Consider the following 72,089-nt stretch of genomic DNA (forward strand, 5'->3'; position numbering starts at 1 on the left):
GACAGGGAGCGAGACAGAGCAAGACAGAGCGAGACAGAGAGCGAGAGCAAGACAGAGAGCGAGACAGAGAGCGAGACAGAGAGCGAGAGCGAGACAGAGAGCGAGACAGAGAGCGAGACAGAGAAAGAGAGCGAGACAGAAAGCAAGATAAAGACAGAGAGCGAGAAAGGGAGTGAGACCGAGACAGAGAGCGAGACAGAGAGCGAGAGCGAGATAGGGAGCGAGAGCGAGATAGGGAGCGAGATAGAGATAGAGGCAGACAAAGAGAGCGAGACAGGGAGCGAGACAGAGCAAGACAGAGCGAGACAGAGAGCGAGAGCAAGACAGAGAGCGAGAGCAAGACAGAGAGCGAGACAGAGAGCGAGACAGAGAGCGAGACAGAGAAAGAGAGCGAGACAGAAAGCGAGAGCGAGATAGGGAGCGAGATAGAGACAGAGGCAGACAAAGAGAGCGAGACGGAGCGAGACAGAGAGCGAGACAGAGAGCGAGACAGGGAGCGAGACAGGGAGCGAGATCAAGACAGAGAGCGAGACAGAGAGCGAGACAGAGAGTGAGACAGAGAAAGAGAGCGAGACAGAAAGCGAGAGCGAGATAGGGAGCGAGATAGAGACAGAGGCAGACAAAGAGAGCGAGACGGAGCGAGACAGAGAGCGAGACAGACAGAGAGAGAGACAGAGAGCGAGACAGAGACAGAGAGCGAAACAGAGAGAGAGAGCGAGACAGAGAGAGAGAGCGAGACAGAGATTAAGACAGAGAGCGAGAGCGAGACAGAGAGTGAGACAGAGAGCGAGACAGGGAGTGAGACAGTGAGTGAGACAGAGTGCGAGACAGAGAGCAAGTCAGAGAGCGAGAGAGCGAGAGAGTGACTGTCTCGCTCTCTGTCTCGCTCTCTGTCTCGCTCTCTGACTCTCTCTCGATCTCTGTCACTCTCTCACTCTCTGTCACTCTTGCTCTCTGTCTCGCTCTCTGTCTCGCTCTCTGTCTTGCTCTCTGTCTCGCTCCCTGTCTCGCTCCCTGTCTCGCTCTCTGTCTAGCTCTCTGTCTCGCTCTCTGTCTCGCTCTCTGTCTCGCTCTCTGTCTCCTGTCTTGCTCTCTGTCTCGCTCTATGTCTGTCTCGCTCTCTGTCTCTGTCTCGCTCTCGCTCTCTGTCTCGCTCTCACTCTGTTTCTCGCTCTCTGTTTCTATCTTGCTCCCTGTCTCGCTCTCGCTCTCTGTCTTGCTCTCTGTCTCGCTCTCACTCTCTGTCTCGAGAGTGACAGAGAGTGAGACTCTGTCTCGCTCTCGCTCTCTGTCTCGCTCTCTGTCACTCTCTCGATCTCTGTCACTCTCTCGCTCTCTGTCACTCTCTCGCTCTCTGTCACTCTCTCGCTCTCTGTCACTCTCTCGCTCTCTGTCTCGCTCTCTGTCTCGCTCCCCTGTCTCGCTCCCTGTCTCGCTCCCTGTCTCGCTCCGTCTCGCTCTCTTTGTCTGCCTCTGTCTCTATCTCGCTCCCTATCTCGCTCTCGCTTTCTGTCTCGCTCTCTGCCTCGCTCTCTGTCTCGCTCTCTGTCTCGCTCTCTGTCTCGCTCTCTGTCTCGCTCTCGCTCTCTGTCTCGCTCTCTGTCTCTGTCTCGCTCTCTGTCTCGCTCTCTGTCTCTGTCACTCTCTCGCTCTCTGTCTCGCTCTCTGTCTCGCTCTCTGTCTCTGTCTCGCTCTCTGTCTCTGTCTCTGTCTCGCTCTCTGTCTCTGTCTTGATCTCTGTCACTCTCTCGCTCTCTGTCACTCTCTCGCTCTCTGTCTCGCTCTCTGTCTCGCTCTCTGTCTCTGTCTCGCTCTCTGTCTCTGTCTCGCTCTCTGTCTCTGTCTCGATCTCTGTCACTCTCTCGCTCTCTGTCACTCTCTCGCTCTCTGTCTCGCTCTCTGTCTCGCTCTCTGTCACTCTCTCGCTCTCTGTCTCGCTCCGTCTCGCTCTCTGTCTCGCTCTCTGTCTCGCTCCCTGTCTCGCTCCCTGTCTCGCTCCGTCTCGCTCTCTTTGTCTGCCTCTGTCTCTATCTCGCTCCCTATCTCACTCTCGCTTTCTGTCTCGCTCTCTTTCTCTGTCTCGCTCTCTGTCTCGCTCTCTGTCTCGCTCTCGCTCTCTGTCTCCCTGTCTCGCTCCCTGTCTCGCTCCCTGTCTCGCTCTCTGTCTCGCTCTCTGTCTCGCTCTCGCTATCTGTCTCGCTCTCACTCTCGCTCTCTGTGTAGCTCTCTGTCTCGCTCTCTGTCTCGCTCTCTGTCTCCTTTCTTGCTCTCTGTCTCGCTCCCTGTCTCGCTCTCTGTCTCGCTCTCGGTCTCTGTCTCGCTCTCTGTCTCACTCTCTGTCTCGCTCTCGCTCTCTGTCTCGCTCTCACTCTCTGTCTCGCTCTCGGTCTCTGTCTCGCTCTCTGTCTCGCTCTCTGTCTCGCTCTCGCTCTCTGTCTCGCTCTCTGTCTCGCTCTCTGTCTCGCCCTCTGTCTCGCTCTCGCTCTCTGTCTCGCTCTCACTCTCTGTCTCGCTCTCGGTCTCTGTCTCGCTCTCTGTCTCGCTCTCTGTCTCGCTCTCGCTCTCTGTCTCGCTCTCTGTCTCTGTCTCGCTCTCTGTCTCTGTCTCGATCTCTGTCACTCTCTCGCTCTCTGTCACTCTCTCGCTCTCTGTCTCGCTCTCTGTCTCGCTCTCTGTCTCGCTCCCTGTCTCGCTCCCTGTCTCGCTCTCTGTCTAGCTCTCTGTCTCGCTCTCTGTCTCGCTCTCTGTCTCGCTCTCTGTCTCCTGTCTTGCTCTCTGTCTCGCTCTATGTCTGTCTCGCTCTCTGTCTCTGTCTCGCTCTCGCTCTCTGTCTCGCTCTCACTCTGTTTCTCGCTCTCTGTTTCTATCTTGCTCCCTGTCTCGCTCTCGCTCTCTGTCTTGCTCTCTGTCTCGCTCTCACTCTCTGTCTCGAGAGTGACAGAGAGTGAGACTCTGTCTCGCTCTCGCTCTCTGTCTCGCTCTCTGTCACTCTCTCGATCTCTGTCACTCTCTCGCTCTCTGTCACTCTCTCGCTCTCTGTCACTCTCTCGCTCTCTGTCACTCTCTCGCTCTCTGTCTCGCTCTCTGTCTCGCTCCCTGTCTCGCTCCCTGTCTCGCTCCCTGTCTCGCTCCGTCTCGCTCTCTTTGTCTGCCTCTGTCTCTATCTCGCTCCCTATCTCGCTCTCGCTTTCTGTCTCGCTCTCTGCCTCGCTCTCTGTCTCGCTCTCTGTCTCGCTCTCTGTCTCGCTCTCGCTCTCTGTCTCGCTCTCTGTCTCTGTCTCGCTCTCTGTCTCGCTCTCTGTCTCTGTCACTCTCTCGCTCTCTGTCTCGCTCTCTGTCTCGCTCTCTGTCTCTGTCTCGCTCTCTGTCTCTGTCTCTGTCTCGCTCTCTGTCTCTGTCTTGATCTCTGTCACTCTCTCGCTCTCTGTCACTCTCTCGCTCTCTGTCTCGCTCTCTGTCTCGCTCTCTGTCTCTGTCTCGCTCTCTGTCTCTGTCTCGCTCTCTGTCTCTGTCTCGATCTCTGTCACTCTCTCGCTCTCTGTCACTCTCTCGCTCTCTGTCTCGCTCTCTGTCTCGCTCTCTGTCACTCTCTCGCTCTCTGTCTCGCTCCGTCTCGCTCTCTGTCTCGCTCTCTGTCTCGCTCCCTGTCTCGCTCCCTGTCTCGCTCCGTCTCGCTCTCTTTGTCTGCCTCTGTCTCTATCTCGCTCCCTATCTCACTCTCGCTTTCTGTCTCGCTCTCTTTCTCTGTCTCGCTCTCTGTCTCGCTCTCTGTCTCGCTCTCGCTCTCTGTCTCCCTGTCTCGCTCCCTGTCTCGCTCCCTGTCTCGCTCTCTGTCTCGCTCTCTGTCTCGCTCTCGCTATCTGTCTCGCTCTCACTCTCGCTCTCTGTGTAGCTCTCTGTCTCGCTCTCTGTCTCGCTCTCTGTCTCCTGTCTTGCTCTCTGTCTCGCTCCCTGTCTCGCTCTCTGTCTCGCTCTCGGTCTCTGTCTCGCTCTCTGTCTCACTCTCTGTCTCGCTCTCGCTCTCTGTCTCGCTCTCACTCTCTGTCTCGCTCTCGGTCTCTGTCTCGCTCTCTGTCTCGCTCTCTGTCTCGCTCTCGCTCTCTGTCTCGCTCTCTGTCTCGCTCTCTGTCTCGCCCTCTGTCTCGCTCTCGCTCTCTGTCTCGCTCTCACTCTCTGTCTCGCTCTCGGTCTCTGTCTCGCTCTCTGTCTCGCTCTCTGTCTCGCTCTCGCTCTCTGTCTCGCTCTCTGTCTCTGTCTCGCTCTCTGTCTCTGTCTCGATCTCTGTCACTCTCTCGCTCTCTGTCACTCTCTCGCTCTCTGTCTCGCTCTCTGTCTCGCTCTCTGTCTTGCTCCCTGTCTCGCTCTATGTCTCGCTCTCTGTCTCGCTCTCGTTCTCTGTCTCGCTCTCTTTGTCTGCCTCCGTCTCTATCTCGCTCCCTGTCTCGCTCGCTCTCTGTCTCTATCTTGCTTTCTGTCTCGCTCTCTGTCTCTGTCTCGCTCTCTTTCTCTGTCTCGCTCTCTGTCTCGCTCCCTGTCTCGCTCCCTGTCTCGCTCTCTGTCTCGCTCTCTGTCTCGCTCCATGTCTCGCTCTCTGTCTCGACCTCGCTCTCTGTCTCGCTCACTTTGTCTGCCTCCGTCTCTATCTCGCTCCCTGTCTCGCTCGCTCTCTGTCTCTATCTTGCTCTCGGTCTCTGTCTCGCTCTCTGTCTCGCTCTCTGTCTCGCTCTCGCTCTCTGTCTCGCTCTCGCTCTCTTTCTCGTTCACTGTCTCTGTCTCGATCTCTGTCACTCTCTCGCTCTCTGTCTTGCTCTCTGTCTCTCTGTCTTGCTCTCTGTCTCGCTCTCTGTCTCTCTCTCTGTCTCTGTCTCGCTCTCTGTCTCGCTCTCTGTCTCACTCTCTGTCTCGCTCCCTGTCTCACTCTCTGTCTCACTCTCTGTCTCGCTCCCTGTCTCGCTCTCTGTCTCACTCTCTGTCTCGCTCTCTGTCTCGCTCTCTGTCTCACTCTCTGTCTCACTCTCTGTCTCGCTCTCTGTCTCACTCTCTGTCTCGCTCCCTGTCTCGCTCTCTGTCTCGCTCTCTGTCTCGCTCTCTGTCTAGCTCTCTGTCTCGCTCTCTGTCTCGCTCTCTGTCTCGCTCTCTGTCTCGCTCTCTGTCTCCTGTCTTGCTCTCTGTCTCGCTCTCTGTCTCACTCTATGTCTGTCTCGCTCTCTGTCTCTGTCTTGCTCTCTGTCTCTGTCTCGCTCTCTGTCTCGCTCTCTTTCTCTGTCTCGTTCTCTGTCTCGCTCCCTGTCTCGCTCTCGCTCTCTGTCTCGCTCTCGCTCTCTTTCTCGTTCACTGTCTCTGTCTCGATCTCTGTCACTCTCTCGCTCTCTGTCTTGCTCTCTGTCTCTCTGTCTTGCTCTCTGTCTCGCTCTCTGTCTCGCTCTCGCTCTCTGTCTCTCTCTCTGTCTCTGTCTCGCTCTCTGTCTCGCTCTCTGTCTCACTCTCTCGCTCTCTGTCTCACTCTCTGTCTCGCTCCCTGTCTCGCTCTCTGTCTCGCTCTCTGTCTCGCTCTCTGTCGCTCTCTGTCTAGCTCTCTGTCTCGCTCTCTGTCTCGCTCTCTGTCTCGCTCTCTGTCTCCTGTCTTGCTCTCTGTCTCGCTCTCTGTCTCACTCTATGTCTGTCTCGCTCTCTGTCTCTGTCTTGCTCTCTGTCTCTGTCTCGCTCTCTGTCTCGCTCTCTTTCTCTGTCTCGTTCTCTGTCTCGCTCCCTGTCTCGCTCTCGCTCTCTGTCTCGCTCTCTTTCTCTGTCTCGCTCTCTGTCTCGCTCTCGCTCTCACTCTCTGTCTCGGTCTCTGTCTTGCTCTCTGTCTCGCTCTCTGTCTCGCTCTCGCTCTCTGTCTTGCTCTCTGTCTCGCTCTCTGTCTCGCTCTCGCTCTCGCTCTCTGTCTCGCTCTCTGTCTCGCTCTCACTCTCTGGCTCGCTCTCTTTGTCTGTCTCTGTCTCTATCTCGCTCCCTATCTCGCTCTCGCTCTCTGTCTCGCTCTCGCTCTCTTTCTCGTTCACTGTCTCTGTCTCGATCTCTGTCACTCTCTCGCTCTCTGTCTCTCTGTCTTGCTCTCTGTCTCGCTCTCTGTCTCACTCTCTCGCTCTCTGTCTCACTCCCTGTCTCGCTCCCTGTCTCGCTCTCTGTCTAGCTCTCTGTCTCGCTCTCTGTCTCGCTCTCTGTCTCGCTCTCTGTCACTCTCTCGCTCTCTGTCTAGCTCTCTGTCTCCTGTCTTGCTCTCTGTCTCGCTCTCTGTCTCACTCTATGTCTGTCTCGCTCTCTGTCTCTGTCTTGCTCTCTGTCTCTGTCTCGCTCTCTGTCTCTGTCTCGCTCTCTGTCTCGCTCTCTTTCTCTGTCTCGTTCTCTGTCTCGCTCCCTGTCTCGCTCTCGCTCTCTGTCTCGCTCTCTTTGTCTGCCTCTGTCTCTATCTCGCTCCCTGCTCTCGCTCTGTTTCTCACTCTCTGTCTCTATCTCGCTCCCTGCTCTCGCTCTGTTTCTCTCTCTCTGTCTCTGTCTTGCTCTCTGTCTCTGTCTCGCTCTCTGTCTCGCTCTCTTTCTCTGTCTCGTTCTCTGTCTCGCTCCCTGTCTCGCTCTCGCTCTCTGTCTCGCTCTCTTTCTCTGTCTCGCTCTCTGTCTCGCTCTCGCTCTCACTCTCTGTCTCGGTCTCTGTCTTGCTCTCTGTCTCGCTCTCTGTCTCGCTCTCGCTCTCTGTCTTGCTCTCTGTCTCGCTCTCTGTCTCGCTCTCGCTCTCTGTCTCGCTCTCTGTCTCGCTCTCACTCTCTGGCTCGCTCTCTTTGTCTGTCTTTGTCTCTATCTCGCTCCCTATCTCGCTCTCGCTCTCTGTCTCGCTCTCGCTCTCTTTCTCGTTCACTGTCTCTGTCTCGCTCTCTGTCACTCTCTCGCTCTCTGTCTCTCTGTCTTGCTCTCTGTCTCGCTCTCTGTCTCACTCTCTCGCTCTCTGTCTCACTCTCTGTCTCGCTCCCTGTCTCGCTCTCTGTCTAGCTCTCTGTCTCGCTCTCTGTCTCGCTCTCTGTCTCGCTCTCTGTCACTCTCTCGCTCTCTGTCTAGCTCTCTGTCTCCTGTCTTGCTCTCTGTCTCGCTCTCTGTCTCACTCTATGTCTGTCTCGCTCTCTGTCTCTGTCTTGCTCTCTGTCTCTGTCTCGCTCTCTGTCTCTGTCTCGCTCTCTGTCTCGCTCTCTTTCTCTGTCTCGTTCTCTGTCTCGCTCCCTGTCTCGCTCTCGCTCTCTGTCTCGCTCTCTTTGTCTGCCTCTGTCTCTATCTCGCTCCCTGCTCTCGCTCTGTTTCTCACTCTCTGTCTCTATCTCGCTCCCTGCTCTCGCTCTGTTTCTCTCTCTCTGTCTCTGTCTCGCTCTCTTTCTCTGTCTCGCTCTCTTTCTCTGTCTCGCTCTCGCTCTCACTCTCTGTCTCGGTCTCTGTCTTGCTCTCTGTCTCGCTCTCTGTCTCGCTCTCGCTCTCTGTCTCGCTCTCTGTCTCGCTCTCACTCTCTGGCTCGCTCTCTTTGTCTGTCTCTGTCTCTATCTCGCTCCCTATCTCGCTCTCGCTCTCTGTCTCGCTCTCTGTTTCTATCTTGCTCTCTGTCTCGCTCTCTTTCTTGCTCTCTATCTTGCTCTCTGTCTCGCTCTCTTTCTCTGTCTCGCTCTCTGTCTCGATCTCGCTCTCTGTCTCGCTCCCTGTCTCGCTCTCTGTCTCGCCCTCGCTCTCTGTCTCGCTCTCAGTCTCTGTCTCGCTCTCTGTCTTGCTCTCTGTCTCGCTCTCGCTCTCTGTCTTGCTCTCTGTCTCGCTCTCGCTCTCTGTCTCTGTCTCGAACTCTGTCACTCTCTCGCTCTCTGTCTCGCTCTCTGTCTCGCTCTCTGTCTCGCTCTCGGACCTCTTACCCAGAGTTTGTCTTCACTGGAGGTCTATGCTGTCGTCTAATCCTTTACATTTGACCTTCTCCCTCTTCCTCCCCCATACATGTTTAGACACATACACACCGTCACCGACACACACCAGTCCAGTCTGTATTCTTCTCTGGACCTGCTTTTCATTATTGTGATAAAGTATTTAAAAAGCATCATTTTACTGGGAACAAACCAGAATTTGCTTCTCTGTCCCTATGTGCTCAGCAGCCCAACCATGGGAATAGTGCCCTGCTTCTCATCCAGAAACAGTTCAAGAAAGATGCCCCTCTGCCCATTTATGCAACTAAAGAATATTGCTGATCACCAAAAACATTTGTAACAATCTATGATCATCTTAAAAAAGGCTATACAGAACGTGTTCCTCTGGTGGTGCTCTTGAGTCAACAGGGGTCCCCTTAAATGGACAGACATTATGGTCCTGAAATGACCTCATAAACCAAACGGGCCCAACCTGAGCAAGATAATATATTGCTTTCCTAAAACTAAGTTTTTGTGGGGTTGTATGAGATAAGAAATGGATTCATGTGTGGGAACCTTACAGAAAACATTAAAGCAAAAATGGGACATACATTTAGGATATTTAATTGCTAATATTTATCTTGTACAAACGAATAATATGATTTCCCTCTATGATCAGTCCTAGTGAAATTCCTTGGTGTAATGCTTGTACAAGATCAGTTGATTCCAAACCCTAACGTTTATTTTTAATTTTTTATGAAATTGCACATTTTGTCTTGGGAGGGGTGTCCTTTTATTTTACAAACATGAATGTTATCTGGCAGGGCCTTGTACTGGAAAACACACGTGGGGTGTGCTCCAAATGAACTAAGAAACAATGGTTAATGTGTTCATTACTCTGGCTGATATCAGAGAAATAGGCTCCAATCTGGTAAGAAAAAGACAGATAAGATAGGATTCACGCAGGGCTGGATTCTCTATCCAGGATTGCACATGGCAACATTCTGTGGCAATTTAAGAAACCAGTCCTCATTTATTTAAGAGGAGCCCCGGGAGCTCTTTAGAACAACATGTTGATTTGCTTGTTTAAAGACGCTAATTGTTGGGATTTGGAATCAAGTGCCTGCGGTCGATATGAAAACGTTAATCAAACAGCAAGAGATCCAGAAACACTGAATCACTATGAGCCAGATATTTGATAGACGGCGGTAAAAGCTGTCCTGGAGGTTGGGGGTTGTACTTTAAAGCTTCAGGACCATAAAGCTGTCAGTTAGCTCTGGAAACCAGATTCCATCCTGTAGTCTGTACTGTTAAAATGTCAGAAACGTGTCTCGTGATCCCATCTGGTCTCCTCTTAGCAGCTGATCGGTCACCCAACAGGAGTGCTTTTTTCCTGATTGGTCAAGAGTGAGTGAGATGGCATAAATAAAACTTCAATTGGTTATACAGTTGAAGTCAGACGTTTACATCCACTTAGGTTGGAGTCATTAAAACTCATTGTTCAACCACTCCACAAATTTCTTGTTAACTAACTACAGTTTTGGCTAGTCGGTTAGGACATCTAGTTTGTGCATGACACAAGTACTTTTTCCAACAATTGTTTACAGACAGATTATTTCACTGATAATTCACTGTATCACAATTCCAATGGGTCAGAAGATTACATACACTAAGTTAACTGTGCTTGGGAAATTCCAGACAATGATGTCATGCCTTTAGAAACTTCTGATAGGCTAATTGGCATAATATGAGTCAATTGGAGGTGTACCTGTGGATGTACAGTCGTGGCCAAAAGTTTTGAGAATGACACAAGTATAAATTTTCACAAAGTCTGCTGCCTCAGTTTGTATGATGGCAATTTGCATATACTCCAGAATGTTAAGAAGAGTGATCAGATGAATTGCAATGAATTGCAAAGTCCCTCTTTGCCATGCATATGAACTGAATCCCCCCCAAAAAACATTTCCCCTGCATTTCAGCCCTGCCACAAAAGGACCAGCTGACATCATGTCAGTGATTCTCTTGTTAACACAGGTGTGAGTGTTGACGAGGACAAGACTGGAGATCACTCTGTCATGCTGATTGAGTTCAAATAACAGACTGTAAGCTTCAAAAGGAGGGTGGTGCTTGGAATCATTGTTCTTCTTCTGTCAACTATGGTTAACTACTAGGAAACACGTGCCGTCATCATTGCTTTGCACAAAAAGGCTTCACAGGCAAGGATATTGCTGCCAGTAAGATTGTACCTAAATCAACCATTTATCGGATCAAGAACTTCAAGGAGAGCGGTTCAATTGTTGTGAAGAAGGCTTCAGGGCGCCCAAGAAAGTCCAGCAAGCGCCAAGACGTCTCCTAAAGTTGATTCAACTGCGGGATTGGAGCACCACCAGTACAGAGCTTGCACAGGAATGGCAGCATGCAGGTGTGAGTGCATCTGCACGCACAGTGAGGCAAAGACTTTTGGAGGATGGCCTGGTGTCAGGGATTGGACTGCTGAGGACGGGGGTAAAGTCATTTTCTCTGATGAATGCCCTTTCTGATTGTTTGGGGCATCCGGAAGAAAGCTTGTCCGGAGAAGACAAGGTGAGCGCTACCATCAGTCCTGTTGGCATGACGCCAACAGTAAAGCATCCTGAGACCATTCATGTGTGGGGTTGCTTCTTAGCCAAGGGAAGGGGCTCACTCACAATTTTGCCTAAGAACACAGCCATGAATAAAGAATGGTACCAACACATCCTCCGAGAGCAACTTCTCCCAACCATCCAGGAACAGTTTGGTGATGAACAATGCCTTTGCCAGCATGATGGAGCACCTTGCCATAAGGCAAAAGTGATAACTATGTGGCTCGGGGAACATTTTGGGTCCATGGCCAGGAATCTCCCCAGACCTTATTCCCATTGAGAACTTGTGGTCAATCCTCAAGAGGCGGGTGGACAAACAAAAACCAACAAATTCTGACAAATCTCCAAGCATTGATTGTGCAAGAATGGGCTGCCATCAGTCAGGATGTGGCCCAGAAGTTAATTGACAGCATGCTAGTGCGGATTGCAGAGGTCTTGAAAAATAAGTGTCAACACTGCAAATATTGACTCTTTGCATCAACTTCATGTAATTGTCAATAAAAGCCTTTGACACTATGAAATGCTTGTAATTATACTTCAGTAGTCCAGAGTAACATCAGACAAAAATATCTAAATACACTGAGGCAGCAGACTTTGTGAAAATTCATATTTGTTTCTTTCTCAAAACTTTTGGCCACGACTGTATTTCAAGGCCTATCTTCAAGCTCAGTGCCTCTTTACATCATGGGAAGATCAAAAGAAATCAGCCAAGACCTCTACAAGTCTGCTTCATCCTGTACTAACAATAGTATGCAAGTATAAACACCACGGGACCACGCAGCCATCCTACCGCTCAGAAAAGAGAAGTGCTCTGTCTCCTAGAGATGAAAGTACTTTGGTGCGAAAAGCGCAAATCAATTCCAGAACAACAGCAAAGGACCTTGTGAAGATGCTGGAGGAAACAGGTACAAAAGTATCTATATCCTCAGTAAAACGAGTCCTATATCGACATAACCTGAAAGGCCGCTCAGCAAGGAAGAAGCCACTGCTCCAAATCCGCCATAAAAAAAGCCAGGCTATGGTTTGCAACTGCACATGGGGACAAAGATCGTACTTTTTGGAGAAATGTCCACTGGTCTGATGAAAAAAAAATAGAACAGATATGTTTGGAGGAAAAAGGGGGAGGCTTGCAAGCTGAAGAACACCATCCCGACCATGAAGCATAAGGGTGGCAGCATCATGTTGTGGGGGTGCTTTTCTGCAGGAGGGACTGGTGCACTTCACAAAATAGATGGCATCATGAGGTGGGAAAATTATGTGGATATATTGAAGCAACATCTCAAGACATCAGTTAAAGTTAAAGCTTGGTCGCAAATGGGTCTTCCAAATGGACAATGACCCCAAGCAAGTTGTGGCAAAATGGCTTAAGGACAACAAAGTCAAGGTATTGAAGTGGCCATCACAAAGCCCTGACCTCAATCCTATAGAAAATGTGTGTGCGATCAAGGAGGCCTACAAACCTGACTCAGTTACACCAGCTCTGTCAGGAGGAATGGGCCAAAATTCACCCAACTTATTTTGGGACGCTTGTGGGAAGGCTACCCGAAACATTTGACCCAAGTTAAACAATTTAAAGGCAATGCTACCAAATACTAATTGAATGTATGTAAACTTCTGATCCACTGGGAATGTGATGAAAGAAATAAAAGCTGAAATAAATCATTCTCTCTACTATTATTCTGACATTTCACATTCTTAAAATAAAGTGGTGATCCTAACTGACCTAAGACTGGAATTTTTACTTGGATTAAATGTTAGGAATTGTGAAAAACTGAGTTTAAATGTATTTGGCTAAGTTATATGTAAACTTCCGACTGTACCACTAACTTCAATTGTACCACTAACTGATAAGAACATTCGCTTGATGGCAGAAATGTAAAGCTTCATGATGCTTGAAGGGAAATAACATTTGACATAGATGAATGTGTAAAGTCTGCATAAAAATTGTACAATTCCATATGCATTTCTATAACTTGTTTCGCCCCAATAAAAAAAGTGATAGGACTCACAGGAAGCTTGAAGGGAAGACCTCAATGTCATAGATAAAAGGAATTGCCTATAGTGGTGTGATATACACTGCACTGTACATTTTTCTGCATTCCCCTGAGAGGTAGCAGCATTGTGGGATGTTCCCTTCTTTGGTTTGAAGGAGATCGCAGAACTCATCAGTCTGTAAAAGTTTAATCCTATAAAGGTATTCCTTTCAGCTTTTGTCAGTTTCTCCTTCTGAACCAAAGAAAACGAGAAGCTTGTAGGTATTACTGACTTTGAAAAGGTGTTCTGATTATCCTTGCAGGTAATCCACATAGACATTTTATTCACATAAAAATCCTTAAAGGGAGGTACACCCAAATTGCAAACAAATGTATTCTGTTTGCTTCACCCTGTAAGCAGTCTATGGACAAGATATGACAGCAATCCATACTTTGGTCTTGTTTAGCAGGCCACTGTCTAGTGTCTCTAAATGCTGCATTTGTATTGATTGTTGTCATATGGTGATTTTGTCATTTGGGTGAACTATCCCTTCAAAGAAGAGAACACAGTAGTTCTTGAGTTGCGAGAGATGCTCTGTTGTCTTCTTTCAATTCTGGCCCATCTGATAGCACCTCAAAGGGACGATGAAAGAATGACTGTTTGCAATCCCGTTTCTCCATTTCCAAAACATACATTAGTATAAATTCAACATATATCATTTTAAAGGACACTGGGCTCATGAACAATTATTACAGGTAAAAAAAAAAATACAATCCTAAGAATTCAGATAATCATCCGTGTGATATGGTTACAAACCGTAAGTTACTGTTGGCTCTACTTTTGCCTTGTCATCTGGAAATGAGTAGATTTCTCGACAAAGTGGAGCTCCTTCTTTGAACACTCTTAATTTCTACGATACAATTAATTTTTTCTCTATGTCAGAGCAATCTATTTTATTATTTTATTTTACCATTTATTTCACCAGGTTGGTGTCATTGAGATTGACAATCTATTTTACAAGAGAGACCTGACCAAAATAGCGGCACACAAAGTTGCAGACACATTGAAAATAGAAGCACTGCAATTTAAAAAAAAACAACAACATCAATTTACAGATTGAGTAGCAAGATGGTTTGGGGAAGTATGGTGCAACTAGGGGTCAAAACATTGACAGCCCACCCACTTAATTTTCCATCATATTGTTTACCCTAGCTTTAAACTCATTAAAAGGGACGAATAAAAACGTAGAATATGTAAAGATTAGGACGAGCAATGTCAGAGCGGCATAGACTAAGATACAGTAGGATAGATACAGTATATACAGTGGGGCAAAAAAGTATTTAGTCAGCCACCAATTGTGCAAGTTCTCCCACTTAAAAAGATGAGAGAGGCCTGTAATTTTCATCATAGGTACACTTCAACTATGACAGACAAAATCAGAAAAAAAAATACAGAAAATCACATTGTAGGTTTTTTAATGAATTTATTTATATTTTTCTATTTATTTGTGTTTGGCCAGGTATGGTTCTCAATCAGGGACAGCTGTCTAGCTTTGTCTCTGATTGGGAACCATACTTAGGTGCCCTTTTTTCCCACCTGTTTTTGTGGGAGGTGGACTTTGTTTAGGGTACTTAGCCTTTGAGCTTCACGGTTTCGTTTTGTAGTGTTTATTGGTTGGCGTCATTTTGATCTTTAAAAGATAATGTACGCTCACAACGTTGCACCTTCGTCCTCTGCTTTGAACAGCCGTGACACAGATATGATGGGTCTTTTATTAGTGTCTAGCAGAGACTCAATCAGCTCTTTAAAATTCAGATTCAACTGTTCAGGGTTGCTTTACATAATGTCATTAAAACCCACATGGACTACGATGGAATAGATTTCCAAATCCTGGCATAGAATAGTGGGCAGCTTAGTAATGTCATATACTCGAGCTCCGGGATAGGGCATTGATCAGCTAGATGATTACATGACCCATCAAGTTAGTCAGGTGTGTTTGGGGTTGATTACTGCCATCTATTGTATTTCATGAACATGTGTACAATAGTCTAGACAATAGTGACCCATCCACATACAGTAGCTAAATGTGACTGGAGGATGCATTTAGCATTTTTTTCACATGACCCATCATTTTAGACACGTGTGTCTGGGTAAGCATCATCTAATACTTAGAAAATATAATCTCTGGTTAAAACACACTATATCAAATCAAATCAAAGTGTATTTGTCACATGCCAGGATACAGAAGGTGTAAACAGTACAGTGAAATGGTTACTTGCATGTTTGCAGAGTAGCAATATCCAGATCAAAATGTGAAGAACAACATGACCTGAACCAAAGAGAGTAGGATATAGGCTAAGGACTAGATAAAGTGTATTTTTACCTGGAGTTAAAACTATTGTAGGCTACTACTTTCACCACTTTTGGTCTTGAAATCTTTGGTTGTTTACTACACTACCTTACTCACTCTATTTAGCACATGTGAATCCTTAAAGAAATGGGTGGGGCTAAGGCTTAAGAGGTGGTGAACGATGCTGAGTAGGTGTAGACAAAGAAGACCTCTCCAGTATGTGTGACAAAATATTCAAGGGCTATTTTCTCAAAATTGGGGTTACAAGTTTATCAACTTTCAAAGCAGAATTATTTTCCCATTGTTCCTCGCCTGCAGTGTATGATACACTTTTTGTAGCGCTGAGTCTATACCTTTATCCAGTGTCAAAAACACTATTCCAAAAGACCGAATCGATGCGGTCGGCCACATATGTAATATTGTTGAGATTTGGGGTTACCAGGCTTTACCAACCAAAAAAATGAAAGGAATTTATTTTGAAAAGATGAAATGATCAAATTTATAATACGAACTTTGACAGATGCTGACCTACACTCCACAACAGTGGGGGGAAAAGTATGAAATTGTTGTCATACTAGAGTAAAAGTAGTGAACATCAGACAGTAAAATCTACTTGAGTAAAAGTCTACAAGTATTTGATTTAAATAAGTGTCGAAAGTAAACGTATAAATCATTTAAAATTCCTTATATTAAGCAAAGCAAACGGTACCATTTTCTTGTTTTTACAGGAGCACACTCCAACTCTCAGACATTATTTACAAAAGATGCATTTGTGTTTAGTGAGTCCGCCCCGCCAGGCCAGAGGCAGTAGGGATGACCACGTAATAGTAAAATAAATCACACTACTCCACAATCCCAAACAGAAAACCTGTGATTGATTTGGCAGATCTTGTCTTACTACCAGGGAGAGTTTGAACTGCTAAAATGATCAGTTGAAACAGTCCGACAGGAAGTTATATTGTGAAGGTGTTAACCTTTCACTCCATGTCTCAATCTGTTGCTATGAATGTGTCCTTTGGGTGTGATATAGAGACTCTGCTCTGCTCCCCAGACAGCAATCAAGGCAATATAAATCCTACCCCCTCCTCCTTCACCTTCTCCTCCACATCCTACCACCATTCAGGCCACTGAAGATTGACTTGGAGTCAGCGCTGTCGGAGTGTGATATGAAATAAGGGCTGTGACTTCGCTGTAAAACAACCAAGTAAAAAATCTACGTAAAAAGACACCAAACAGCATGATGACCACCACATGCAAGAGTTGAAAAAGAATGCAGAATAAAATATATCACTAATGTTCCCACAGGAAAGGTGAAAGGGGTAGTTTATGATTTTCACTTGCTGAAAGTCCTGATTTCAGTCAAAATAGAATATTCAAGAACCTTCACCAGGCTTCTCTCCCAGTTCTCATGAGAATCATTTTAGGCAGGGCAAAAAGTCACTCCCTGTGACCTCTCTCCCTAAGGATTGCAACAGCCGCAACATAAGATACAAGACAAACTATGCCAAAAATAAGGATCGTGTAGAAAATAAATAAAGGGCAACGAGGTGCAGTAGACGAAAAATGGTTTCACCAATGAGCTGCATGCTATGGTATATTTGCTGACTACAGGAGAACTGGATGACGTTGTGTACGTTCACGCTTCGACAAGTTAAACGTTCTATTCAGAAAATGTGAAAAATGACACATTTTACATTTAGTTGACTGATAAGCATATGCTAATTTGGCTTGCTCTCAAAAGTTTAGACGCATGTGAATGAATCGACACTTCGGAAAACAGTGAAAACTGACCAAAAGTGCCTTAGAGAAAGAAAATGTAAAAAGCAACAAGCCCTGATTCATGTGCATTTACTTATGTATGTTTCCTAACCTGGGCTGAAACGGGGAGAGACCATACATGGCATCTTTATCCCCAGCGTGGACAGAGCAGATTAGTGGAGCGGAGAGACGGGGTGTTCTAATAGACCTCCCTCAGCTCCCCCCCATCCCCCCAACCCTCAGATAAGAGGGGGCAGAACTATTTCACTTTGGCCATTTCTGAAACTCGACCCACTGGAGTGGGATGGGAGGAAAGCATTTCTCTCTTTTTTTGGACATTGAAGATTGAGACTCATTTGGAGCTGCTCCCTCACTTTTTGTTCTCTCTCTGTCTCTCTCCCCCTCCCTCTCTCTTTCTCTGTGGCTATTTAGGGGTCAATGTTTGTGTCTGTTCACTTACTAGCACTGGGGCCAGGGAAAGTTTAGAGGAAACAGGGACCTGCGGGGAGAAAATCAGGACTTTATCAAGAATAATAAGAACCAAAGCACAGACAAAATACATCTAAATTAAGAAGAAGAGAACACAAGGGCTTCCTCTCCTTTTTCTGCTTGGAACCATGTGCATCCATACCTCAAGTGAGTGATTGAAGTGGGGGGGGGGAGGCACTTTTATCACAACACCTCGGCACAGGTGCTACTACCTGGGCATTAAGGTGTGGGGAGCACCATGAGGAAAATCCTGTTGGGTTGGGGGCTGATGCTGACGGCTGGGGTAATGGGGGCTAGCGTAGTGGGTGCTAGTGGAGGAGGAGGAGGTGGTAGAGGGCAGAGGCGCAGAGGAGAAAAGCGCAGAGGGCTCCATCGTGTCCAGCACGGCCACTGCAGCTACACCTTCATCCTACCAGAGATGGAGCGCTGTCAGGCCAGCCCAGTCCAATATGGCAGCACCAACATGGTTCAAAGGGACAAACCACCCCCTGCAGAGAGTGACTGGTCTGCACAGAAATTGCAGCACCTGGAGACGGCCATGGAGAACAACACGCAGTGGCTGCAGAAGGTAAGAGCTGATACCTGTACTTTTTATTTTTCCTTTATTTAACTAGGCAAGTCTGAATTGTGTTTGGGAAATAAATATTCACATGGTTTTTACAACGGTAGTGGTAATATTTCACTTAATACAGACATGTGTAGGCAGTTTAACTTAACCTGTCCCTTGGCTCAACTTACCCCATGCCTGGGGTAAGTTGTGCCAAGAGACCACTTTGTTGTACAAGCTATGTTTTCAAAACTGTAACGTTTACATGAATTCTGATTATATCCAGGTATACACAACATCATGAAATATATAGTGCATTCTAAAGGATGGCGTTCAGGCCATACTCCATTTTAGAATAGGGCTGTACTGTAACAAAATGTGAAAAAAGTCAGGGGGTCTGAATACTTATTATATGTCCCTTGACGGAGTGATGCTTAACGTAAAAGAGGCTCAACTTACCCCACTCTCCCCTACGGTCTACATTCATCATCATTACAATGCTGCACAAGAGTAACAGCAGTAATTAAGCCTGAACAATGTGCACATTTTTTGTTACGGTGCTGCTTTTAAATCTCAGGAGAATTACTTTAATGAACCAAATTAACGTTTCATTATTTCCACTATAATTGGCCCTATAAATTCTAACTGTGATCAACCAATAGGAAACCGACCCAGAAGAAGCAATGGAAATTAATTGCTTTGAAATACCTCAGTTCTAATCTATATTCTGGAGTGTGAACACCAGTTCAATTTGATTTATTGGGATTATGCTTATGGGGATTCATCGAACAAATGATGAAAAGAAGAATAAAGTGTGTGTGTGTGTGCAAATCGACTGTGTGCGTTGTACCTCCCACTTCGATAAAAACATGCAAAGGGTCAAGTAAAAAGAGCTCAAGACTGCCTCACCTCAACAGGAGAGAGGAGGATGACCCTTGACCTTCTGGGTTTACAGAGGTCAGTTTACCATATCAAATCACTGCAGAAAATGTAGGTATTTTACACAACCTTCCCCAAAAAATTTTTACAGTTGCATTTGACTTTTTCCTGCTGAATATTCTAACTCTCTGAATGCATCAGTGTTTGTGGAGAATAATATTCAATTGACATGTTTCCTTGTAAACACCAGTAAGTGAGGCAGTTAACAGCAGGTTGTTTAGCTTGCTGCCAAATGACTGACATCAAATGAGGCTCTCATTCAGCCTGGTACGGACAGAGTGGAGTCACCCTTTGATGTGGCAGAGTGCTCTTTCCCTGATAGCCAGCACCGATCACTGGCTACAGAAAGTGTAGATCGGCTCCAAAGAATGGGGAGAGAGAGAATGGAGAAGGCAGAAGCCATTTGAAGTTTCAGCTTTTTTTTTTATGGCTGTGGTCCAAAGGCTTCTCTGGAAAAGAGCTCTGCCACCATCAAAGACACAGGGATCAGTGATTGTATGTCCTATTTGAAAGAGCTTGAGATATGGTCGGGCCCCAGGTTGTACTGAGTGAAAATTCTGCCACTTGCCAAGGGGGGGGGGGATCACATTTGGGTTGCGCAGGCCTCACAGTTAGAAAATAAATACAAATATTTAACTAGGCAAGTCAGTTAAGAACTCGTTCTTATTTGCAATGACGGCCTACTCCAGCCAAACCCGAACGACACTGGGCCAATTGTGCATGGCCCTACAGACGGTTGTGATACAGCCTGGATTCGAACCATCTAGCACTGAGATGCAGTGCCGTTGCGCCACTCGGGATGCCCACCTGTCACGCCCTGGTCGAAGTATTTTGTGTTTATCTTCATTTATTTGGTCAGGCCAGGGTGTGGCATGGGTTTTTGTATGTGGTGTGTATGTATTGGGATTGTAGCTTAGTGGGGTGTTCTAGTTAAGTCTATGGCTGTCTGAAGTGGTTCTCAATCAGAGGCAGGTGTTTATCGTTGTCTCTGATTGGGAACCATAGGCAGCCATATTCTTTGAGTGTTGGGTGATTGTCCTTAGTGTCCTTGTTCCTGTCTCTGTGTTTGCACCAGATAGGGCTGTTTTGGTTTTGGTTACGTTTTTGTAGTGTTTGTATTGATTCGTGTTTTACGTTTGTTTATTAAACATGGATCGCAATCTACATGCCGCATTTTGGTCCGACTCTCCTTCACCACAAGAGTACCGTTACACCACCACTTCATATGATTAGGGCTTTCTAGTGACATACTGTAGTGGAACCATAAACTTTCAATATGAACATGGATATGCTTGCTACTTTGCACCTGCTGATTTCCCTGTGCTTCATTATAAATTACAATGCTCTTTAGAGTGTTGGGCCAGTAACCGAAAGGTTGCTAGATCGAATCCCCGAGCTGAAAATGTATAAATCTGTTGTTCTGCCCCTGAACAAGGCAGTTAATCCACTGTTCCTAAGCCGTCATTGTAAATAAGAATTTATTCTTAACTGACTTGCCTAGTTAAATAAAGGTTACATTTTTTTTAATGGGACCACACACCATGCTATTTTAGACATTCCCTAATGTTTTCACAAAACAAGACAGTCCTTAATTAACCAGTTGAGCTGACAGCCCTGTTTCGCAATGGCTTTAGTCATCAATCTAGCAAGAGGGCAATATTTAATTAATGTAGTAGTGCCCACCTCCCCACTAGAAAAATATGACCTTTGGCTTTCACCTGGAATTGTTTATTTACAGTGCATTCGGAAAGTATTCAGACCCCTCAACTTTTTCAACATTTTGTTACGTTGCAGCCTTGTTCTAAAATGTATTGAAATCTTTTTTTCCCTCATCAATCTACACACAATACCCCATAAAACAGATTTTAGTATTTGTTAGCAAATTTATTAAAAATACAAACCTGAAATGTCAAGCTTGGCACACCTGTATTTTAAGAGTTACTCCCATCCTTCTCTGTAGATGGGGAGTGTCGCTGCACAGCTATTTTCAGGTCTCTCCAGAGATTTTAGATCGGGTTCAAGTTTGGGCTCTGGCTGGACCACTCAAGGATATTCAGAGACTTGTCCTTGAGTGGCCCGAAGCCACTCCTGCGCTGTCTTGGCTGTCTGCTTAGTGTCGTTGTCCTGTCTGAGGTACTGTGCGCTCTGGAGCAGGTTTTCATCAAAGATCTCTCTACTTTTCTCTGTTCATCTTTCCCTCGATCCTGACTAGTCTCCCAGTCCCTGCCGCTGAAAAACAACCACGCAGCATGATGCTGCCACCACCATGCTTCTCCATAGGGATGGTGCCTGTTTTCCTCCAGTTGTGAATCTTGGCATTCAGGCCAATGAGTTCAATCTTGGTTTCATCAAATGACAGAATCTTGTTTCTCATGGCCTGAGTCCTTTTGGCAACGTCTCAGCGGGCTGTCATGTGCCTTTTACTGAGGAGTGGCTTCTGCTGGCCACACGACCATAAAGGCCTGATTTGTGGAGTGCTGCAGAGATGGTTGTCCTTCTGGAAAGTTTCTTGGTCACCTCCCTCAGTTTGGCCGGGTGGACAGCTCTAGGAAGAGTCTTGGTGGTTCCAAACTTGTAAGAAAGCTGGAGGCCACTGTGTTTTTGGGGACCATTGTACCCTTCCGCAGATCTGTGCATCGACACAATCCTGTCTCGGAGCTCTACGGACAATACCTTCGACCCCATGGCTTGCTTTTTGCTCTGACATGCACTGTCAACTGTGGGATCTTTTATAGACAGGTGTGTGCCTTTCCAAATCATGTCCAATCAATTGAATTTAACACAGGTGGACCCAATCAAGTTGTAGAAACATCTCAAGGATGATCAATTGAAACAGGATGCACCTGAGCTCAATTTTGAGTCTCATAGCAAACGGTCTGAATACTTATGTAAATAAGCTATTTCTGTATTTAAACTTTTATACATTTGCAAAAATGGCTAAAACCCTGTTTTCACTTTGTTATTATGGGGTATTGTGTGTAAATTGATGAGGGGAAAAATTGGATTTAATCCATTTTAGAGTAACGCTGTAACGTAACAAAATGTGGAAAAGGTGAAGGGGTCTGAATACTTTCTGAATGCACTGTATAGTTATCTGGTTTAGGAACATCCACTCAAAATATTACACCTTTACTATTTACCAAACATATCATGACATTTGTGAAAGTCAAAATTTGTTCAATTAATGACTGTCTAAATCAACATTTGGGCCATTTAAATAGTGTGCATCCCTCCTACAGACAATGGTAGAAGGGATATGTAAAGGTCTAGATTTAGTTGTTCTGAGCATGTTCGATGTGTCTACCTCCAACATAATACAAATGTTTGACTTCCACACAAAATTACTTCTTTATTTATTTTAGGTTTAAGGAAGTGTGTAGTTGCATTCTTTATCTTAGAGCTCGGAACGTTATGTATTGAGATCCGCCTGCTCGAGACAAATTCAGCAATTGCTTTGCCATGTCTGTGCCACGAAGCAGTCGAGCTGGATAAATACATTTTCTAAGGACCGCCCCTTTGACGTAAAGTTGCAGTGAAGTGATAGAAACGGATGGAGTGATGCAGCCAACCTTCAGAGGGAGGCAAAATCAAATTAATTCGACATACGACATTTACATGGTCCTAAGAAGGTATGGATGGCTGTCTTCTGACTTATAACATTGTGGGAAATCAATCAAAAAAGTAATGTAAACATATACACTACCAGTTAAAAGTTTGGACACACCTACTCCTGAAGGGTTTTTCTTTATTTGTACTATTTTCTACATTGTAGAATAATAGTGAAGACATCCAAATGATGAAATAACACATATGGACACGTTTGTTAAACAAATCTAAATATATGTTATATTTGAGACTCTTCAAAGTAGCCACCCTTTGCCTTGATTACACTTTTCCAAAGGTCTTGAAGGAGTTCCCACATATGCTGAGCACTTGTTGGCTGCTTTTTCTTGACTCTGCAGTTCAATTCTTCCCAAACCATCTCAAATGTGTTGAGGTTGGGTGCTTGTGGAGGCCAGGTCATCTGATGCACCACTCCATCACTCTCCATATTGGTCAAATAGCCCTTATACAGCCTGGATGTGTGTTGGGTCATTGTCCTGTTGAAAAACAAATGATATTCTCACTAAGCGCAAACCAGATGGGATGGCGTATCGCTGCAGAATACTGTGGTAGCCATGCTGGTTAAGTGTGCATTGAAATCTAAATAAATCACGGACAGCGTCACCATCAAGGCAAAGGGTGGCTACTTTGAAGAGTCTCCCATCCACACCATCATATCTCCTCCTCCATGCTTCACGGTGGGAACCACACATTCGAGATTATCCGTGCACCTGCTCTATGTCTCACAAAAGACACATCGCATATTTGGATTCATCAGACCAAAGAACAGATTTCCACCGGTCTAATTGCTCGTGTTTCTTGGCCCAAGCAAGTCTCATCCTCTTATTGGTGTCCTTTAGTAGTGCTTTCTTTGCAGCAATTCGACCATGAAGGCCTGATTCATACAGTCTCCTCTAAACAGTTGATGTTGAGATGTGTCTGCTACTTATACTCTGTGAAGCATTTCTTTGGGCTGCAATCTGCAGTAAACTCAAATGAACTTATCCTCTGCAGTAGAGGTAACTCTGGGTCTTCCTTTTCTGTGGCGGTCCTCATGAGAGCCAGTTTCATCATAGCGCTTGATGGTTTTTGCGACTGCACAAATTTTCCACATTGACTGACCTACATGTCTTAAAATAATGATGGACTGTCGATTCTCTTTGCCTATTTGAGCTGTTCTTGCCATAATATGGACTTGGTCTTTTACCAAATAGGGCTATCTTCTGTATACCACCCCTACCTTGTCACAATACTTATAATTGGCTCAAACATATTAAGAAGGAAGGAAATTCCACAAATTAACTTAAATGCATTCCAGGTGACTACCTCATGAAGCTGGTTGAGAGAATTCCAAGAGTGTGCAAAGCTGTCATCAAGGCAAAGGGTGGCTACTTTGAAGAATCTAAAATCTATTTTGATTTGCTTAAAGCTTTTTTGGTTACTACATGATTCCATGTGTGTTATTTCATAGTTTTAATGTCTTCACTATTATTCTACAATTTAGAAAATAGTACAAATAAAGAAAAACCCTTGAATGAGGAGGTGTGTCCAAACTTTTGACTGGTACTGTACGTATTTTTAAACGTAAATATAGTGCCCAATTGCAGGTACTGACAGCTTAAAGTTAATTTCTTTTCACAAATCTTATGGGTTTGGAGTTTGTTGGCAAACCCTAGAGTCTGAACGATCTCGCTCTCTTTCCATCTGGCCTTTAGAGAAGAGCACCCACAAACTTTGAAGCAGAAGAAATCTAGAAACCAACTAGAAACCAAATTTGTAAAGTATATAATTACTACTACAGAAGAATCAAGTGCTTAGATAATCAGTGTGCTGAACCAGAAGATAATTGGGAGTCTTTTCCCTTGATGTTGTGAACAAAGAATCATGGTGAGTTAGCTAGCTGAGTTCTATGCCTGTCTTGATGAATAACTAAGGTGTACATAATATTTAGGATCTAAAACCAGTAAGAATATTTACATAAGCATGAATGCTTTTGATATTGATGATCATTTCGCATTTTACAGAGGCTCGTCAACTGCAGCTTCTACAATCCTCATCATCACCTTATCTCTAGAGGGACATTTGACTGGTACATCGTGGTAGGAACTGAACTGAACTGAGAAAATTGAGTGCACTCACATTTCATTTTTATTGGGTACCCAGTTTATTATTTTGTACGATCGTTTTGGACAAAACTGTAATTGTTGTGAATGAATGGTCGTTGCGGCTGTGATACTTTGTTGTGCATTGACCTTTGAACATAAGAAAAGAGCAAATACAGTGCCTTGCGAAAGTATTCGGCCCCCTTGAACTTTGCGACCTTTTGCCACATTTCAGGCTTCAAACATAAAGATATAAAACTGTATTTTTTTGTGAAGAATCAACAACAAGTGGGACACAATCATGAAGTGGAACGACATTTATTGGATATTTCAAACTTTTTTAACAAATCAAAAACTGAAAAATTGGGCGTGCAAAATTATTCAGCCCCCTTAAGTTAATACTTTGTAGCGCCACCTTTTGCTGCGATTACAGCTGTAAGTCGCTTGGGGTATGTCTCTATCAGTTTTGCACATCGAGAGACTGAATTTTTTCCCCATTCCTCCTTGCAAAACAGCTCGAGCTCAGTGAGGTTGGATGGAGAGCATTTGTGAACAGCAGTTTTCAGTTCTTTCCACAGATTCTCGATTGGATTCAGGTCTGGACTTTGACTTGGCCATTCTAACACCTGGATATGTTTATTTTTGAACCATTCCATTGTAGATTTTGCTTTATGTTTTGGATCATTGTCTTGTTGGAAGACAAATCTCCGTCCCAGTCTCAGGTCTTTTGCAGACTCCATCAGGTTCTCTTCCGGAATGGTCCTGTATTTGGCTCCATCCATCTTCCCATCAATTTTAACCATCTTCCCTGTCCCTGCTGAAGAAAAGCAGGCCCAAACCATGATGCTGCCACCACCATGTTTGACAGTGGGGATGGGGTGTGTTCAGGGTGATGAGCTGTGTTGCTTTTACGCCAAACATAACGTTTTACATTGTTGCCAAAAAGTTCAATTTTGGTTTCATCTGACCAGAGCACCTTCTTCCACATGTTTGGTGTGTCTCCCAGGTGGCTTGTGGCTAGGACCATGCCCCAGGACTACCTGACATGATGACTCCTTGCTGTCCCCAGTCCACCTGGCCATGCTGCTGTTCCAGTTTCAACTGACCTGAGCCCTAGGACCATGCCCCAGGACTACCTGACATGATGACTCCTTGCTGTCCCCAGTCCACCTGGCCATGCTGCTGCTCCAGTTTCAACTTCCACCTGACTGTGCTGCTGCTCCAGTTTCAACTGTTCTGCCTTATTATTATTCGACCATGCTGGTCATTTATGAACATTTGAACATCTTGGCCATGTTATGTTATAATCTCCACCCGGCACAGCCAGAAGAGGACTGGCCACCCCACATAGCCTGGTTCCTCTCTAGGTTTCTTCCTAGGTATTGGCCTTTCTAGGGAGTTTTTCCTAGCCACCGTGCTTCTACACCTGCATTGCTTGCTGTTTGGGGTTTTAGGCTGGGTTTCTGTACAGCACTTTGAGATATCAGCTGATGTACGAAGGGCTATATAAATAAATTTGATTTGATTTGATTTGGCTTGTGGCAAACTTTAAATGACACTTTTTATGGATATCTTTAAGAAATGGCTTTCTTCTTGCCACTCTTCCATAAAGGCCAGATTTGTGCAATATACGACTGATTGTTGTCCTATGGACAGAGTCTCCCACCTCAGCTGTAGATCTCTGCAGTTCATCCAGAGTGATCATGGGCCTCTTGGCTGCATCTCTGATCAGTCTTCTCCTTGTATGAGCTGAAAGTTTAGAGGGACGGCCAGGTCTTGGGAGATTTGCAGTGGTCTGATACTCCTTCCATTTCAATATTATCGCTTGCACAGTGCTCCTTGGGATGTTTAAAGCTTGGGAAATCTTTTTGTATCCAAATCCGGCTTTGAACTTCTTCACAACAGTATCTCGGACCTGCCTGGTGTGTTCCTTGTTCTTCATGATGCTCTCTGCGCTTTTAACGGACCTCTGAGACCAACACAGTGCAGGTGCATTTATACGGAGACTTGATTACACACAGGTTGATTGTATTTATCATCATTAGTCATTTAGGTCAACATTGGATCATTCAGAGATCCTCACTGAACTTCTGGAGAGAGTTTGCTGCACTGAAAGTAAAGGGGCTGAATAATTTTGCATGCCCAATTTTTTAGTTTTTGATTTGTTAAAAAAGTTTGAAATATCCAATAAATGTCGTTCCACTTCATGACACTTCGTGTCCCACTTGTTGTTGATTCTTCACAAAAAAATACAGTTTTATATCTTTATGTTTGAAGCCTGAATTGTGGCAAAAGGTCGCAAAGTTCAAGGGGGGCGAATACTTTCGCAAGGCACTGTACAAACTATTTCAATAATAGATCAACTTCAACTTCAAACGTATATCGCTGAATCCTTGCAGTATTCTTCCTTCACAGATGATCTGTTTGAGGATACCTTGCCAACGTCCCAGCGCCGTCATTCTTTATAGTGTATTTCAAACAGATTCTACCAATCTCTATCTGACAGCTATAATAATACTTAATAGCAATGATTCTTTGAATACGCAGAGTTTCTCCTCCTATAATACTGCATTAACTAGTCCCTGAAGCCTTAGTTAATAGATTTTTGTCTCTCGGTTCTCACTGGTTTAATTTCCCTGCAGGGAGTGAATTGGAGTGATTATTAAAAATGGGAGGAAATGTTGGGAATAGTTTGAGAATGTTTTCACTGCAGGCTGTGAAGGGCAGGGAGAGGGGAGTGAGTTTTGCAGTGTCTTTAACGACCTCGTAAAGGCCTTTGTCACGGGACTCCCCTCTAACGCCAGATCTCAGATCAGCCTCCGCTGATTACCAGCTTATCAATCGGAAGGATCTGACTTCTGCAGAAACACATCAAAAGCTCTTACAGCTTTAATTTGCCACATGTTTGATGACGAGAACCCCTTGTTCAAAGCCCCATACGAAATGCCAATATGTGGAGTTCATTCTGGGAAAAGAATGAAGTCCTAGAGGGATTCTGCTGTAGTTTGTGTCATTTGAACAGTTTGAGAGGCTGAAAGATCCTACAGTAACGGCTCCATAATGGAAATTCAATCCCGGAGTAAAAGTTAAGAAGCTTGCTTTCCATGTGGCATTGTCAGACTACATTAAAGAAAGAGTGCGCAGATGGTGAAATACATATGATATGTAACAGTACGATAAACATTGTACAGCATTTGACTTTAAAAGTCTGCCCTTGCGGTTTGTTTGAATCCTAGCCTTAACCCAGTGTGTGCCAACGTCACAGTCATAACCAGACGTTGGCTGAATTTCGACAGGCAGCCCAATTCTGATACTTTTTTCCACTAATTGGTATTTTGGCCAATCAGATCAGCTCTGAGAAAGATCTGATGTGGAAAGATCAATGTGATTGGTCAAAAGACCAATTAGTGTAAAAAACATCAGAATTGGGCTGCCTGTTGCAGCCTGTTTGTGTACATTGGGTTGGCTCAGATCAGTGGAGGAGGCCTCCATGTGCTAAATAAACATTTTCTCCCATGATTATCATTCCTGAGGAAGTGTCTCAGAAATCTCCAAGACCGCGATGGTCGAGTGGGGCTGCACTCCTAGAGTTGTCGCCTGCAACGACATCAGTCAACATTGGAGTGGAAGGAACCATCCCCACTTATCGGTCTCCCAGACAGTGATAAGGACGTCTCTTAACTCCCTTGTAAATTGTTGGCTTGAGTGTTGCGTCTGTCTCCGTTCTCCGTTGGAACTATGACCGACAGAGCCAGGCTGGAGCTTCTACGCCTCTAAAGTCAGATAGATGTTAATGCATCAATGAAAGTACTGTAAAATGGCGATACGATACTGTCTGTAACATCTGATGGTCATTGCTCAAAACTAAGCTGTATCTTCTGTTTCTCGTGTACGCTGGCAAGAATGAGGGTTTATCCATGCTGCCAGGCCTTGCCTTATGTCTTTCTGCTTTGTAAAGTCCTTTAGCTTCTAAACAATGCTAAAAAAAAGCCAAATACTTTAGCAAACCCTGTGTCCACTGGTTCACTAATCAACCAACAGATTTCCCATTGTACGAAAATACTTACAAGATGAATTTGTCAGTTGGCCTTTCCTATAAGAAAGGTTATTGAAGGAAGCAGTTGGCAGAAACAAAAACATACTCAGGACAAAAAAAACATCACTTTCCCATTATTTCCTTGACAGCAACGTCGAGGACTTGGAAGCAGACAGGGCCTGAAATTGCTCTACCAGAATCTGATCCGAAATCAGATATATTAGCTCTTAATCAAGCACGTAATCTGGAGTCTATGCCTATATTGCCTGGAGATCACATGTAAATGATGTAAGGCAAGAGGCACAGTAGCAGGCTGGGTACCACAAGGTCGGCTTGGAACAGAGCTCAAGGTAAATCTGTCAGTATGTTTGATGCCAGCTCCCTACACAGACACAAACTTGGTTTGTTGCTCGGATTTATATGTTAGACTTTGGTCAGTGTGTAATTTACCTGCTATTACTTATTCCCTTTTAGAGGGGCTGAGGTGTTTGCTGCTTGGATTTAAAAGTTAGACGCTGCTCAGAGTATAGTTTTAACTGGTATTCCTTATTGCCTGTTTGAGGGTGCCAAGTGACACCCACTCCAAGTGACTCTGACACGACTTCCAAGGATGTGTGACGTACATGTGGGGGTTGATAGCCCAAAGGCAGACAGTGTTGGCTGTAAATATACCTGTGTCATGTTAATAGGTGCCATGCTAATGGATCTGACACCATGGTTGCATCCCAAATGGAACGCTGTTCTTTAATAGTGCACTACTTTTGATCAGAGCCCATCTAAGTGCACTATGTAGGGAATAGGGTGCCATTTGGGACGATAAATAAAATAAAATTAGTGAGGATTCAACTACCAGCAAAACGGTGCGTCTGCCAAACAGTGAGGGTCTGGCATCCAATCAGACTTAGACAACGATACTAATATTTAATCATTCATCAGAGTAATGCAAACGCACTTGCTCTTGGATAGATTCTCGTTTCGTTTCATGAAGACAATCTATCAATCACTGCTTTGCCAGGTACAATAAATACAAATGTTATTATGTTAGTGTCATTTTTTAAAATGTTACAGTATGATCCATTGTTGGTGAAAGACCATCAGCAAGCCTATTTCCTACTGGAAACTCCTATACTAGGAGGCTCTGGCCAAAGGGAACAACTCTAGTTGTTTTCTGTTAATGTATTTCTCGGTGTACTGCAGTACTGTTTGTTCTCTACAAAGTCCAGGGCAATTTTGATTTTGAGAATCCGTTGTAGGAGAAATTTCTGAATTCCAAATGACTCTGTTGAGAGTTCAAACTGCACATTACTGTGATATTGTGAAGCATTAGATGGATTCAAATAGCTGTTTTTACAAGACATGAAACTGTGGTTGAAGAAAAGTAAAGAACACATGAACTGAACACCATCATTTGGCCATTAACTGTAGCAAAACAGTCTTCCAGGGCTTTTAATAACAAATATGTGCAGAGTTTCTTTCCAAAATGCTATAAACTAAGTGGCCAGTTAATTAGGTACACCACCCCAATCACAAAAAATGGTTAGCTCCTACAGACATTGAGTCATGTGGCCACGTGAGGCATCGAGGCATTCAGTTACTGTTCGATTGAACGTTAGAATGGACAAAAACGAGTGACCTAATCGACTTTGATCGTCGGTGCCAGGCGCACCGGTTCCAGTATCTCTGAAATGGTTGGCCTCCTGGGCTTTTCACACACAATAGTGTCTGGGGTTTACAGACAATGGTGCGACAAACAAAAAAACTTCCAGTCAGCGGCAGTCCTGTGGACAAAAACAGCTTGTGATGAGCGGTCGAAGGAGAATGGCAAGAATTGTGCAAGCTAACAGGCGGCTCAAAACAGTGGAGTGCAGAACAGCATGTCGGAACACACAACTCCCCGGTCCGTGTCACGTATGGGCTATTGCAGCAGACGTCCCACTTCTATCAGCTAAAAAAACAAGAAGAAGCGGCTCCAGTGGGCACGCAATCACCAACACTGGACAATTGAGTGGAAAAAAATTGCCCGGTCCGACGAATCCTGGTTCCGTATGTGTCATGCTGATGGCAGAGTCAGGATTTGCCACTCCATGCTGTCTGGTGTCAACGGTACAGGCTAGTGGCAGTGGTCAGCCACCAGGGGGAGACTCGTCGAGGCCTGGTGACAGACGGAGTATACATCACGAGGCGAAGGCTCCTTCTGCAGGACGTGCCAGTTCTCGACAGGCTCCCCGGCCAGGACTAATTGGGGCTGATTGGGGATTGGTGAGTAATCAAGGGCTGATTGCTCACCAGCTGTACAACTCCCATGAAGCTGCCAGAAGGGAAGCACACAGGGGAGAGACTGGGGAAGGAAAGGACTCCGGTATAGTTGGGGACGGTACCAGAGGTAACAGGAGGGAGTTCAGTTTTTGATCCCCACAGGATACAGCAAGACCCGGAGCCCAGAAGACGGTATCCCAGAGAGGGTCTCTTGGGGGAGACCTATTCTTTTTGTTTGGAATATTATTTTTATAAACACCTTTGAAACTGAGCTCATCCTACTCTGTCCATGTCTGATCTGTATAAATGTTTTGACACCAACCCCCTGGTCTGCCACACTATGTTCATCAAAAGAGAGATCAGGGTCCAGAGTAACGCCGACGTCCTTCACAGTTTTATTTGAGATGACTCTACAACAATCAAGATTAATTGTCAGATCCAACAGCAGCTCTCTTTGTTTATTGGGACCCAGAACTAGCATCTCTGTTTTTTAAAAGTAAAACATTTGCAACCATCCCTCCCTTATGTCTGAAATACAGGCTTCCAGGGGGTTGAGATCAGGTGATTGTGGAGGCCAGGTCATCTGATGCACCACTCCATCACTCTCCTTCTTGGTCAAATAGCCCTTATACAGCCTGGAGGTGTGTTTTGGGTCATTGTCCTGTTGAAAGACAACTGATAGTTCCACTATGGGTAAACCAGATGGGATGGTGTATCATTGCAGAATGCAAGTCTTTCTTGAATTCTAAATAAATCACTGACAGTGTCACCAGCAAAGCACCCCCACACCATCACACCTCCTCCTCAATGCATCACGGTGGGAACCACACATGCGAAGATCACCCATTCACCTACTCTGCGTCTCACAAAGACACGGCAGTTGAAACCAAAAATCGCAAATTTTGACCAAAGGACAGATTTCCACCCTTCTAATGTCCATTGCTTGTGTTTCATGGCCCAAGCAAGTCTCTTCTTATTATTGGTGTCCTTTAGTAGTGCTTTCTTTGCAGCAATTCGACCATGAAGGCCTGCTTCATACAGTCTCCTCTAAACAGTTGATGTTGAGATGTGTCTGTTACTTGAACTCTGAAGCATTTGTTTGGGCTGCAATCTGAGGTGCAGTTGACTCTAATTAATTTATTCTCTGCAGCAGAGGTAACTCTGGGTCTTCCTTTCCTGTGGTGGTCCTCATGAGAGCCAGTTTCATCATAGCACTTGATGGTTTTTGCGACTGCACTTGAAGAAACTTTAAAAGTTATGGAAATTTTCCACATTGACTGACCTTAATGTCTTTAAGTAATGATTGAATGATGTTTCTCTTTGCTTATTTTCTTGACATAATATGGACTTGGTATGTTACTAAATAGGACTATCTTCTGTATACTAACCCTACCTTGTCACAACACAACTGATTGGCTCAAACGCATTAAGATGGAAATAATTTCCACAAATTAACTTTCAACAAGGCATACCTATTAAATTAAATGCATTCCAGGTGACTACCTCATGAAGCTGGTTGAGAGAATGCCAAGAGTCTTCAAAGCTGTCAAGGCAAAGGGTGGCTGCTTTGAAGAATCTCAAATTGTAAATGTATTTTGATTTGTTTAACACTTTTTTGGTTACTACATGATTCCATGTGTTATTTCATAGTGTTGATGTCTTCACTAATATTCTACAATGTAGAAAATAGTAAAAGTAAAGAAAATGCCTTGAATGAGTAGGCGTGTCCAAACTTTTGACTGGTACTGTATATTATACACACCTCAAATATATGAATAAACATTTGGAATGGTAATATTTTACACACAGGTACCCATAAGCAATCATTTCTGGTTAAAAAACACAGATGTAAAAAATGTGTGCATGTAACGTTTTAGAAATAAACTTCATGTATTGCTTATAAGATGTCTTTACCATCATGATTACAAGAAATATATGAGCAATTTGACATCTTCACAAGTATCTGACATTATGTAACAGTAATATGAGTTTAATCAGACTCCAAATTGTTACGCTTGCTCCCGCTCTTCCCCCTGGCGCTCGAGAGCGCAGCATTACGTACTCCTGCCACCATCATTACGCACACCTGCCTTCCCTGTCACGCACATCAGCAATTATTGGACTCACATGGACTCAATCACCTCTGTCGTTACCTCCCCTTTATCTGTCTGTTCCCCCACTCTGTTCCCCGATTCAGCATTGATTGTCATTTGTCCATTATACCCGTGTGCTGACGCTGTTCCTGTGTTGTTTCATGTCTGTTCCGATTAAATGTTTGACTCCCCGTACCTGCATCGTAGGGCTTTACAGTTTTCACTCTGCCAGGCTACCAGGAGCATGGTATCCTCTGATTTATTTACCACAAATACTATGTTGTAGTTAATTTCTGGATCTGTACTCTTTTCAAAGATGATGGTGTTTCTCATAAACTCTAAACTCTCTTCCATTGAAGTTTACTCAGTGTTAGCCTTCGCCTTAGCAGTGTCTATTAAACATTGTGCGTTAGCTTAGGGAGAGGAATCTTTGCACTTGCACTATAGCACTGCACTTTCCCTTTGCACAGGGTCAGCTCTCTCCTTGCGATTGGTCACAGCATGATTTCAATTGCTAAGTAAACATGGTTTGCTTCCAGCTGACTTGTAACTTTGATAATGATAATTAAGGCTGGAATCTGGTTCAGTCAAATATGGTCTTAACCCTCCACCTCATTATAAGTTATTCAAAGTGAAGGGAAAAAATGAAACCGTTTTGGGGTACTGTTTGCTTTGCTCTTAGTTTCTCCTCTAAACAAACCGAGATTGTAGTGATGGTGTCTTCAGTGTGTCTCGTCATAACATTTTAACATACTCTTTTTCCCATGATTATTGATTTGTTAGTGACTGTCACGCACTGACCATAGAGATCTTTTTATTATCTATGTTTGGTTGGTCAAGGTGTGACTCGAGTGTGAAACTCTATGTTCTGTGTTTCTATGTTTTGGCCGGGTATGGTTCTCAATCAGGGACAGCGGTCTATCGTTGTCTCTGATTGGGAATCATACTTAGGCAGCCTGTTTTTCCACCTTAGTTGTGGGTAGTTGTCTTTGTTAGTGGCCTGTATAGCCTTAGTAAGTGTCACGTTTGTTTTTGTTGGTTCTTGTTTTGTTGGCGACATTTATAATAAAGTAAAATGTACGCTTACCACGCTGCACCTTGGTCCGGTCATTTCCACGAAGATGGCGATTGTGACAGTGACACTCTTCATAATGAAGAGGTGCGCCTAAACAAAAACAAACAATGGAGAAGAGGATGTGTCATGCCTTTATGTCCCTACATATTTTTTAAATAGATATTTTGGTAACACTTTACCTTAAAGCCGAATGTAAAACTTCCAATAAGCATGTAAGAAACCCCTTGTAATGTCTTACTCCTATTTTATAATGGTCCCGACTAAATAACAGCTATTTTCAGTCTATTCAAATATTATTAACACGATAAGCCTAATAAGACATTGTACGGGTTCATATAAATGCTTATAACAAGTCAGTTTAAAAAGATGTTACTGATCTGTCACTTCTCTATCAGAAATGGTCAAGAATTGCTCAAGAATCTATGTCAGACTGTAAAATGTTCATGCATCAATACACAATGTGCCAATATGACCATACATACAGCAACCATATGCATGACGTGGAAAACATTCAATATAGCCTTGAAGTCTATCCCATCTAATCCATGCAATTGTTATAACAGATATACCAGTCAGCATTTGTATAATATGGATGATTCTCGACAATTCAGAGTAGATCAACATGTGTTGAACAACATGTGTTGAATAACTTGAACAAAATTACAATAAAATCATTCAAAAATGCAATAGTTTTCTTTAAAACTTTCTATAAATCCTCTTATTTTACTGCATACTTATCAATGAACGTGATGGATGATTTAATGACTACATCCTCTGATGGTGGGTCATATTTTCAGACCATCTTTTACATTCGCTCGATTCTTTTACCTTCGGCAAATAGGATACAGTATATTATGTCTCTGACTGTTTCTTTGAATTTTGGGAATCATTTTACGCTTCACTATATCCGTTCACAACTCTTTGAAGTGCCAACTCTGAGAGGGTCCCAGAATGATAAAGCCATTAGTCATGGCATTTTTTTAACTGAACAAGTTTTTTAAATGCTGCATGCCAAGCCATTGGAAGAGCTCTATATGGCAACATTATGGCTCATTAACATATTCCATTCTGTAGGGAAGATTCTCAGGCCAAGAACTAGACTCCAGTCCTTCCTATCATGTTGAATTACAATGAATGAATTGTGGACACATTCCAGAGTATGACGTGCATGTGGCTTCAAGGTTAGGCTCCCTTTTAAGATATACTGTCATATTATATGATGAAAGTGCTGTCGAACAAGCACATGCTGTATGATGTGAGATTTATCTATGTCCAAAAGGCCAAGTATTTGTCTCTAACATGGACATGTGTTATCAGCGGCAGAGCTTAAAAAGTCTGCCTCTTTTTGATGAAAATGACTTATTTCTATGAGGCTTATTGGCAGGCAAGGAGCTTTCTGTAGCCATAGAAATAGTATGATCAGATGGGGAGTGTTGCAGTGGCGATATCGGAGTTCGAGGGTTGGGGGGGTTGAGGGGTTGGGAACGGGGGGGAGATTCACAGTGCATGTGGCAGAGCGCCAGTCTGCTCACAACCATGCAGGATCCCTAGAGACCCCCCTCTCCATACCCTGGAGCCAGGCCAAGCGCCTAAAACATTCCCTTTTTTATCACAGAGAACAAGCCTTGTTCAAGCTCTAAAATCCACTACAAGGTCTCCTCAACAGGACAGCACATCATTGGACAATGAAACCCCATGGCTGATGTTGGCCACACTATATTTGTGTAGTCCGAATAGACCATCTGTAGATGCTCTACATACGGTCATACTATCAACCAACTATCTGTTGATAAGCAACTGCTTGCTAAGGTTATGGTTAGGATTTGGTTTAGACTAAGGGTAATGGTTAAGTTTAGGGTTAGGATAAGGGTTAAGGTTAATAGATAGTTAGTTGAAATGTTGCTGATAGTCTGTAGATAGACAGATAGTCTACAGATGGACGATACAAATAAAGTGTTACCCTGATTTTAATTAGATAGACAGATCTAGGTTGACTTTGTCCCGTTCCTTGTTATCAACATGATTTCTAGTTCAGTGTGTAACTCTGGGGGCGAGTGCACTTTCCTGAGATGCTATCCAGGCTAATTGAGCATGTTGCATGTGTTCAAGACACAAAGCAAGGTAAAACAGAGTAGAGATGTTGGATCTTAATTTGAGCCAGTTTGCTACAGCAGGAAATGTGAATTATTATGTGGATTATAATTAATGGAAATGTCTGTATGGCTTGATACATGTTTCGTTTGTCAAGTCTGACATTTCAGTGTGAAAATTACAAACTTTAGAAGCCTTTTTAAAACTCAAATGCACTACTACTTCGCATGTCCTGCCTTGCAGGGAAATTCTCAGTAACAAGATAGTGATCAAATTAAGAGCCTACATCTGTAGATGGACAGACTCAACAGTACCCGAGTTACAAAATGTTGTTAATCTTAGATGTCCGTCAAATGCCATCTGTGAAAACACATTGACAACGGAGTTTGTTAATAGCTATTATTAATAGTCATGTGGGGGCTATTTATTATCATAGTTAATAAAATAAGTAGGGCTACATGTAACGTCAAATCCCTGTGTTTCAAAAATGAAGTCATCTGTGTGCCAAGTCAAATGGCTTGTAACGGCTCTCGTCGAAAGTGGACCAAAGCGAAGAGTGGACCAAAGCGCAGCGTGTAAAGTGTTCATGATATAAAAATAAAAAAACATTTAAACACTCAAACAAAAATAACAAAAGTGAAAACGAAAGCGTACAGTTCTGTCAGGTACAGACACTAAACAGAAAACAAGAGCCCACAAAACCCAAAAGGAAAATTACAACTTATATGTGATCCCCAATCAGAGACAACGACAGACAGCTGTCTCTGATTGGGAACCACACACACACACACACACATACACACACACACACACACACACACACACACACACGGCCAAAAACAAAGAAATAGAAAACATAGACTTTCCCACCCGAGTCACACCCTGACCTAACCAAACATAGAGGGGGAAAAAAGGATCTATAAGGTCAGGGCGTGACATGGCTTGAAATAATAGGTCTTTGATTAACAAGATTGATAAGCAGGACCTTTATGTGTTTTGGGTTTGAACTCCATATGCATATACACAGTATCATGCTTCTACACCTGCATTGCTTGCTGTTTGGGGTTTTAGGCTGGGTTTCTGTACAGCACTTTGAGATATCAGCTGATGTACGAAGGGCTATATAAATCAATTTGATTTGATTTGATTTGATCATCCCCTATGGTCAGCTTAAAACCATATCCTCCCAACCAGGGTTTGAGTGTAACTGATTACATTTAATCTGAGTATAATTTTTTAAAACTGTAGTCAGTTACTTTACCAGCAAAAGTACTTGTAATCAGATTACAGATACTTTCGAAAAACTAGATGATTACTTCTTTGATTACTTTTAAATTTGGCAAGGAAGTTTTTGCGAAAAAATACATTGACACCTGTCTGCTTTCTCAATGACATTCAATTCATAATTATAAAAAGGCGGAAGTTTAAGTTTGTTCAACCTGAGCAAGTCTGACCACAAGTCAGAGACTACTATGATGACACACCAAATACGTTTGATGGATCCTCTTTGTCTTCTTCTAATGCCTCTTGAGTAAAGTAATCCAAAAGTAACTGAAAGTAGTCAGATTATGTTACTGAGTTTTGGGTAATCCAAAAGTTACGTTACTGGTTACAATTTTGGACAGTAACTAGTAACTGTAATGGATTACATTTAGAAAGTAACATACCCAACCCTGCCCCCAACCAGGCATTCATATAGTACAGTATGAATGCACCATAGCAAATAATGCCTTTCTCACCCAACCATCACCTACTTCCCTCTTCGGGTAACATTTGCCATGGATGGAAGCTGAGGAGGACAAAGGGGGTGTGCGATTGAAGTACTTTTACACTGGTCTTTGAAACAAGGCACTGTATGCAAGAGACATAGACATAGACAAGGCAATGCACTATATACAGTGCATTCGGAAAGAATTCAGACCCCTTGACTTTGTCCACATTTCGTTACATTACAGCCTTATTCTGAAATTTATGAAATAACTTTTTTTCCCTCATCAATCTACACACAAAACCCCATAATAACAAAGCGAAAAACTGGGTTTTAGACATTTTTGCAAATGTATTAAAAATAAAAAACTTAAATACCTTATTTAAGTAAGTATTCGGACCCTTTGCTATGAGACTCGAAATTGAGCTCAGGTGCATCCTGTTTCCATTGATCCTTCTTGAAATGTTTCTATAACTTTATTGGAGACCACCTGTGGTAAATTCAATTGATTGGACATGGTTTGGAAAGGCACACACAGGTCCCACAGTTGACAGTGCATGTCAGAGCAAACACCAAGCCATGAGGTCGAAAGAATTGTCCGTAGAGCTCCGAGATGGGAATGTGAAGAGGCACAGATCTGGGGAAGGGTACCAAAACATTTGGTCGGCATTGAAGATCCCTAAGAACCAAGTGGCCTCCATCAATCTTAAATGGAAGAAGTTTGGAACCACCAAGACTCTTCCTAGGGCTGGCTGCCCGGCCAAACTGAGCAATCAGGGGAGAAGGGCCTTAGTCAGGGAGGTGACCAAGAACCCAATGGTCACTCTGACAGACATGGGAGAACCTTCCAGAAGAACAACCATTTCTGCAGTACTCCAGCAATCAGGTCTTTATGGTAGAGTGGCCTGAAGCCACTCCTCAGTAAAAGGCACATGACAGCCCGCTGAGACTTTGCCGAAAGGTACCTAAAGGACTCAGACCATGAGAAACAAGATTCTATGGTCTTATGAAACCAAGAATGAACACTTTGTCATGAATGCCAAGCATGGAGGAAACCTGGCACCATCCCTACGGTGAAGAATGGAGGAAACCTGGCACAATCCCTACAGTGAAGCATGGTGGAAACCTGGCACCATCCCTACGGTGAAGCATGGTGGAAACCTGGTACCATCCCTACGGTGAAGCATGGTGGTGGCAGCATCATGCTTTGAGCATGATTTTCAGCGGCAGGGACTGGGCAACTAATCAGGGTCGAGGGAAAGATGAACGGGTTGAAGTACAGAGAGATCCTTGATGAAAACCTGCACAAGAGTGCTCAGGACCTCCAACTGGGGCGAAGGTTCACCTTCCAACAGGACAACGACCCAAAGCACACAGCCAAGACAACGCAGGTGGCTTTGGGACAATTCTCTGAATGTCCTTGTCTGGCCCAGCCAGAGCCCGGACTATAACCCAATTGAACATCTCTGGAGAGACCTATTTAGCTGTGCATCGACGCTCCCCATCCAACCTGACAGAGCTTGAGAGGATCTGCAGAGAAGAATGGGAGAAACTCCCCAAATATAGGTGTGCCAAGCTTGTCTTCATACCCAAGAAGACTCAAGGCTGTAATCGCTGCCAAAGGTGCTTCAACAAAGTACTGAGTAAAGGGTCTGAATACTTATGTAAATGTCATATTTTTAATACATTTGCAAACATTTCTAAAAATATGTTTTTGCTTTGTCATTATGGGGCATTGTGTGTAGATTGGTGAAGGGGAAAAAACGATTTAATCAATTTTAGAATAAGGCTGTAAAGTCACAAAATGTGGAAAAAGTCAAGGGGTCTGAATACTTTCTGAATACACTGTACATGTTGACAGAGCAAGAGAAAGGGCATAAAACAAGACCTTTAGCTTGCTTGCAGTACCCATTGTTGACTTTGTCCATCTGGTCCTGATTTGGGCCTGGATGAGTGAGATGTTTGTTGCAGCTTGTTTGTAGGGGATTAGCAACCTCCCCCTGACCCTCCCACATACTCAGAGAGTGTTGCGAGACTTACACGGTACAATAATAGTCATTGTGTATTTTAGGTTGCAGCAACAGAACAGTACAATGTGATAGGAATGGACTTGAATGCTGTGTACTCTAAATAGATAATATTCTACATAACAATATGTTTTTGATGACCTGTTATTGTGGGAAGATTTCAGCTAGAGGATTGTGGGTAAGGAAGAATCCACAGTGGTCACTTTTCATCAGGGATTAGATGTTGCTTGGCACTACGTAAAATGGAAGGTATGTTTAGGTCAATATTAGCATAGCCCACTTCCATACATAAGACCCTAAAGCTTTGTAAACACGCCAGCTCTTCTCAATCATCAGGACATCTTGTGCCTGCCAACTGCCACCTGGTGTGGAGTAACTGTTTTGCCCTTCTTTACTCAAACATCCATGGTAATAAGAAATACCAAATATGAGTTGCTAAACAAATTTTGAAGGTTGTAACTTCAGTGGTTGGTCATTGTTTTATTTTGGGTGTGTGGTGGAGGATGATGTACTAGAGTTTCGATAATCATATAAAATTAAAATAAGTTTCGCCCAAATTAGGCCTCCACAAAACTCCCACAACTTCATACAATTAGATTCAAACCAGCAAACAAAAGATGCTGAAACTGCTTCTCTAACTGAGTGATGAAAAAGAGGGACACTTGAACATTCAACAACAAGACTCTCTGTAAAAACGATGCTGTCCTATGAACACAAATTAAACAATATTTTAGAAACCATTATACATAACAATAACATTTACATAACGTTGTTGCGGAACACTCTTTTAGAGTGACATTTGAAGGCAGACAATGTTTCCGATCCGTCCAACATAAACACATTTGGCTTGTATTGAGGTTAAACTGAGCAATGTTCAGGGGAGTTTTCCATGCATCTCCCAGATGATACCAAAACATCCACATTGTGGACTTTCAGCAATAAGAATGCTTCATGCTGTGTTTATCAATCGGAATATGTTTGTGCCGCACCCAAGATGGCTCTGTCCGTATTCTATAGCAACATCTTTATCCCATATCATGTAGAACGAGCTGATCTTTGAACCCTAGCAATTTTTCTCTCTCTGAGACATAAAAAGAGAGGAAAAAATAACACCTTCATGAAACCAGCCATAACACCTTTATGAAACCAGCCATAACACCTTTATGAAACCAGCCATAACACCTTTATGAAACCAACCATAACACCTTTATGAAACCAGCCATAACACCTTTATGAAACCAGCCATAACACCTTTATGAAACCAGCCATAACACCTTTATGAAACCAGCCATAACACCTTTATGAAACCAGCCATAACACCTTTATGAGTGTTGCAGTCTCATTCATAACAATCGTCTTAACACAGAGTGCTAAAACAATGACGGCATGTCTGTATTCAGCCATCTTTATGCACTTTTGCCATTGATGTCCTTGTAACGTGTTGAGTAACCTTGCCTGAGACCAGAATAGTTGCGTTAGCTCCACAAACTAATGCAATGGCTTAAGCTCAAGAGAGGCTAACACAGTTTTAACCAAACCAGATATTGGCCATGAAAAGGCCAGAACTTTCCCAGCAAGATAAATGCAGCTCACATTCAGTCCAAAAGTGGGCCAGCAACTACAGGAAGCTGTTCGGGCCACTTACCTCAAGCCAGATCTGGCCCATAGGAAAGTGTGAATATCCCACATTCAGAGAATATCTGAGCCATATGATGTGCACTGACCCATGTGTGTCACAAAACAACCAGATATGCCCCGCAGACGGTTGCTGTCTGGGCTTATCACTTATAACAAAATATGTCATTGTAGCTGAAGGTATAATGTGTGGTATTGCAATTAGATGATGCAGGCAAGGGGTTTAATGTCCAAGCTGGAGGCTTTAATATACTTTGAATTGATACAGTCACAGTCTACAAAATCAAATCAGCCTAGCTGAAATTTGAATGACTCTTACGACTCCAACGTTTCTACGTGTCTAAAATACTTCCCTAGATTCCACCATGTCTTCATGAATACCATGAACACATAATGCAACATTAGTTTTTAATCAAGTTCTTGGAATATCCACTCTTCTCCCAATTAATCTGAGGTTTAAGGAAAACCTTTATCACACTTTCTTATCTTTATTAGGAAATGAATTACTCAAATCTATCTAACTTTCCTATGTTTGACGGAGGCCTTCCTCCATGCCACTGGAAATTCATTTAGCAACAGAACCTCAGGCCATTGCTTCAGTCCGTGTTTGGGCTTGTCATATGAGAGTGAAGTGATGGAGGGTTAAAACGGTTTTACTACTAATAGTTCTACTGGAAACCAGTCAAGAGCCCAGGAGCAGGAAGTTATTGTTTTGTTCAGCCGAGTGGAGTGGTTGACTTCAGGCAGCAACCTAGACAGAGGCAAACCCCAAAGATATTAAGGATTTGGGGGGATTACAGAGAAACGTGTGCGACTGGCCAAGGACACTCTATGTGTTTTAGCTTTGGACTCATTTGCAAAATGCCTTATTAAGTTGGACAACTTTTGTTTCGGTTACCCTGTGTCCCCAATTTCAGGAATTGTCTTTTCAAATGTAATAATCATACGATGAATTATAGCAAATAAATTCTGAGAGTATTTACAACGGTGTTACACAGTTCACGACAAACCTGGCTTCAAAAAGTATTAGAAATCTTTAAAAGGCTTGATTGAGTTTGCCTTGTACAATGGAACCAATCAAATTGTCAAAAAAAGTACAAACCCACCCATCTGGCACCCCAGACACGCTCGAGCAAACAGCCATTATTTGAACCCAGGTATGCGTGATGGTGGTATGAATCCATGCCTGTTGTTTACATTTTTTGATGTACCCTAATGGTTTAAAAAAAAATCTAATCTAGGCCTATCTCTAATCCTAACCTTAACTAGTTTCAATGCTTTACCATAAGTCACTAACTAATCCCTAACCCACCCCTAACCATTCGCTAACCACTCACTTACTTGCTAAATTGAACATTTTGAATATACACGTTTTTTTCAGTTTTATGGCAGTGATTTTCAGCTAATGTGTGCATTCTTTGAGTGATCATCTTGATGTGTTCACTTGTCATGCAATGAGACCATTTTGTATGATGTGTATGATTGACCTGTAATGTCTCACGAATGCTGGGATGGAGATTTATTGTATGTGATACCAGCCTTCACAACAGCTTGAAGGTTACAAGTAAGTGCTAATAAAATAGTCACCATACCCTAGCAGTCACCATACCCTAGCAGTCACCATACCCTAGCAACACCAACAGTTTAAAATAGGCTACTAAAATCATTACAATATTGATAAATAAACAAATACAGTTTAGCGGTATTAACCCGACTGACTTTAGGACCATGCAAACACCTGGGAGCGGGAGGGAAGGCTGTTTGTATGGCTGGCTGGCTTTATGGAGAGCCCATCGACTCAGCTGCAGGAAACAGCGCAATCTTTTCTCAAAACAGAGCAGATGCTGAGCTAGTGCGTAGCAGATAATTCTTGTATGACATGGGTTTGTAGAACATTAAGTCCCCTATTGACTGAGGTGAATGAAGCAACATCAACAAGGTGATAATGGCTGGAGTCAATTTTGCTTGTTTTTTGCTGTTCTCCAAAATAAACTATTTGAGTTTTTAAATTGTGTAGAAATGCAGTAAATTAACTTCAATTTTATAACAATTCCGTGCAGGGAAATTCCCTGTCACACTGCCATCCCTAGGTTTAGCTGAAATGACTCCCCTGCAATAGTTCCAGACACACTTCTATGCAGTTGTTACCTAGTTCTTTATCAGTGCCAGTTCCCTTTTTTATTAGGGCTGTTTGGTCACACAGTCACTCCGAGGTACTAGGATCAGAAAGAACGAGACATCTGGTTTAAATTAACAGCAGTTTAACAGACCCTTAGAAAGTGTAGCTGTGTTCCCAAACTCATATTATGGGCAGGTCTTGTGTAATTTTAATCCAAAGGCAGGAAGCAAGGGTCAATTAACCAGTAAAAGCACACTGTGTCTTTGAGGAACCAACAAAAAAAACGTGACCTTTTTGTTTCTTGTTTATGTCAATTAATTTCCCCCCACTAAACCTCCGGTCCCTGCCATGGCTGAATCAGGTGGAGTTATTAGCCATTGCAAAAGTAATTAGAGTGTTAAGGGAACCTTGACGAGGAAAATTGGCCATAATCCATCTACTTCCTCTGGTCGTTTTTGTCTTGTCAACAAACCAAGGGCACACTGATGCCTGTGAATAACTTGAACCTTTAAAACGCTATCACGCTAATGTTCTACTGACCACATTAGAAATATACCCCAGGGATTCCTGTGTTTGTTACAGTTAAGATAAATGTATCGGCTCCCTCTCTTTCTCAGTGTTTTCTGATATCGTGGGGACCGAGTATTTATTTGTGCTGAGTTTGAGTTAGAGGCCACTTCTCTGCACCTTTGCTGGCACCAGTGCATGTTCCCAAAGAGCCCAGGTCATAGGATGACTACGAAGAGGGATGCAGCATGTCTCTAATAACAAACAGCCTGTCCTCAACCTGGGGTGCTCAGGCACTGTGGTTATTTAAAGCAATGTAGAAATTTGTGCCACTCTGACTGAACTCAATGACTGGAAATGTTGCGATTTCAGATCTGTCACTGTATGTGAGAGATAAAAATTATTTTAAAATAGACATTTTTCACAACAACCTTTTCCTAACTTATGCATAATTTGTTTCCATACTTACCCTCCAAAATATGGAACAATTACTGCACAAGGTGGGAAGGTAAACTGAAATGAATCTACTGTAGAATACAAAAACCTGGGGTTCTAGAAGTTAAACATTTGTTTTTGTGTGTCTGCAGCTAGAAAAGTATATCCAGGAAAACATCAAGATGGAGATGGTGCATATTCAAGACCATCCAGTACACAACCAGACTGCTTCCATGCTGGAAATCGGAACTAACCTGTTGACTCAGACTGCAGAACAGACCCACAAGTTAAACGTTGTCGAGGCTAAGGTAATGGCTACATCTGAGTTATATGTGATCAGAATCTCAAAGATGCTTCTTAAATGAGATGTTCCATAAAACTAATTAACAACGAGGATATGCATGACACAAAAACGTATACTCTATAAAAAATATATCCTAAGAGACACACTATGGAACTTAAGTTGCTAATAGACGTTAATATTTGGCTTGAATGTCTGCTGTTTGGTTCAAATGATATACACTGCACAAAAATATAAACACAACATGTAAAGTGTTGGTCCCATATTTCATGAGCTGAAATAAAAGATCCCAGAAATATTTGATTCACACAAAAAGTTTATTTCTCTAAAATATTGTGCACAAATTTGTTTACATTCCTGTTAGTAAGCATTTCTCCTTTGCCAAGATAATCCATCCACCTGCCAGGTGGGACATATCAAGAAGCTGATTAAACCGCATGATCAGTACACAGGTGCACCTTGTGCTGGGGACAATAAAAGACTACTCTAAGATGTGCGGTTTTGTCACACAACACATTGCCACAGATTGGCATGCTGACTGCAGGAATTTCCACCAGAGCTGTTGCCAGAGAATTTAATATGAATTTCTCTACCAAACATTGTTTTAGAGAATTTTGCAGTACATCCAACCAGCCTCACAACAACAGATCTTGTGTATAGCGTCGTATGGGAGAGCGGTTTGCTGATGTCAACGTTGTGAACAGAGTACCATACCACATGGTGGGGTTATGGTATGGGCAGGCAGGCATAAGCTACGGACAATGAACACAATTGCATTTTATTGATGGCAATTTGAATGCACAAAAATACCGTGACGAAATCCCGAGGCCCTTTGTGAAGGTATCTGTGAGCAGATGCATATCTGTATTTCCAGTCATGCTAAATCCATAGATTGGGTTCTAATTAATTGATTTCAATTGATTGATTTATCATATGAACTGTAACTCAGTAAAATCTTTGAAATTGTTGAAAGCTGCGTTTATATTTTTGTTCAGTATAATATAAATCAATTTATTATCTCATGAAACCACACCAATCCTTAGTTTTAGGCAAAATGTTTGCTCATTTGTTTATGGAAGATTGCCGCTCTCTGTCCAATAAGGTCATTTCGGGTAAATATTTCTGTCCAATTATAGGACCCCTTTTGGCTCAAGAACACCATCAGAGGTAAAAGTTCTGCATAGCCTCATAATGCATAGCCTCTAATTTGTCTCTCTGGTCAACAGAATAAAACTGGAATGTATTTTTTTTTTTAACATTGCTCACAAGTTGGTGGAATCTGTTTATTTGGTAACACTTTACTTATATTGGTGACATAGTAATCATTAAGGAAGGGATTAAGGCTGCCGTTCTGTACATTACCTTGGAAATAATTGATGACGCATTGAGAATGAATGCTACATATCACCACTCTAAGTAAAGTGTTACCATTTATTGTCATTATGTGTAGGTTATGAACCAGACATCAAGAATTGAGATCAAGTTGTTGGAGAACTCATTATCTACAAACAAACTGGAGAAGGAATTATTGGTACAGACTTCTAAAATCACTAAACTGCAAGACAAGAACAGGTACAGTATAACATTTTGATATCTGCATAAGTTTGCTATTTCCTCATTAAGACGTGTGGTACAATCTCAACTAAAATAGCTGTTACATATTTCTGCAGCTTTGAGCTGAAAAATAATTGATGTTGAAAAGACATATCAGTGCAAAGAAGCATATTTGAAACCATAACATTACTCCTGTACTGGGGAATCTTGGACAGAGCACATTGCAGTAAAATGTATGTAATGAGAAATTCAAAATAATGCTTAATAACTACAATATAAACCAAACTCTCAAAAGTAAAGCCCTTGCAAAATTTCACCTTTATTTCACCAGGTAGGCCAGTTGAGAGCAAGTTCTCATTTACAACTGCGACCTGGCCAAGATAAAGCAAAGCAGTGCGACACAAACAACAACACAGAGTTACACATGGGATAAACAAACGTACAGTCAATTACACAATAGAAAAATCTATGTACAGTGTGTGCACATAAAGCAAGATTAGGGAGGTAAGGCAATAAATAGGCCATAGTGGCGAAATAATTACAAGTTAGCATTAACACTGAAGCGATAGATGTGTAAATGATGTTGTGCAAGTCGAGATACTGGGGTGCAAAAGAGCAACAAAATAAATAACAATATGGGGATGAGGTAGTTGGGTACAGTTTTTATTGAGAAATGTGACAGATTTCCCATAAAAGTTCTAGATGTAACAGATAGACTGATGTAATTTGTCTTAAATGAGATCATGGGGCTCACAGCTGAATCTTGTTTTGCACTCTGTTTTGGTTACACATCAGGCCATATGGGGTACCCTAGACAAATATAATGGGCCACTACATCATACGGAAATTGACTATAAGGGGATCCTTTCTCAGCTTCTTGATCACCATTACAACTGAACTGGTGCCCATAATCAACAGCAGCAGGCCACAGCAACATAAAAATAATTCACTGCTCATAAATTTCCATTAGGAATAATCATAATTTTCACAATTTATGTTGCTTTGCAATGGTCAGCATGTTGAATTTATAATTTTGCGCAAATTTAGTTTGGCTCTGACATCCACTACTGTAAAGCTATGAAATCACTCATACAGTATGCGGTATAGGATAATGATACAATGGGTTTAAGCCTCAACTCAGATCTCACTGTGCCAATGTAAGGGTTTTGAATGCCCAAGTCACTTAGTGTTGCTATAACTATTATTTACATGGTTTTTGGTATTTACATAGTTTTTACATTGTTCAGGTGTAATTACAGTGAATGTACAAATTGTTACATGTAGGGATTACAACAACAATATCTGTGTGCAGTTTCAACCAAACTCATAATTACCCTGCTAGGATCTCACCCTTGTTTGAGATCTTTTCATATTCAGAATGTCAACAGGTTTACTGAGCTATGCAGATAGTTAGTTACATTATGCCTGTATCATGTTTTAAGGTATGACCCAGGTGCAGACAGTGCTGAAGAAACAAAAGTTTATTCTTTAAACAGGGGCAGGCAAATGACAGGTCAGGCAGAGGTCAGTAAATCCAGAGTAGTGTGGCACAGGACGACAGGCAGGCTCAGGGTCAGGGCAGGCAGAATGGTCAGAAACGGGAAACTAGAAAACAGGAGCAAGGAACAGGGGAACAAAACGCTGGTAGGTTCTACGAACAAAACAAACTTGCAACAGACAAACAGAGAACACAGGTATAAATACACAGGGAATTATGGGGAAGATGGGCGACACCTGGAGGGGGGTGGAAACAAGCACAAAGACAGGTGAAACAGCTCAGGGCGTAACAACCTGCCCATGTAAATACATTTTAGATTAATTACGTTTTAGAAGCACAATTCAAGGTCAGCCTTGTTTCACTCCAACAGCAGTTGTGAAAGATGTAATTGAAGCAGGTTACATCTTTACAAAACCACTGACATACACTTACCTGCCTGTTTCATCCACTCTTTGAGCCACATTTAGAATCACCAGATGTGTGCTTTGGCTAAACATTCAGTTGCAGTGTTGTTCATCTAGTGCTATGTTCACTTTGCTATCCTCTCATCAAGTTACATACATTTGGCTTGTTTCAGTGTTTAGTCAACCAGAGTCCACATCTATTTTCAGCTACGACCCTAGAGCATGGGTTTATCTACTCGACGGTTAGTGTTTTTTTGGAGTTACTTACACATGGAAGCAGTGAAAGTGAATTAGTTAGCTTGGTTGTCAAGAGACAACGGGGCCTGTTCAAATACTTATTTGTCCTTCTATCATTGTGGTTATTCTGGTAAAGCAAGGGTTCAAGTTTACACCAAAAATGTAGATTAATGATCAATCGACATAGGGCAGGTACAGTAGGGAGGTATAATGCTTTATCAAAGCACATAGTATATCATTGAAAGTCAACAGACATGCAGTTGACATGTTGCTGATAGTTTGTAGAGCATCTGCAGATGGACTATCCAAATAAACACCCGGCCCCTTTTGCTGAGTAATTTAGAGAACAAGCGAAAAAAAAAGGCTTGGTAATCAAAATACTACGAAATATACCTGTCAACTATCTTCTCAGTCATTTGGAGAACAAGGTGCAGGTGTTGGAGTCACAGCAGCGGGACGAGCTGGAGGACATGAGGGAGGAGAGGAATAGGCTACAAGGACTGGTGAGGACCCAGACGACAGCCATCGAGGCTCTAGAGAGGCAGCTGAGGGTGGCCAGCACCAACAACTCAGCCCTGCAAAGGCAGCATCAGCAGCTCATGGAGTCGGTCCACACACTCATCAACATGGTGTCTACCGGTACAGGTAGGAACACCTTCAGGAGCTCAGGTTTTGTCAAATGCAGTTTGCTTTCTGATAAGTCCACACTCGGCTGAAGAGATCGAACAACCTTTTGTTGTTTTGATTGGTTTTTCGACAGGACAGAATGAAGTTAGGGGAACAGACAATAAAGCAGGAATGACGGGAAGGAAGGCCACAGACAGCGACCGAACCAAGGCAGAGGTGGTCTGGGAGTCGAGTGTCATAACTCAACCAGACTCCGGCGCTCTGTTGAAGTGTCAAATCAAATCCAGTACACTCCAGTGTCTAACTCCAGATAGATAGAATGTTCATAATGTCATTGTGACAACTGTCTGCAGACAGACAGTCGATAGACATGCTGTAAACCACCATGAGTGCACACTTTCACGGCAATGAAAAGATCAAACGTTAGACATCAACACCTAGGTCCCTTCTGGGGAAATAGAATCCACTGATGGATCCGAGCCAGTTCCTCTCTAGAGTCACAGCTTAAGGCTGGGTTGGAGCTAAAGACATGGCTTGTTTGTTTGATGGGTCAACATGAAAATGTAAAGACTTTGGGTGGGCCACAATGTGTACACGTTTGGGAACCATTGCACATTCATAAATTCAGATAAAACTAACATTCTGGAAAATGGGTGCGGATATCATATGTGCTGTGCGGTCTTAATGGCATCCAGTCGTTAATGAGATTGAGAGAGAGAGAGATTGTTGGGAGCTGACTTCATGATGTTTTTGGGCGTCAAGTCTTGGATTCACTTTGATAACTCTCATTTGAACATCCCAATCAACATCTTGCCTGAGTAGGACATGTCAGCATCTGTTTCCGGAGACGTTCCCAACTCAAATGAGACTGCTTTCAATTATCGTCATCAGATGGTTGTCTACCCTTTGTAGATTTTAAACAAAACACTTATTTTTGGCTTTGTTTCAAAATGTGTGTGTGTGTGTGTGTGTGTGTGTGTGTGAGTGTGTGTGTGTGTGTGTGTGTGTGTGTGTGTGTGTGTGTGTGTGTGTGTGTGTGTGTGTGTGTGTGTGTGTGTGTGTGTGTGTGTGTGTGTGTGTGTGTGTGTGTGTAGGGATATTGCTGAGAGCCCAGAGGTTTTGTGATTGTGCAGAAGCCTATAAAGCAGGACACAACATCAGTGGAGTCTACTACATATACATCAGCAACATGACAGAACCCACCCAGGTGAATAAATAACACTGTCATCATCCTCAAGATCCTCACGATCCTCATCCTCACGATCCATACACTGCATGTTTCAATCCAACTCTTACGTTGTCAACTTTCTCTTGTTAACTTTCTCCAAGTGCGGCTGATAGATCAAGGTTTTTTGAGTGGTGCCTCTGTCATTGCTGAGTGCAATGACTAGATTTGAGTTATTGTTTCACCAGGTGTTTTGTGACATGGAGACTAGTGGTGGAGGCTGGACATTGTTCCAGCGCAGGGTCAACGGCAGTGTGGACTTCCAGAGAACTTGGAAGGAATACAAAATGGTAGGTACTCCTGACAACCTCCAACTTTGGAATTCACAGCTGACGGTAGGGATGTTACTGTATTGTACCTACCTGTGTTAGATTTGTTGTGCGGGTGCTGAGAATAATGTTGTTGTACCAATAAAGCCCTGTGTAAAATGTTTTCCCATTCATCCATTGGGCCGCTTGGACACCTATTCATCCATTGGCAGACCAGTTCAGATGGTCTGCCAAGAGCTGACAAAGCATCAAACATGGACTACTTGAACTTAAAATATAGATGTATGGTGCCCTTGTGTAATGGTGTGATCATCCGATGTTTGTCTGTAGGGTTTTGGGGACCCTGCGGGAGAGCACTGGCTTGGGAATGAGCTGGCATTTCAGATGACCAGTCAGACCCAGTATGCCCTGAGAGTGGAGCTGAGAGACTGGGAGGGGAACACACCCTACTCCCACTACGACAAGTTCCAACTGGCCAGTGAGAAACAACAATACAGGTACAGTACTCGACCTCGTGACTTCACCATGTCCATATGGAAAACGTAGCTCTTTCTAAACAGATTTTTCATGACTGAACACAATTTTCTACTTCCCACATAGCCTTGGGAAGTAAGGGTGCTGCAGCACCCGCTGAAAAATCAGAATTAAAAACAATATTTATGTCACGCCCTGACCATGGAAAGCTGTTTATTCTCTATGTTGGTTGGGGCGTGATAGTGACCAGGGTGGGTCATCTAGGTTAATTGTATTTCTATGGTGGCCTGATATGGTTCCCAATCAGAGGCAGCTGTTTATTGTTGTCTCTGATTGGGGATCATATTTTCCTTATTGTGTTTGTGGGATCTTGTCTTACATTTAGTTGCCTGTGTGCACACCAGTAGCTTCACGTTTCGTTTGTACTTGTTTGTATTGTTTGATGAGTTTCGGTTCATTAAAATATGTGGAGCTCTACGCACTTGTCTTGTTCCAATCATTATAACGATCGTGACAATTTATCCAAAAATACATAACAATTAAAGATAATATAATTTTTTCACAAAAATAGTGCACTTGGCCTTTACTAGTATTAACAAAACAATAGAAGAGTATCTTGCTGGATTCAATAGTTGGAATTGTAAAAGTGGTTTCCCTGTCCCTTTCTCTGCGATTGTAAATGTAATGGAATACAGAAATAACAGCACCCTGTCCTCAAACACATCAAAAGGTGAAAAGTTATGGGCATAGACACAAAACATCCACATCAAATTAAATATTTTTCTTGATCAAATAACATGGAAAACAACCAGTTTTGTGCAGTATTAATTTACAATCCTTACAAACGACTTCATGTAAATGTACACAGGCTGTGTTGTACATAGGCTGGTCATCTAGGTTTGTACCTGCAGACTTTCCATCACCATGAAAAAAAACTATGCACACTACAGTACATTGAGACATTAACTAGGCAAGTCGGTTAAGGACAAATTCTTATTTACAATGACAGCCTACACTGGCCAAACCCGGACGACACTGGGCCAATTGTGCGTCGCCCTATGGGACTCCCAATCACGGCCGGTTGTGATACAGCCTGGAATTGAACCAGGGTGCCTCAAGCACTGAGATGCAGTGCCTTAGACTGCTGCACCACTCAGGAGCCCCAATGGTAGTGCCCAACGTGGGGCTTGCAATGCTCTGGTTTTTATATTCCGCAAGTAAACACTCAAATACATTTGGTTGAAATGTTTTTACAAAAGTAGTGCACTATGCCTTTAGTAGTCCTGTATTTTAGTGCACCAATATAGACTTCTTCAGATTTAGACTTCTTCAGTGCAGGCATTCTTTTTTCCTGCATCCCCGGGAAAAGAAAATGGCATGACCTCCCACTCCCAAACGACTTCCTAAGGCTATGGTCGTACGAGACGGATCGTAGGGACTTGATCTGGCTGGCTGACAGGCGAAGTGGGTGGGAAGTGGCAAGCAAAGGCCTTGAAGTTTGTCTGCTTCACTTTGTTCAAGGTCAGGAGTTTGTGATGAGGTGTGTGGTGACAAATGCCTGAACCACGAGTAACACTGAGTCACAATGTCGATGTGGTCATTTCTTTATCTGACTCAAAGGACCACAACAAATAAAGCATATAAGCCAGAGCTAGGCTGCCAGTATAGAAATGGGGAACAGTAACAGGATTGATTTCTGTCAAGAACTATGCAAATATGTACACAGTTCAAGTTTACTATGTCTTTGTCACCACAACAAAACTCATTGCACATGAATAATCCTGGATCCAATGATATAGGAATAAATATCAATGTTGTTATTAATCATATATCGCCTTTCCATTACGAGGAAAATAATACAGTTCTTATTGTATATCTGAAAGCCATGTAAAATTACTTTGAAAAAAAGTCTACAGCGTTCGCTTTTTGCTTCAACTTTCCTCACAGTATTATCTCATAGCTATTTATTTTTTTGTATGGAATGAATTCAAAATGTGATTTTGGCATCAGAAATCCATCAGTCTCAGTCAAGCTGACTTTCCCATCTGCAGGCTGTTCCTGTGGGGCTACAGTGGAACAGCAGGAGAGCAGAGCAGCCTGGTATCGCATGGCACCAGCTTCAGCACCCGCGACGCCGACAACGACAACTGCCTGTGCAAGTGTGCCCTCATGCTGACTGGGGGTAAGGGTTAAAACTTGTCCTCCACGAGGGAATTTAGGGCATTATGTTATGTGAAAGTGACATACAAGCAGTAACCCCTTTCTTACAGCTAGCTGACTTGAGGCATGCTGCCAATATGACTTCTCACTCTGGTAAATGAATAACATAGCTAATGCCTTTCATGTCGTGACATAAATATATAATGTTTTTGTTTTCGTCAGTTTACGTGGGTGTCAACATGTCATAACATGCCAGCAGTTTTTTATGACGTGTTGTGACATGTATTCTGTTGACCTTGCTAAAGTAAAGCTCAAGTAAAGTTAATCAGATGTTTTAATTGTTAAGTACTTGGTGTGACATATACAGTGGGCTCTGAAATTATTGACACCCTTCATAAAGATGAGCAAAAATGACAGTGTATAATAAATAATTCAAATACTGAGCTATATTGTATTTCCAAAACATTAAAATTATATTATTTTATACTAATCCAATTGCTCATAAAAATAGATTTTGTTTACCAAGGAATATTTATTTTTCTCAAAAATTGTAGGGGGCAAAATGATCAACACCCCTATTTTCAATACCTCACCAGCTAATGGCAGTGAGCCTTTTTCTAAAATGTTTTATGATATTGGAGAACACGTTTGGAGTGATATTAGTGTCACGGACGTCCTCCTCTTCATCTGAAGAGGAGAGGCGAGAAGGATCGGAGGACCAAAATGCGGCGTGGTATGTGTTCATGATTAATATTTAATAAAAGAAAGCACTGAACACTGAATACAAACTATACAAAAACAATAAACAAATATGACCGTGAAGCTATAAATGAGACCTGTGCTGACACAAGCAACTAACATAGACAATCACCCATAAACAAACAGTGAAACCCAGGCTACCTAAGTATGATTCTCAATCAGAGACAACTAATGACACCTGCCTCTGATTGAGAACCATACTAGGCCGAAACATACAAATCCACAAATCATAGAAAAACAAACATAGACTGCCCACCCCAACTCACGCCCTGACCATACTAAATAAATACAAAAACAAAGGAAATAAAGGTCAGAACGTGACAATTAGACTATGCATCCAGACATAATCATTCCAGAACATTGATATTTCTTTGTCTGTACTAATGGACGGCCCTCTTCAATTCAAACCACATGTTTTCAATGGCGTTCAAGTCCAGAGACATAGATGGTCATTGCAAAATGTAGATTTTTTTTGGTCAGTTAACCATTTCTTTGTGGATTTTGATATGTGCTTGGGGTTATTGTCTTGCTGATAGATCCACTTGCGGCCAAGTTTCAGCCTCCTGGCCGAGACAACCAGGTTTTTAAAAGTTCATGATGCTGTTGACCTTAACAAGGGCCCAAGGATCAGTGGAAGCAAAATAGCCCCATAACATCACAAATCCACCACCATATTTTACAGTAGGTATGTGGTTCTTTTCTGCATATAATTCCTCTTTTTGACGCCAAAACCGACCACTTGTGTGCATGGCCAAAGAGCTTTATTTTCATGTGATTCAACAAATGTAAATGGCTGGTGTTTGCTAAACGGCACTGGCACTTGGATTGGAACCGGTGCTACTGTAAGATGGCATGAAAACCGAGCTCTTTTGGCCCAATATGTCCTCCAATCTCATAAAACATTTTAGAAAAAGGATTAGATTATTTTATTGAGCGTACAATATACTGTAGCTCCGTATTTGAAATATTCATTTTATACAGTAATTCTTGCTCATCTTTATCAAGGCTGTCAATGATTTCGGACCCACTGTAAATACCTACATACAAAAAAATATATATGTTTTTCAGGTCTACATGTTTGTATATAATTATTAGTTTGTTTGTGGTACTATAGTACTCTCGATCATTTTATTTTAGTCTGTGCTTTTTGTGTAACACCCTGATAAACTCATTGAACTCCATACAGCAGTTTCAACCTGAATGGCTTACTCTCTTCTTGACTCCTCACTGGGCACAGACGTCATTTCAACTTCTAGTTTTAATTTACTTTGGGTTGAGTTGTCAACTAATTTCAATTCAATGTGAAATCAACCAAAAAGTTCACCCTGTCATTGGATTTAGGTTAATAAAAGTTGGGTGAAAAAAATCTGAAGTTCTCTTATGTTGATGAATTATTGCAAATCCAATCAGTTTTCCATGTTGATTCAACATCATCCCATATATATTTTTTGGTTTAAATGACATGGAAACAACGTTAATTAAATCAGTTTTTGCCCAGTGGGTTTTGACTCTAGGCCCAGAGCTAAAGACAACAAGACATAAACGCAATTTCTGGGATCTTCACCAGATACAAGCATTCCAGCTCCTATCTCCTAAGTGCTGTGTAAAACACATCCCGACCTCAAACCATTCCCCCAGTCACACAAACTCCAAGATAAATAGCTTTTTAATACTAAAACTTTGATTGATTCTGAAAGTTGTTTAAGTTAATTGCTCCAGCACAGCTGGAACCCCTTTCAAAATGTTTGAAACTATGTCATCCGTAATCAAACCACTTATGGGTACAACCTCTTGACACATGCCATCCAAAGCTAACAGCAGTGAGGTGATATTAGATTAATCAGAGATGAATTTGCAGTATCTCTCTGAGGCGCGAGTGTGGATCTCATAGCAGGATCCACGTTTGCTTTGAAATGGAATAAGAACCTTATGCACAGCAGGTTAGCACACCACTACCATGAGTCAAAACACCACATATGGTGAGAGAGAAAGAACTTGGTTGGAAAAGGGGGGGAGGGGAATGATTAATTGAGGCTTAAGGACTGTGTGGCAAGCTGTTCACAAGTGTCGGTTCCACTTTAATTGCTGTAACCATTTTGCTAATACAAAGACATATCTCCCGGAGTCCATCCTGCTATAACCCAACCACTCTTTCTGTTCTTTAGGTTGGTGGTTTGACGCTTGTGGCTTGTCCAACCTCAACGGCATTTACTACACCGTGGGCCACAACATCCGCAAGCTGAACGGCATAAAGTGGCATCACTTTCGGGGACCGAGTTATTCACTTAGTTCGACAGCAATGATGATCCGACCATCCGACTTCTAAGACCGGACAGTCATTTGGAGAGGGGAAGGGCTGTGAATGGGAAAGGGACAGTCATTTGGAGAGGGGAAGGGCTGTGAATGGGAAAGGGACAGTCATTTGGAGAGGGGAAGGGCTGTGAATGGGAAAGGGACAGTCATTTAGAGAGGGGAAGGGCTGTGAATGGGAAAGGGACAGTCATTTGGAGAGGGGAAGGGCTGTGAATGGGAAAGGGACAGTCATTTGGAGAGGGGAAGGGCTGTGAATGGGAAAGGGACAGACATTTGGAGAGGGGAAGGGCTGTGAATGGGAAAGAGACAGTCATTTGGAGAGGGGAAGGGCTGTGAATGGGAAAGGGACATACATTTCTTTGCCTCATTGTCTCCAGGACAAAGGCAGGTGTAAATTTAAGTTTTTAATAGCAAACAATCAATCAGCCACCGGATGACTGGGTGTCATTTAGTACAAGCGAAAACGTTGGGAGTCAGCAGAAGAGACCAGACTGATAGTCTTCGTCTCTTGGCACCTTTATGCAGTGTAGATCTGGCCTTAGCTCTTTTTAATATATACTATAAGGTGCCAGATTCTCGGTCCTCTGATGTCTTGCTTTACCACAATGTGCTAGTGATGTCAAAAATACAAAAATACAAAAATCTACACAGCTCCCTCACACCCTCAGTGTTTATTCCAGAACATTCTGAAGCTGTCATCATCAAGACAACAATAAATGAATATATAGGAATGTCTCATATCCATGAGCCAAGAGGACTATTTTAAATTAACCACAGATAAAGACACCAAGACAAAGAAATGGAGGACATTTTGGCCAGAATGTGCCAGAATATTTTATGATTGACAAGATGTAATATCGACAGGTCATACTGTGAGGCCTGCTTATGAAATATTTCAACGTTCCTACTTTTTTTTTTGCAAAATTGTATTTGCGTACTGTAAATGTGAGCTAAACTTTGAAATAATTGTTTTGCATAACTGGATTGTATGTTTAAATTTTGGATTTATTGCTCTGCCATTTCGTGTGAATCTGTTAATATTTCTCTAAGCTTGTTTTTTCTATTAAGGATATCTCTACATTCCTTTTTTATGTACTTTTCTCTATATGCGCATTCTGACCTTGAATTTAAGCATGAGTATAGAATGCTATTCACCCACTATTAGTTTGGGGTGGAGATGGAATAAATGAAGGTGTGGCGGAGGTGTGTCTACAGATACTCTGTATTCTGGCCTTGACTTAATTCCCTAATAATTCAACCACATTTATGCGTGAGGAAACCATTAATAAAGTTTAGCGACCCTACCAGTTCCAAGTGGGAAAAGCATCTACTATATCTTCAGATAGAAATAACACCATTCTCCATGCACTGTAAATTACAACTTGAGCTATTGATACGAGCTAAAAGACATGTAGTCTAATTAAATCGTTATGGAGCTGTCACGCCCTGACCTTGGTTATCTTTGTTTTCTTTATTATTTTGGTTAGGTCAGGGTGTGACGAGGGTGGTATGTGTGTTTCTGTCTTGTCTAAGTTTTTTTGTATTCTATGGGGTTTTGGTATGTCTAGGTATATGTAGGTCTATGGTGGCCTTGGCCGGGCTAGAATGGGCATCCAGCCAGGAAGGAGGGTGCCGGCTTAGCGCTCCTGGTCTCCAGTATACCTCCTTGGACCAGGAAATCCTGCACCGGCTCTGCGTACTGTGTCTCCGGTGAGTCTGCACAGCCCAGTGCGTTTGCAGGGCGAAAATAAACATCCAGCCAGGACCGGTTGTGTCAGCTCTACACTCCAGATCTCCAGTGTGCCTCCACAGTCCAGTACGTCCTATGCCTGCTCCCCACACTCGCCCTGAGGTGTGTGTCACCAGCCCAGTACCACCAGTACTGGCACCAGTCATCAGGCCTCCAATGCGCCTCGGCAGTCCAGAGCGTCCGGCGACAGTACCCAGCCCAGAGCGTCCGGCGACAGTACCCAGTCCAGAGCGTCCGGCGACAGTACCCAGTCCAGAGCGTCCGGCGACAGTACCCAGTCCGGAGCATCCGGCGACAGTACCCAGTCCGGAGCGTCCGGCGACAGTACCCAGTCCGGAGCGTCCGGCGACAGTACCCAGTCCGGAGCGTCCGGCGACAGTACCCAGTCCTGAGCGTCCGGCGACAGTACCCAGTCCAGAGCATCCAGCGACAGTACCCAGTCCGGAGCGTCCGGCGACAGTACCCAGTCCGGAGCGTCCGGCGACAGTACCCAGTCCGGAGCCTCCGGCGACAGTACCCAGTCCGGAGCCTCCGGCGACAGTACCCAGTCCAGAGCCTCCGGCGACAGTACCCAGTCCGGAGCGTCCGGCGACAGTACCCAGTCCGGAGCCTCCGGCGACAGTACCCAGTCCGGAGCCTCCGGCGACAGTACCCAGTCCAGAGCGTACAGCGGCAGTACCCAGTCCGGAGCGTCCGCCGACAGTATCCAGTCCAGAGCGTCCGGCGACAGTACCCAGTCCGGAGCGTCCGGAGACAGTACCCAGTCCGGAGCGAGTACCCAGTCCGGAGCGTCCGGTGACAGTACCCAGTCTGGAACCTCCAACGATGGGCTACAGTCCGGAACCTCTAGTGACGGGCCACAGTCTGGAACCTCCAACGACAGTCCCCAGCCCGGGGTCTCAAGCGACAGTCCCCAGTCCAGAACATCCGGCGATGATCCACGCAGCGAGGGTCCCCAGCCCGGGGCCTACGGCGAGGATCCGCTGTCCAAAGCCTCCGAAGATGATCCACGGGTCAAGAGCGGACTCAGAGTAAAGAAGGGGGGCGGCATCCAGAACCAGAGCCGCCACCGAGGTTAGATGCCCACCCAGACCCTCCCATATAGGTTTAGGTTTGCAGCCGGGAGTCCGCACTTTTTTTTTGTGGGGGGGGGGGGGGGGGGGGTGGTTTGGTATGTCTAGGTATATGTAGGTCTATGGTGGCCTGAATTGGTTCCCAATCAGAGACAGCTGTTTATCGTTGTCTGATTGGGGATCCTATTTAGGGTTGCCATTTTCCATTTTTGTTTTGTGGGTTATTGTCTATGTGTAGTTGCATGTCAGCACTAGTTGTTTATAGCTTTACGTTCGTTTTGTTAGTTTGTTTAAGTGTTCTTTGTTAAATAAAAGAAGAATGTATTCCAATCACGCTGCGCCTTGGTCTCCTCGTTATGACGAACGTGACAGGAGCAGCGAGCAGACCAAGCCATAACAGTTTGAACCAGAGGCATGGCCGTCATCACACAGTTCCATGGTTAGTGCAGGCAATAGACAAGGGTATAACCTACACTATTCTCCCTATTATAATTCTATAATATACACTAATCTTCCAACATTACCATGGGTGGAAAAACTGAATGTGGCAATTTTAAGAATGATTCAAACCACCGTTTTCTTTATTTTGTGCGTAAAGGCTCTCCAAACCAGTTTTTTATGATTCACAAATACTTTCCTAAAACTAAATAATCTACAAGATCATCATATTTTTAAATATACCAATTGGTGCTGAAACCGAGATGGATACTGTAAATTTCAATTAAACGCTCAGTCTCAAATAGCCGCCTATCCCTTTTAATAGCCGGGCAATGTCACACATTTCATAAAATAAACGGCTGTTTCAAATAGACGCTGTGTAACGATTTTCTTCTTCCTCTGACGAGGAGTATGAAATATCGGACCAATGCACAGCGTGGTAAGTGTCCATAATATATTTATTAACCTGAACACAGAATACAAAAGAACAAGAGAAATAAATGAAAACCGAAACAGTTCTGTATGGAAAACACAGACACAGAAAACAACTACCCACAACCCATAGTGGGAAAACAGGCTGCCTAAGTATGGTTCTCAGTCAGAGACAACGAATGACAGCTGCCTCTGATTGGGAACCATACCAAAACCAGATATACAAAACATAGTATGCCCACTCCAACTCACGCCCTGACAAAACTAAAACAGAGACATTAAAAAAGGAACTAAGGTCAGGACGTGACACGCTGGGTATTTAGGAATTGTTTATTAGGTTACCATGACTATTTTAAGGTCTCTCCAGAGATGTCCAATCGGGTTCAAGTCCGGGCTCTGGCTGGACCACTCAAGGACATTCAGAGATTTGTCCCGAAGCCAATCCTGCATTGTCTTGGATATGTGTTTAGGGTCGTTGTCCTGTTGGAAGATTAACCTTAACCCCAGTCTGAGGTCCTGAGCGCTCTGGAGCAGGTTTTCATCAAGGATCTCTTCATCTTTCTCTCAATCCTGATTAGTCTCCCAGACCCTGCCGCAGAAAAATATCCCAACAGTATGATGCTGCCACCCCAATGCTTCGCCGTAGGGATGGTGCCAGGTTTCCTTCAGACGTGACGCTTGGCATTCAGGCCAAAGAGTTCAATCTTGGTTTAATCAGACTAGAGAATCTTGTTTCTCATGTTCTGAGAGTCTTCAGTTGCCTTTGGGAAACTACAAGCCTGCTGTCATGTGCCTTTTACTGAGGAGTTGCTTTCGTCTGCCCACTCTACCATAAAGGCCTGATTGGTGGAGTGCTACAGATATCGTTGTCCTTCTGGAAGGTTCTCACATCTCCACAGAGAAACTCCGGAGCTCTGTCAGAGTGACCATCGGGTTCTTGGTCACCTCCCTGACCAAGGCCCTTCTTCCCCGATTGCTCAGTTTGGCTGGGTGGCCAGCTCTAGGAAGAGTCTTGGTGGTTCCAAACTTCTTCCATTTAAGAATGGTGGAGGTCACTGTGTTCTTGGGGACCTTCAATGCTGCATACATTTTATGGTACCCTTCCCCCGATCTGTGCCTTGATACAATCCTGTCTCGGGGCTCTACAGACTATTCCTTCGACCTCATGGCTTGGTTTTTGCTATGACATGCACTGTCAAATGTGGGACCTTATATAGCCTTTCAAAATAATGTCCAATCAATTGAATTTATCACAGGTGGAGTCCAATCAAGTTGTAGAAACTTCTCAAGGGTTATCAATGGAAATAGGATGCACCGGAGTTCAATTTCGTATCTCATAGCAAAGGGTCTGAATACCTATGTAAAATAAGGTATTTCTGTTTTTTGCAAACTTTTCTTAAACTGTTTTCACTTTGTTTTTATGGGGTATTGTGTGCAGATTGAGGAGGGGGAACATTTATTTCATACATTTTAGAATAAGGCTGTAACATAACAAAATGTGGAAAAGGTCAGGGTGTCTGAATCAAAATAAAAGTGACAGTGTGTAAATGATAACACAATTAGTGCAGGAAATGAAGAAATTGATTAAAATGCTGAAAGTGAATGCTGGAATTAAACAATAAACTATGCAAATGATCAAAAGCTGTGTACATTAAAGAAATAGACACCTGGCTCAAATAGAAGCATGTCTCTAGCAAGGGCCTGTTGTGTTCAGGGATTAATGGAAGTTTTATGGTATATGTAGATGGCTTTCTTTCATTAATCCCTAATATTCTGAACCCATTCTCTCGATATACAGTATTCTAGTGAGTCTGTCGACAAAATTCTAACTAAAAGGTACACCATATTTAAAGGAGCACTGTGGAGAAATCGCTCCACCATTTCCTGGTTGCAAAAACTCTAATATTTAGCCTAATTTCAATTGACAAAACAAGTTTCAAGTTTTATTGTCACATGCACAAATCCAGTGAAATGCCTTGCTAACTCAAAACCCACCAATACAATAATCAATAACAATTTAATACTTGAAAAAAACACAAGAAATAAGAATATGAAATACACAATATAAATAAGTAAGTAAGCATACTATATACAGGAAATCCAATCCATACCATAGTTACATGATGTTGGAGGGATGGAGGTAGATATGTATAGGGGTAAGGGGACTAGGCAACAGGATATAAGATAAACAGAGTAGCAGCAGCTTGCATGTGAGTGGGTGTGTGGAGTCAGTATAAATGTATGTGCATAATATGTGATGGAGTGAGTATTTGTGTGTGTTGTGTAAGGCACTGTGAGTCTGCATAGAGACAAATATTGAAATTAAAGGTCAATAAAGGTACAAGGTCAACTCAGATAGTCCGTGTAGCTATTTTGTTAGCTATTTAGCAGTCGTATTGCTTGGGGATCGAAGCTGTTCAAGAGCCTGTTGTTGTCAGCCTTGATGCACCTGTACCTCTTGCCGTGCGGAAGCAGAAAAAGTCTATTGCTTGGGTGGTTTGACAATTTTCAGGGCCTTCTTTTCACACCACCTGATATAGAGGTCCTGGATGGCAGGGAGCTCGACCCCAGGGATGTACTGGGCTGTCCACACAACCCTCTTGTGCTATTGCCATACCAAGCAGTGATGCAGCCAGTCAATATGTTCTCAATGGTACAGCTGTAGAACCTTTTCAGGATTTGAGGGCCCATGCCAAACTTTTTCAACCTCCTGAGAGGGAAGAGGCACTGTCGCGCCTTCTTCAAGACTCTCTGTGTGTGTGTGTGTGTGTGTGTGTGTGTGTTTGGACCATTTTAAGTCTTTAGTGATTTGGACACCGAGGAACTGTCTACCTGCTCCACTGCCGCCCCATCGATGTGGATGGGGACGTGCTCACCTCACCCGCTTTTCCTGTAGTCCACGATCGGCTCCTTGGTCTTGCTGACATTGAGCGAGAGGTTGTTGCTCCGGCATCACACTGCCAAGTCACTGACCTCCTCCCTGTAGGCTGACTCATCATCGCCGGTGATCAGGCCTACCACTGCCGTGTCGTCAGGGAACTTGATAATGGTGTTGGAGTTGTGCGTGGTCACACAGTCGTGGATGAAGAGGGAATACAGGAGGGGACTAAGCACACATCCCAGTGGGGCCCCTGTATTAAGGTTCAGCGTAGCGGAGGTGATGTTGCCTACCCTCACCACCTGAGGTCGGCCCATCAGGAAGTCCAGAATCCAGTTGCAGAGGGCGGTGTTCAGACCTAAAGTCCTAAGCTCAGTGACGAGCAAGTATAGTGTAGAGAATCATTGTACCATTTAAACTGCTGTGAAATACATCTTCCATAACCCAAAATATTGTATTTTCAGCTGGTGTACAAAACTGAAATTAAAAGATTCAAAAATGAAACTTCAGAATGGGAAGCATAGAAATAAAGCACATAGAACAGATATACCGCTTCTTAGACTTGCTTTCAATGAAAATGACAGATAAATCACATTTCTATGTGAACTTGGCCGGGTCGCCCAAAAAGTTGCATATAGCAGCTTTAAAGGAATGGCTTAAGACACATATTGAAAAACCTATTGACTGAAAAGTCCACAAGAAAATATTTTGGCCTGCAAGTTTGAGGGTCTAGGCAACAGTGGTTGAATGAAAAGTATTCAGATAGTATACCAAATACTGAGAAGTGAGTATGAAAGGCGTGCGTAGGAAAGGTGTAAAAGTCTGAATTGGCCCCGAAGTGAATTATTCCAACTTAACTTTTGAGATGATGCACTTTATTACTACTTAGTATCTGATACAGTAAATGGCCAAAGCTTTCTTTTAAACCTAGGGTGAGGTAAATTTTCGCATTGAGTTACTGTTGAAACATGTTACTTTCTTGCAGGGAGTGTCTATGTTGTGCCAGTTTTTCCATATTTTTGGCCAATTTTGTGCAACATTAATTAGCCCCATAACTCTTCAACTCTTCGATTTGACAACATCCGGTAAATTGCAGAGCGCAAAATTCAAAAATACAAAATTCGTAATATTAAACATTCATGAAGATACAAGTGCCTAACATCATCTTGTTAATCCAGCCGCTTTGTCAGATTTCAAAAAGGCTTTACGGCGAAAGCATACCATGCGACTATCTGAGGACAGATGCATCACGGAATTCAGAAATAGCGATAAAAGAAATTGCTTAATTGCTTTGAAGATCTTCATATTTTTGCAATCCCAAAGGTCCCAGTTACACAATGAATGGTCGTTTTGTTTGATAAAGTCCTTCTTTATTTCCCAAAAATGTTTATTTTGTGCGTTTGATTCAGAATTACACCTGCTCCAACTTGCCCAACATGCCTACAAAGGATCTAATAAGTTACCTGTAAACATTTCAAACAACGTTTCTAAATTCAGGTACCCTAATATGTCAATAATTGATCAAATTTAAGACGGAATAAACTGTTTTCAATACCGGAGAAAAACAACAAGGAACGCATTCTCATTCACGCGCACCAAAACACTAGAGTCCACCTGAATGACACTAAGAAAGAATACGAATACTTCTTCATTTAAAAAAAAAAACATTGAACAATTTCTAAAGACTGTTAAAGCCATAGGAACTGGTAGCCATAGGAACTGCAATCTGGGTCCTAATAATTTGCCTTTCCCATAGAAAAGCATTGGAAAATACAATGACCTCAACAACAACAAAAATTCCTGCATGGATTGTCCTTGGGGTTTCGCCTGCTAAATTAGTTCTGTTATACTCACAGACATTATTTGAACGGTTTTAGAAACTATAGAGTGTTTTCTATCCAATACCACCATGCATATGCATATCCTAGCTTCTAGGCCTGAGTAACAGGCAGTTTACTTTGGGCACCTCAGTCATCCGAACTTCCGAATGCTGCCTTCTAGCCTTTAGAAGTTTGAATTGCAGTGTGACAGTTGAGGCAGCCCTTACATTATTTTATTGTAACATTTGACAGCTATGTTATCACTTTTTTGTATTGCTAATATTGTCATTGATTTGAATGAAAAGCAAAAAGATAAATGTGAACTCATGTTCATGCCAGCTGTGCTAATGTATGGAACTTAATAACTAGGCCTCTTACGCCATTGTGCTGATGCAGTATTCTCTTCACCATCACTACAGAAGTAAAATATTTGGAAACATAGGCCTATACAAAACAAGGAGCACTGAATAAAAGGTATTATACTGCAAATGTTCTCTTTGTACAGCAATATTCCAGTGAGTTGTTTTCTCATAAGTGCACATGATAGATCTTTATTTGAACTGTGACATTTGAACCCGTCAACAATATGTCATATAAATGAGAATTATGTCATGGTTGATTGCAAAGAGCTCAGCAGGGTTGTAGTAAAGAAATGTAATGTATTCCTCTGTCTTAAAAAAGTGGTTCCATTTGTTCGTACCAAATGATTTTGTACAAGCCAACACAAACAGAAGCATATGAAACATTCCCTGTTGAAAGCACAGTTAGGATCCCAAAACTCTCCCCAACACACACATTATATCTCTCTCTGCAGCTATAAAATGTTTACTTGTAACATTTCAGTCAAATATTGATATCGCTTTTAAATGGGAAAATAAGTGTTTCTATGCTCAATGAAGATGACTGCCTTTGCTCGTAAAAACAGTATTATGACATTGAATTTTTGCTTTTTTACTTGTGTGTTATAACTATAAAAACATAAGCATCATTCAATTTTGATTTATATTTTGTAAGTCAAGATCAATTGCAATGGTCATCAGTGATTAACATCTTGATTGACACTAAAGGGCTTTGTTATCATTGAAACACGGAAAATGCATCTTATCGATGATTGCAATTCCATGTTGGCAGAGCCTTTATTTCACGGATACCGTCATCTTCTCGCTCAGAGCTTGAACAATACCAGGTCTCTCTATTATATAGCTCTCCAACGTGTAGATGGAGGGGATATCATCCATGTGGAAGTACTTACGCTCCATTGATTGTATCTATCCAACCCAAACATAGAAAAATAAACCTAGAACCCCACATAGAAATAATAAACTAGACTAAAACCCCTAGTCACGCCCTGACCTACTCTACCATAGAAAATACAGTCTTTCTATGGTCAGGACGTGACACCAGTATAACAGCAAAGTAGCTGCATTTGCATTCATTTAAGCTGTTTTCTAGTGACATTTATTTGGATACATAAATAACAAGGAGCTAATGAGGTGTGATTTTGCCTGGCAAAGAAAATGTTCTCACTCGTCTGTTGTCCAGAGGAGCTTGCCAGCGACACAGCTACAGTAAAACAATGACTTCAAACGGAAGCTGGAAAGACTGTAAATTAGCTGCTAAAAATTATGCCAGCTGATTCATGATTTCGACTGGCTGAGAAACACTGCCTGCTTGTCTGTCTCGTCCCAAATTGTTCATATGGGATAGCGGGAGATCGAATTTGAATGCTGAAACAATGTTGCAAATGTCGGAGAGACAGAGCAAGGTATACACAAATCTCCTCTGTTGAAAATTAATTAATGCTTTTAGTTTATAAATTGACTGGCCGGGCTGATGAGATAGTGGATTCCGCAGTCAGATGGAACAGAGTAAATAGGCATTTTAACATCATAGATTTAGCTGGTGGTAACTTGTGGAATGACAAGCAAAAGTACTCTTTATATTTTGAATGCTTAGTAGGACAGGAAAATTCTCTAATTCACGCACTTATCAAGAGAACATCCCTGGTTATCCCTACTGCCTCTGATCTGGAGGAGTCACTAAACACAAATGCTTCATTTGTACATTTTGGCTGAGTGTTGAACTGTGTCCATGGCTATACGTAAACTAAAAAAAACAAGAAAATCGTGTTGTCTGGTTTGCTTAATACAATACATTTTAAATGATGTATACTTTTACTTTTGATACTTAAGTACATTTAAAACCAAATACTTTTTGAATTTTACTCAAGTAGCATTTTACTCAAGTTAAAGTGAAAGTCACTTTTACTTAAGTTATTTTATTTTAAAGTATCTTTACTTTTACTCAAGCATGAAAATGGGATACTTTTTCCACAACTGCAGGCTGCTGATGCTGAGTGAGTGGTGACTGGGAAGGAGCTTCATACAGTCATTGAAATAGAAGGGCGGGCTGGAGGTGTGTGTGTGTCGTACTGTTGCATCAGAGAGGCTTTTCTGCTGCAGCAGGTAGCTCAGCTCAGTCACATCAGTGAGAGGAGAGCAGCAGGCGCACAAATAATGGCAAATGATGTGAGATTCAACAATGAACAGAAGCACTAGCTAGCTAACGACATACTTCTCCCTCAAAATTCTTATTTTCTTTGTATCCTGACCGCCCCCAGTCCTACCGATCATTATAGCCAACACAGCAAAGGACAGAAACTGAGAAATAATCATCCAACAGTTTCAGAGGGAGAAAGGATCAAACAACTTGCTTTCTCTCTGTGTGTGTAGCAACGTGCAGAAATGAGGACAGAGGAACAAACCGATTTAACACGCTAGTTTACTGGCTATACACGATTCTATTGTCAGTATGCCAGGTAAATGGGGAAAATATGGGCCAAAATCTTGCAAAGACTGGGAAAGAGAATGGGATATAATGGATTAAGAGCATCCCAGGAGATGACAGAAAAGCTTACTGTAGGTATTGTAAATCAGAAATGTGAAATAAATCAGAAATTTCTCATGCACAAACGGAGAAACACAAGAGAAATGATGCCCCATTTTCTAATGCAAGAACATTGTTTGACACAGGAACTACATTTGTAAGTGAGAATAACACAGTTATACCAAATCGTTTTTTTATAACTCAACCGAGATAGACCACAGCCTGTCTTTTCCAATGGGAACAAATTAGTCATAGTGGGCAGAACAAGCAAGGAGGTGGGCAGAGCCAAGCACAAGGTCCTAGTGGTGTGTTCTAGGTATGCATCTGCATATTTCCATTAGGGAACGCCTAAAGGGAACGCCTACTTTGTGATGTGAGCGTGTACAATAACTCAATTCGTGCCACGTCCTGACCATAGAAAGCCTTTATTTTCTATGGTAGAGTAGGTTAGGGCGTGACTAGGGGTTTAGTCTAGTTTATATTTTCTATGTGGGGTTCTAGTTTGTTTTTTCTATGTTGGTGTTTTGGTATGATCCCCAATTAGAGGCAGCTGGCTATCGTTGTCTCTAATTGGGGATCATACTTAAGTAGCATTTTTTCCACCTGTGAGTTATGGGATATTGTTTTGAGTTATTGCACGTTAACATTCTCGGTAGTCACGGTTCGTTGTTAGTTTATTTGTTTATTTGTTTTTTTGTCTTTGCTAAGTTTCACTTCTTTAATAAATATGTGGAACTCAACATAACCCTTGGTCCGTTTCTACGAACGAACGTCACAATTTGCCTTTGAGCATATTCTAAACAATGGCATTTAAAAAAAACTTTTGCAAAGGGTAAAGTATCCTTAAATTAGTCCACTCTGTTTTTAACATATTCTAGTTTTGGAAACAGAAAACTGTATTGAGATCAAATGTTTCATCGATAAGAACATTTTCAGAATATCAGACAAAATCCCTCCTTCCATCTTCTCCCACTGCCCGCCAGTGGGATTCCTCTCACTATCATATTGGCTTCACATTTATACAGTGCATCCGGAAAGTATTCAGACCCATTGACTTTTTCCACATTTTGTTACAATACAGCCTTATTCTAAAATGGATTAAATCATTTTTTGCCCTCATCAACCTACACACAATACTCCATAATCACAAAGCAAAAACAGTATTCAGACCCTTTACTCAGTTCTTTGTTGAAGCAGCTTTGGCATCGATTACAGCCTAAAGTCTTCTTGGGTATGATGCTACAACACTTGTATTTGGGGAGTTTCCCCCATTATTCTCTGCAGATCCTCTCAAACTCTGTCAGGTTGATGGGGCATGTCGCTACACAGCTATTTTCAGGTCTCTCCAGAGATCGGGTTCAAGCCCGGGCTCTGGCTGGGCCACTCTAGGACATTCAGAGACTTGCCCTGAAGCCACTTCTGCATTGTCTTGGCTGTGTGCTTAGAGTCGTTGTCCTGTTGGAAGGTCACCCCAGTCTTCACCCCAGTCTGAGGTCCTTAGCACTCGAGCAGGTTTTCATCAAAGATTTGGTATTTGGTATTTTATTAAGATCCCCATTAGCTGTTGCAAAAGTTTTTTATTTATTTATTTATTTCACCTTTATTTAACCAGGTAGGCTAGTTGAGAACAAGTTCTCATTTGCATCTGCGACCTGGCCAAGATAAAGCATAGCAGTGTGAACAGACAACACAGAGTTACACATGGAGTAAACAATTAACAAGTCCTCTTGTTACACAGTAGAAAAAAGAAAAAAAAGAGAGTCTATATACATTGTGTGCAAAAGGCATGAGGAGGTAGGCAAATAATTACAATTTTGCAGATTAATAACACTGGAGTGATAAATGATCAGATGGTCATGTACAGGTAGAGATATTGGTGTGCAAAAGAGCAGAAAAGTAAATAAATAAAAACAGTATGGGGATGAGGTAGGTAAAAATGGGTGGGCTATTTACCGATAGACTATGTACAGCTGCAGCGATCGGTTAACTGCTCAGATAGCAGATGTTTGAAGTTGGTGAGGGAGATAAAAGTCTCCAACTTCAGCGATTTTTGCAATTCGTTCCAGTCACAGGCAGCAGAGAACTGGAACGAAAGGCGCCCAAATGAGGTGTTGGCTTTAGGGATGATCAGTGAGATACACCTGCTGGAGCGCGTGCTACGGATGGGTGTTGCCATCGTGACCAGTGAACTGAGATAAGGCGGAGCTTTACCTAGCATGGACTTGTAGATGACCTGGAGCCAGTGGGTCTGGCGACGAATATGTAGCGAGGGCCAGCCGACTAGAGCATACAAGTCGCAGTGGTGGGTGGTATAAGGTGCTTTAGTGACAAAACGGATGGCACTGTGATAAACTGCATCCAGTTTGCTGAGTAGAGTGTTGGAAGCAATTTTGTAGATGACATCGCCGAAGTCGAGGATCGGTAGGATAGTCAGTTTTACTAGGGTAAGTTTGGCGGCGTGAGTGAAGGAGGCTTTGTTGTTGAATAGAAAGCCGATTCTTGATTTGATTTTCGATTGGAGATGTTTGATATGAGTCTGGAAGGAGAGTTTACAGTCTAGCCAGACACCTAGGTACTTATAGATGTCCACATATTCAAGGTCGGAACCATCCAGGGTGGTGATGCTGGTCAGGCGTGCGGGTGCAGGCAGCGAACGGTTGAAAAGCATGCATTTGGTTTTACTAGCGTTGAAGAGCAGTTGGAGGCCACGGAAGGAGTGTTGTATGGCATTGAAGCTCGTTTGGAGGTTAGATAGCACAGTGTCCAAGGACAGGCCGGAAGTATATGGAATGGTGTCGTCTGCGTAGAGGTGGATCAGGGAATCGCCCGCAGCAAGAGCAACATCATTGATATATACAGAGAAAAGAGTCGGCCCGAGGATTGAACCCTGTGGCACCCCCATAGAGACTGCCAGAGGACCGGACAGCATGCCCTCCGATTTGACACACTGAACTCTGTCTGCAAAGTAATTGGTGAACCAGGCAAGGCAGTCATCCGAAAAACCGAGGCTACTGAGTCTGCCGATAAGAATATGGTGATTGACAGAGTCGAAAGCCTTGGCAAGGTCGATGAAGACGGCTGCACAGTACTGTCTTTTATCGATGGCGGTTATGATATCGTTTAGTACCTTGAGCGTGGCTGAGGTGCACCCGTGACCGGCTCGGAAACCAGATTGCACAGCGGAGAAGGTACGGTGGGATTCGAGATGGTCAGTGACCTGTTTGTTGACTTGGCTTTCGAAGACCTTAGAAAGGCAGGGCAGGATGGATATAGGTCTGTAACAGTTTGGGTCCAGGGTGTCTCCCCCTTTGAAGAGGGGGATGACTGCGGCAGCTTTCCAATCCTTGGGGAACTCAGACGATATGAAAGAGAGGTTGAACAGGCTGGTAATAGGGGTTGCGACAATGGCGGCGGATAGTTTCAGAAATAGAGGGTCCAGATTGTCAAGCCCAGCTGATTTGTACGGGTCCAGGTTTTGCAGCTCTTTCAGAACATCTGCTATCTGGATTTTGGTAAAGGAGAACCTGGAAAGGCTTGGGCGAGTAGCTGCGGGGGGGCGGAGCTGTTGGCCGAGGTTGGAGTAGCCAGGCGGAAGGCATGGCCAGCTGTTGAGAAATGCTTGTTGAAGTTTTCGATAATCATGGTTTTATCGGTGGTGACCGTGTTACCTAGCCTCAGTGCAGTGGGCAGCTGGGAGGAGGTGCTCTTGTTCTCCATGGACTTCACAGTGTCCCAGAACTTTTTGGAGTTGGAGCTACAGGATGCAAACTTCTGCCTGAAGAAGCTGGCCTTAGCTTTCCTGACTGACTGCGTGTATTGGTTCCTGACTTCCCTAAACAGTTGCATATCGCGGGGACTATTCGATGCTATTGCAGTCCGCCACAGAATATTTTTGTGCTGGCCGAGGGCTGTCAGGTCTGGAGTGACCCAAAGGGCTGTATCTGTTCTTAGTTCTGCATTTTTTGAACGGAGCATGCTTATCTAAAATGGTGAGGAAGTTACTTTTAAAGAATGACCAGGCATCCTCAACTGACGGGATGAGGTCAATGTCCTTCCAGGATACCCGGGCCAGGTCGATTAGAAAGGCCTGCTCACAGAAGTGTTTTAGGGAGCGTTTGACAGTGATGAGGGGTGGTCGTTTGACTGTGGCTCCGTAGCGGATACAGGCAATGAGGCAGTGATTGCTGAGATCCTGGTTGAAGACAGCGGAGGTGTATTTGGAGGGCCAGTTGGTCAGGATGACGTCTATGAGGGTGCCCTTGTTTACAGATTTAAGGTTGTACGTGGTGGGTTCCTTGATGATTTGTGTGAAATTGAGGGCATCTAGCTTAGATCGTAGGACTGCCGAGGTGTTAAGCATATCCCAGTATAGGTCACCTAACAGAACAAACTCTGAAGCTAGATGGGGGGCGATCAATTCACAAATGGTGTCCAGGGCACAGCTGGGAGCTGAGGGGGGTCGGTAGCAGGCGGCAACAGTGAGAGACTTATTTCTGGAGAGAGTAATTTTCAAAATTAGTAGTTCGAACCATTTGGGTATGGACCTGGAAAGTATGACATTACTTTGCAGGCTATCTCTGCAGTAAACTGCAACTCCTCCCCCTTTGGCAGTTCTATCTTGATGGAAAATGTTATAGTTGGGTATGGAAATCTCAGAATATTTGGTGGCCTTCCTGAGCCAGGATTCAGACACAGCAAGGAATCAGGGTTAGCAGAGTGTGC

General features: G+C 43.1%; 1 protein-coding gene across 2 annotated transcripts; it reads left to right on the forward strand.

Moving 5' to 3' along the window:
- Positions 1 to 16,898: 16,898 nt before the first annotated feature.
- On the forward strand, positions 16,899 to 57,308 carry angpt4 (angiopoietin 4). 2 transcript variants are annotated; one of them, XM_031827553.1, is made up of 9 exons: positions 16,899 to 17,664; positions 44,422 to 44,577; positions 46,021 to 46,142; positions 48,676 to 48,908; positions 49,985 to 50,097; positions 50,304 to 50,405; positions 50,715 to 50,881; positions 52,910 to 53,040; positions 55,943 to 57,308. In XM_031827553.1, exons 1-9 carry the CDS (start codon positions 17,335 to 17,337, stop codon positions 56,101 to 56,103), a joined length of 1,515 nt encoding a protein of 504 aa, XP_031683413.1. In that variant the 5' UTR covers positions 16,899 to 17,334; the 3' UTR covers positions 56,104 to 57,308. The 2 variants fall into 2 exon arrangements, with proteins under 2 accessions (XP_031683413.1, XP_031683421.1); XM_031827561.1 differs by lacking the exon at positions 16,899 to 17,664 and adding an exon at positions 43,004 to 43,147.
- Positions 57,309 to 72,089: the final 14,781 nt, after the last annotated feature.

This window comes from Oncorhynchus kisutch, linkage group LG1, assembly GCF_002021735.2.
Source record: "Oncorhynchus kisutch isolate 150728-3 linkage group LG1, Okis_V2, whole genome shotgun sequence".
In the NCBI taxonomy this organism is placed as follows: domain Eukaryota; kingdom Metazoa; phylum Chordata; class Actinopteri; order Salmoniformes; family Salmonidae; genus Oncorhynchus; species Oncorhynchus kisutch.

Excerpts from the sequence above, each read along its gene's own strand:
- angpt4 (XM_031827553.1), top strand. The coding sequence starts at position 17,335 with ATGAGGAAAATCCTGTTGGGTTGGGGGCTGATGCTGACGGCTGGGGTA. Across the intron at positions 17,665-44,421 it reads ACACGCAGTGGCTGCAGAAG|CTAGAAAAGTATATCCAGGA; the intron begins GTAAGAGCTGAT and ends GTGTGTCTGCAG. Across the intron at positions 50,406-50,714 it reads CTTGGAAGGAATACAAAATG|GGTTTTGGGGACCCTGCGGG; the intron begins GTAGGTACTCCT and ends GTTTGTCTGTAG.